Source organism: Oratosquilla oratoria, chromosome 40 (genome assembly GCF_046742065.1).
Source record: "Oratosquilla oratoria isolate Oo_2021 chromosome 40, ASM4674206v1, whole genome shotgun sequence".
In the NCBI taxonomy this organism is placed as follows: Eukaryota; Metazoa; Arthropoda; class Malacostraca; order Stomatopoda; family Squillidae; genus Oratosquilla; species Oratosquilla oratoria.
Window position 1 is genome coordinate 31879938 of NC_134816.1, and position 72089 is coordinate 31952026.

Here is a 72089-nt window from a genome sequence, read left to right on the forward strand (position 1 = left end):
ATATATATATAATATATATGTAATAATATATACAATATATATATGACATATATATATATATATATATATATATATATATATATATATAAAAACCACAATGCACTTTAATTCTAAGCCATCAACATCGGGGAATCCGTGGAGGCCAACATGCAGAAATTGAAACGTGGTACGGCCAATGCCTCGAACCCGGCTAGCACGTCATAAGTGCTGTAGTGACTTAACCGATTGCTCCATCTAGATAGTTGGCCTCCACGGGTCTCCCAATGTTGATGGCTTAGAATTGAAGTGCATTGTGGTTGATAAAAATGTATCTCTATTTACTGGAACCCATTTAGTGTTGCACATTATATACATACATATATATATATATATATATATATATATATATATATATGTATATATATATATATACATATGTTGGGCGACTGGTGCGTAGAAAGGCTACAATAATCCCTGGTATGGACTGCATGAAACTAATGAACTTAGTCATCTCTACGGCGTTATCACACTGACAAGGTGCAGGGATGACCCGTCATCCAGGAGGTGCCAAAATGAGAGGGAGGGAGGAGGGTTGAGGGGAGTGGAATATGTAGGGGATGGAATGGGTGGGAGTGGTTTCTATGCCTATTTCCTTTTGGCTACCTCCCTTATAATGGGGAAAAAGCCTTTGGTGTATGTATATATTTCTTATAGGTGTGAAATGGAGTGGTCTACCTGAAGTTCGTCCTCTTGAAGATCTCATGCTACAAAGAAGTATACTTAATGCCATACTTTTTGCCGTTGCTATGAATTATGTCATCAGTGTGCCTCCAAAAGGAGTTTGTGGTAGCTTATATGACGATGACTTGTCAGTCTCCTTCTCTGCAGTTTGCTTGGAAGAAATTTTCAGAAGGTTGAGTTGGGAAGAGATAGGTTTGAAGATTAAAGGCGAATATTTTAACCACCTAAGATTTGTGGATGACATTATTCTTATTTCAGAAAGAGCAAGAGACTTGCAAGATATGTTGAGTAATCTGAAGAAGGAAAACCTCAAAGCAGGTTTGAAAATGAATAAGAGTAAAACCAAAATAATGTTTAACATGAAAATTCAAAGAGAATGGTGAGAGTCTTGAAGAAGTTATAGAGTATAATTATTTTGGTCAGATGGTGAAAGTGATCAAAGATCATGATAATGAAATAAAAAGGTGTATTACATTTGGTCAGAAAATGTTTGGTAAGTATAATAAGGTCCTGAGAGGCTTTCAACTTTTATGTCTGAAACGTTAAGTTTACAATCAATGCATTCTGGTAGCAATAATGTACAGGTGTGAGACTTGGAAACAGACAAAGGTGATGGAGACAAAGCTAAGGACTGCACAGAGGAGAATGGAGAGATCTATGATGGGAATAACGCTAAGAGACCGAAAGAGAGCAAATTGGTTGAGAGAACAGACTAGAGTGGAAGATATTGTAGAGGTGATAAAAAAGGGGAATTGGAATTGGGCAAGTAAGTTAGTGCAGACGACGGATGAGCTATGGAGCAAGTGTGTTACTGACTGGACGCCGCGAGACGGGAAGCGTGGAAGAGGGAGTCCAGACAAAAGGTGGAGAGACGAGATTGAAAAGTTTGCAGGAGTGAATGCTATCAAAGAGGCCTTTGTTCAGCAGTGGACTCAGGATGATTGATTGATTGAAAATTGTATGTGGATGTTTGTGTGTGTGTATTCGTGTGTGCGTGCGTGCATGATCACGTGTTTGTGTTTATGTTTGTGTGTCTTTGTGTGTGTAAACGTGCAAATTACGTAATTATTTTTATGTTACTGTAATATACAGGAGGAAAAGGGCTGCGTCATCACCTTTGAACCTCTTCCAGAAGTTTCTGCATTCATGTGGAATGGGTTGTTCTTTGACATCCTGTAGTCAGACATGTTGTCCTTTCTAAAGACTTTCCATGACCTTGTGACTCTTTAGCGTTAATGCCTTGTCCCTTCCGTTAAATATTTTCTTAGACAATAATATCGCTTGACGGCAGCTATTATGAAGACGTTACTAAAAGAAATAGAAAACGGAGTAGTAGAAGAAGAAGAAGAAAGAATGAGCCCACTTTGGGTCAATCCCTTTCCGAATAAAGTCGTCTGGCCTCACGTGACGACAATTATCTTGATCAGTCGTCAGTGAGCAGAAACGAAGAAAATGTGCTTTGTTGTAATACCGTTGGCATCAGGATAGGTGATTGTAGTAATTGCAATAGTGATGTTGCGAATGGTAATATAGATAATATGGTCGCAACAGAAACATTGTTCTTCGCCTGTGATAACCAGCGTTTCTATCCTTAGGGTCAATATCACCACCGAGGAGTTGGGGAGATCACACAGTTTTTTTTTTTTTTTTTTTTTTTTTTTTTTTTTTTTTTTGTAAGGAGAACGGAGGGAAGGTAGCTATATGACGTGACGTATTCATATTTATTCTTTGAGTACGGGTGGATCAAAGTGATCACGTTCAACATCGATCATTGCTCCTTCTTGACGTCCTCCACAAAGTTTTTCTTTATCACCTCCGTAATCAACTTCTTCGGCGCTATGTTGTCCCTGAGAACAGAAACGGTGGTTATCACCGAAGAAATACTTGAAGGACTTCCTCCTACACGTGAATACACCCACGATGACATCGACAGATACGTTCGGTATGCACAGGAATTCGCATTCCGTACTCACCGAAGAACAAAAACAAGAGTCCGCCGAGTGACCCCATGTGTGATGTGACCTTAGGTCACGTGATCGGTCGTCTGGACCGCCATGGCCGGAGAACTTTGGAGAGGGAGGAATAGCGAGAACACCCACTGGAGGGATCGCTTCCAGGTGGAAAGTATTCTTTAGGTTTATGGGAAAAAAAAAAAAAGGGCATGGAATAGTGAAAAGGATCAGTGAATGAACTCGTCTTAAAGAGATATACAGGGGCAGAATGCTCTCCCCTCAGCTGAATAAAATCGCCTGGCGGCATAAAGAATAAACATACGAAATTTAAAACATAGTCAAAGGCTTGACCTAGAGAGATGCTTCCCTCAGCTGAATTAAACAGCTTTGTAGATAAACAAAATTATCGAAAAGAAACATCAACTGATGATTTGTATTGAAAAGCTGAAGACTTAACTGAGTGTGGTTTACTGTCAAATAAATCAAATCACTTTGTGGTCACCGTACCAGATATACAAGTCTCGTAAGACAAGGGAAAGGTGCCTATGGAAGTTGGAATTTTTGGGAAACGGAGCCCTAAGGAAAAGACACTCTGGTTTGATCGTTCGGCTGCCACCGATTTGACGTCATCTTCCTGGCCGGTCGGAGGTTGGAGCATTGGTCTTCCGTGGGCTGCTCGGGTATGATGGATCTTTGGCTTACTCTCGTACGGACAGGTTTATACTCGGTAGAAGGGCCAAATACTTGATCTGTAGGTTGATGGTCCCACGTCAACAGAATCAGTACAGAGGAGAATGACAAAAATTATACATGGACTCAGAAATTTACCTTACGAAGATAGGCTCAGGCACTCTCTGGAAAGACGCAGAGTGCGGGGTGATCTAATAGAGGTGTTTAAGTGGATCGAAGGCTTTAACAAGGGTGACGCAAAAAAGTTCATCATATTAAAACAACAGGACAGGACTCGCAGTAATGGATTTAAACTGGACAAATTTAGATTTAAGAAGAAAATAGGTAAGAATTGATTTACTAATAGGGTGGTCAACGAATGGAACAGACATGTTTACCATGTAGTGAGCGCTGAAACTATCAGTTATTTTAAGAAACGGTTAGACAACTTTATGGATGGGGATGACAGGTGGTAATGGACATGGAACTGCCTAGTGTAGGCCTCATGGTCTCTTGCAGTCTCCTTCATTCTTATATTCCGTCGGACCTTCTGCTTTCTTGGTTCTCGCTCCAAGGACGAAGTGACCAACAAGTTTCAATTGCTCGAACTCAAAGATCGAAAGGTAGAAAGAAAGCATGATGGAAATGGATAACTACAGAAACTGATGAAAATAATTAAATTATGAAATTGATTAAAGGAGCAATAAAAAAAATTTGAACGTTAGAAAAAAAGGGGTAAACGATGAATTTTCTCCGAAGATTCGATTTGACTGTACAGAATAATCTTCAAATGACGGATTCTTGGCAAAGTAGGAAATCGAGCCTCAATCTGTTCTGGCCTTTGCCTGTCGTGCAAGACTAGCATCAACAACAATGACCCCTTGACAAATACGAGAGAGAAAAAGAGCCACTCCATAAAAAAAATCGCTTTTGTAAGCAAGAATATTTTGCTACCGAACACAGGGACAAAGAAAAAAGGATGCCAGTCTAGTATGTGATCTACGACAACTTAAATCTAGACTAGCTTATGATCTACATTCAAAATATTGTTACAAATTTGCAATTATAATTAGAGGAGTGAATTGAACATTAAAAGAAAATAAATGTGTATTTTTGCTCTCATCTACAGCAACTTAAATCTAGACTAGCTTGTGATCTACAGTATATTCAAAATATTCTTTTAGATATGTAATTATAATTAGAGGAGTGAGTTAAACATAAGAAAATAAGCTGATTTTCATTACATACTAGAAATATGAATATTATGACTATTTGTAAACAGGACTGATATCATTCTAAATTGCAATAAAGATATTTTGTTCATTTGATAATAAATCTTCCAACGAATGAAATATTTGTAATGGAACTTTTTTTTTTTTTTTTTATACTAATTTTAGCTTCTAGCCACGACCATCCAGTGTTCTACGTATGTGTTCCATCTTGACTATTAACATGGCTTCACTGGTGGTTGACGATGGCATGGTTGTAATAACTATTCAGATTCGAATATGGCGGCCATACCTCTGAGTGAATGATAGTGCCTGCTTGCACTTCTCTTAGGGTAATTGTTTCTAGAGTAACTCTGTCTCCTTTTGGAACATAGAAATGGCAACAATCTAAGCCATTTTTAAGTACGAAGACCCATGCACCATCTATTCTTCGTCCTTGATTTCTATTATTCAAAACATCTGCCTCATTGTCAGTTGATTCGGATCCTTGATTACCAGTGAGAAGACTACATATTTTCGTCATTGCTAAATAACGTATGTTCTTATGTATTCCGACAATTTAAGAATGTAGTCCCACGGTTCCTGTTTGTACTAGGATGAATGAACACAAACGGTCCATCAAGTATGGACAAGAAAGTTGAGCGGTATTCCAACGTGTTAAAGAATTTGACCATTGTTTAGATTGGGACAAAGCTGAGCTCATTTATAAGTTTAAATGTGAGTTCAGGAGAAAAATGGTTGAATCAACTATCAGTAAATATCAACCCAATATGAACATTTCGAAGGGGCAATGGTCCCCGGACATAATTTCAGGACTTTTCATCATAAGAACATAAGAATGAAGGAGACTGCAAGAGACCATAAGGCCTACACTAAGCAGCTCCCTATCCATCATCACCTGTCATCCCCATCCATAAAGTTGTCTAATCGTTTCTTAAAACAACTGATAGTTTCAGCGCTTACTACATGGTTAGCTTAGTCAAAAGACATTTGCCTCCTGACCCCACATACTGAGTGAGCCGAGGGTAGGGACCTCACCCAATGGTCCTCTTTTCTTGTCAAGAGTGCTACTTAAGTAACACTCACTCTTCTATACTTTGTATCTACTGAAGAGGATTGCAGTTTGCAATCGAAATATATAGATTCCCTGTCTCCAGTCTTTTTTGTTCCAACTGTGGTTTTCACGTGATCGACAAATGTGGTAGTTTTTAATACAACGGGGAATATATATATATATGAGTGTGTGTGTGTGTGTGTGTGTGTGTGTGTGTGTGTGTGTGTGTGTGTGTGTGTTTGTGTGTGTGTGTGTGTGTGTGTATGTATGTATGTATGTATGTATCTATACTCCCTCTGGGGTTGGCAAAGGCAGAGGTCTAGAATGTCATCCGGCTTTGCTCTTGGGTAAACTCGCCTTTTCTGTGTCAGCATAATCTGTAGGTCTCTCCCGTGCTCTTTTATTCCCAGTCTCATGGCTGCGATATATAATTTGCTTCAAAAAGTATCAGGCAGCGAGGATCTTATTCGTGATCTGATGTTCCTGTTGAGCTAGTCTGGTATTGGCTGGTTAGTAGAGTCTGAGGGTTGTTCTCGTCGTGTTTCTTCAGGGCTCCATTTTGCAAATGGCAGGTTAAGCGTCTCGACAAGGTAGTCCCTGTCATTTCTATGAATGAGTGAGGCCCGCCGTCCTCAAAGTTGCATGTATGTCCGTAGATGACATGGGTCTCCTGTCCAAGGGCATCTTGATGAGCTGGTTCCTGATTACGTGCCAAGAGGATTTTCTTAAGCTTCGTTGACACGGGGATAGTTTAGTAGCAGCTAGTTCCAGCTGCAAGTCAACTTACAAGGCAAGTACTTGTTCACACCAGGATAGTTTGGAGGCAAGTTAACTAACTTTCCGTTGATGTTGGACAAGCAAAGGGGTAATTTACAAGTCGCTAGCACTAACAGCTACTAAACTAGCCCCGTGTCAACGAGGATTTATTAAGAAATAAATAATAAAGGGCTTGTTGATAATGGTGTCCTTTATTGTCCTTTCTTCTTTTCTATAATCTGTTGACATAAATTTCTTGTCGCGAATCTTTTTCTGTTCTTGGTTGGCTTTTGGGGACTACTGTTGTGCGATTCACCATTGTCTTGGATCACGTGTTGGACTCGTGATCGACAGCTATTTCCTTCCCGAAAGAGAGCTCAGAGCTCATGTATGACCAATCTATAGGTAATGCTGTGACCTTACACGCACACACACACACACACAACTCCCCGCTCACGAGAGTTGGAGTAACGATTTGTAGCGCAGCGGTACTGAAATTATTTCAGGCCTGGGCGGGATTCTAACCCGTACCGCCGTAGTGTCGGCCGGGAACTCTACCAACTGTGTGTACTCGTGTGATTGTGTGTGTGTGTGTGTGTGTGTGTGTGTGTGTGTGTGTGTGTGTGTGTGTGTGTGTAATGATTATGTATACGTGTGTATGATTATATGTAAAATCGTGTGTATGTACGCATATGTGTGAGTCACTATGGTTCTGGATTACTTGCCAGACCTGTGATTAACAGTTATTACCTTCCTTGAAGAGAGCTCCATGTATGGCTCAATTTCTTGCGTGTTTTAATTTTTTTATTTTTTCACAAAAACATGTGAACACATAAAAGCCTTCAGTGGCTACAATAATCTCTTGTATGGAGTGCATGAAACTAATGAAGTTAGTCACCTGTATGGCGTTATCACACTGGGCTATTTTTCCTCCGACTACCAGAACAGATTTGCAGCCCACAGCTTTTGGGAAGGAATCTGGTAGGGTACGCGTACCAATGGAGCCGCACTTGCCCTATGCAGACGCATTTGACACCAAAAAAAAACTTCTACCTGCCGATGGTTAACAGATAGGAGCATAATTATAGGCTCAAAAAATCACTTAACTATCCCCTCATAATGTGACATAGTCTTACCTTCCTAATCCAAATAGGTACGTGACTGCAGGTGATGAAATAAAAAAAGTACTGTTTTTGAAAGAATCTTTACGAAAACCTAAGATTTTTTTTTCTTTTTTTTTTTTTACTGTTCCTTAACAGATTTTTATTCCATTTTTGGCAGGTGGCTTGTGCATGGCTTTATGTAAAACTTGTGCATCAGAAACTGCTTCCCATTGCATGCAGGGGATAGTTAAGTGATTTTTTGAGCCTATAATTATGCTCCTATTTATTCACCATCGGCAGGTAGAAGTTTTTTTGTGTCAAATGCGTCTGCATAGGGCAGGGATCGGCAACCCAAAAAAACAAAAAACAAATATGTCTGGAGCCGCAAAAAAATAAAAGTCTTATATAAGCCTTATAATGAAGGCAACACATTTAATTCTACACATTTTTACAGCATTGGAAAACGTTAAGAATGTTTGTGTCATGTTTGTCCTCCTACAGAAACCATATTAAAACAAAAAATTTATTTCCCTCCCCCATCTTTTTCCATTTTCGAACATTTTTGAAAAAGCTCTAGGGAGCCTCTAGGGCAGCGCTAAAGAGCCACATGCGGCTCTAGAACCACGGGTTTCCGACCCCTGGCATAGAGCAAATGCGTCTCCATTGGTACGCGTACCCTATGCTGGAAGAAAATGATTTCCCTCCAGCATATCAAATGACATTCTATGTATTTCTGTTGAGAAAACAAAATAGTTTACTATAGTGATTTTACGGTGGAAAGAGCTCTGGAGGTGAACGGTACCGCCGATTAATCGGAGGTAGGAGGAAAAATAGACCATTGTGATAACCCCTGTAGGGGGTACAGTGCAAAGAATATGTCTCTCTCACTTCCTTCCTTCCTTTCTCCTCCCTTCCTTCCTTTCTCTTCCCATCCTTCCTTTCTTTCTCCTTCCTTTCTTCCTTTCTCCTCCCTCCCTTCCTTCCTTCCTTTCTCTTCGCTTCCTTTTTTCCTTTCTCCTCCCTCCCTTCCTTCCTTCCTTTCTCTTCCCTTCCTTTTTTCCTTTCTCCTCCCTTCCTTCCTTCCTTTCTCTTCCCTTCCTTCCTTCCTCCCTTTCTCTCCCTTCCTTTCTACTCCCTTCCTTCCTCCCTTTCTTCCTTTCTCCTCCCTTTCTTTCTTCCTTCCTCCTTTCTCTTCCCTTCCTTTCTCCTCCCTCCCTTCCTTCCTTTCTCTTCCCTTGCTCCCTTCCTTTCTCCTCCCTTACTTCCTCCCTTTCTTTCTTCCTTTCTCCTTTCTCTTCCCTTCCTTTCTTCCCTTCTCCTCCCTTTCTCTTCCCTTCATTTCTCTTCCCTTTCTTCTCCCTTACTTCCTCCCTTCCTTTCTTCCTTTCTCCTCCCTTCCTTCCTCCTTTCTTTTCTCTCCCATTCCTTTCTTCCTTTCTCCTCCCTTCCTTTCTTCCTTTCTCCTCCCTTCCTTTCTTCCCTTCTCCTCCCTTTCTCTTCCCTTCCTTTCTCCTCCCTTCCTTCCTCTTCCCTTTCTTCTCCCTTACTTCCTCCCTTCCTTTCTTCCTTTCTCCTCCCTTTCTCTTCTTTTCCTTTCTCCTCCCTTTCTCTTCTTTTCCTTTCTCCTCCCTTCCTTCCTTCCTCCCTTTCTCTTCCCTTCCTTCCTTCCTTTCTCCTTCCTTACTTCCTTCATCCCTTCGTCCCTAAAGCAGCAGCAATACTCGTACGCAGATAAGCAGACTGCCTGGAGCCCCAGTCACCTACGCAACTCAAGTGAGTTCGTTTGAGTAGAAACGACTTCGGTTACAATCTTTTATTTTTCGAATCTCCAAATGTCCAATCACCTTTGCGTCATATATTGAGAAATTGAATGACGAACTAAGAGAAGTTAAATCTATAAGAATATTAGACGCATTGTTGGATTGTCTTTGGGGAAGTCTCGAATACTGTAAGAGAAGTCGTCTTCCATCTTTTCAAATTCACAACATTTGACGAAAATCTTGAATGTATGACTGGGGACCTGAGGTACCTAACGTGCTCACAATGTTTTTTTTTTTTTTCACTACCGAAGGCTTTTATGTGTTCATATGTTTCTATGAAAAAATAAACACACACGTAAGAAATTGAGCTATATAAGCTCTCTTCAGGGAAGGTAATAACTGTTGATCACAGGTCTAACATGTAATCCAAAACCATAGTGACTCACACATATGCGCACATACACACGATTTTACATATCATCATACACACGTACACATAAAAATACACACACACACACACACACACACACACACACACACACACACACACACACACACACACACACACACACACACACACACACAATCACACGAGTACACACAGTTGGTAGAGTTCCCGGCCGACACTACGGCGGTCCGGGTTCGAATCCCCCCCAGGGCTGAAATAATTTCAGTACCGCTGCGCTACAAATCGTTACTCCAACTCTCGTGGACGGGGAGTTGGGTGTGTGAGTGCGTGTAAGGTCACAGCATTACCTATAGATTGGTCATACATAAGCTCTGAGCTCTCTTCCGGGAAGGAAATAGCTGTCGATCACGAGTCCAACACGTGATCCAAGACAATGGTGAATCACGCAACAGTAGTCCCCAAAGGCCAACCAGGAACAGAAAAAGATTTACGACAAGAAATTTATGTCAACAGATTATAGAACAGAAGAAAGGACAATAAAGGACACCATTATCAACAAACTCTTTATTATCTATATTTTTAATAAATCCTCGTTGACACGGGGCTAGTTTAGTAGCCGTTAGTGCTAGCGACTTGTAAATTACCCCTTTGCTTGCTCAACATCAACGGAAAGTTAGTTAACTTGCCTCCAAACTATCCTGGTGTGAACACGTATTTGCCTTGTAAGTTGACTTGCAGCTGGAACTAGCTGCTACTAAACTATCCCCGTGTCAACGAAGCTTAAGAAAATCCTCTTGGTACGTAATCAGGAACCAGCTCATCAAGATGCCCTTGGACAGTAGACCCTTGTCATCTACGGACATACATGCAACTTTGAGGACAGCGGGCCTCACTCATTCATAGAAATGACAGGGACTACCTTGTCGAGACGCTTAACCTGCCATTTGCAAAATGGAGCCCTGAAGAAACACGACGAGAACAACCCTCAGACTCTACTAACCAGCCAATACCAGACTAGCTCAACAGGAACATCAGATCACGAATAAGATCCTCGCTGCCTGATACTTTTTGAAGCAAATTATATATCGCAGCCATGAGACTGGGAATAAAAGAGCACGGGAGAGACCTACAGATTATGCTGACACAGAAAAGGCGAGTTTACCCAAGAGCAAAGCCGGATGACATTCTAGACATCTGCCTTTGCCAACCCCAGAGGGAGTATACACACACACACACACACACACACACATATATATATATATATATATATATAATATATATATATATATATATATATATATATATATATATATATATATATATATATATATACACGTATTAAAAACTACCACATTTCGTTCGCGTAGAACTTCTTCTCTGAAGAAGTTCTACGCGAACGAAACGTTAGAGTGTTTAGGGTTCCGAGCCTTCCCCTGTGTTTATGTTCTCCACCCTTTAAAATAATTTGTCTAAAATACTTATCAATATGTATATATGTATATATATATATATATATATATATATATATATATATATATATATATATACACGTATTAAAAACTACCACATTTGTCGATCACGTGAAAACCACAGTTGGAGCGAAAAAGACTGGAGACTGGGAATCTGTATATATCGATTGCAAACTGCAATCCTCTTCAGTAGATACAAAGTATAGAAGAGTGAGTGCTACTTAAGGGGAACAGTGGGAGAGGGCCCTACCCTAGGCTCACTCAGTATGTGGGGTCAGGAGGCAAATGTCTTTTGACTAAGCTAACCATGTAGTAAGCGCTGAAACTATCAGTTGTTTTAAGAAACGATTAGACAACTTTATGGATGGGGATGACAGGTGGTGATGGATACGGAGCTGCCTAGTGTAGGCCTTATGGTCTCTTGCAGTCTCCCTCATTCTTATGTTCTTATGATGAAAAGTCCTGAGATTATGTCCGTGGAACATTGCCCCTTCGAAATGTTCATATTGGGTTGATATTCAATGATAGTTGATTCAACCATTTTTCTCCTGAACTCACATTTAGGCTTATAAATGAGCTCAGCTTTGTCCCAATCTAAACAATGATTTTTACACGTTGGAACACCGCTGAACTTTCTTTTCCATACTTGATGGACCGTTTGCGTTCATTCATCCTAGTACAAACAGGAACCGTGGGACTACATTCTTAAATTGTCTGAATACATAAGAACATACGTTATTTAGTGAAGACGAAAATATGTAATCTTCTCACTGGTAATCAAGGATCCGAATCAACTGACAATGAGGCAGATGTTTTGAATAATAGAAATCAAGGACGAAGAATAGATGGTGCATAGGTCTTCGTACTTAAAAATGGCTTAGATTGTTGCCATTTCTATGTTCCAAAAGGAGACAGAGTTACTCTAGAAACAATTACCCAAAGAGAAGTGCAAGCAGGCACTATCATCCACTCAGATGATTGGCCGCCATATTCGAATCTGAATAGTTATTACAACCATGCCATCGTCAACCACCAGTGAAGCCATGTTAATAGTCAAGATGGAACACATACGCAGAACACCGGATGGTCGTGGCTAGAAGCTGAAATTAGTATTAAAAAAAAAAAAAAAAAGTGTTCCATTACAAATATTTCAGTCTCATTTAGATTTCATTTGTTGGAAGATTTATTATCAAATGAACAAAATATCTTTATTGCAATTTAGAATATCAGTGCTGTTTACAAATAGTCATAATATTCATGTTTCTAGTATGAAGTGAGAATCAGTTTATTTTTTATGTTTAACTCACTCCTCTAATTATAACTGCAAATCTAAAAGAATATTTTTAATATAGATCACAAGCTAGTCTAGATTTAAGTTGCTGTAGATGAGAGCAAAAAAAATACACAGTTAATTTATTTTAATGTTCAATTCACTCCTCTAATTATAATTGCAAATTTGTAACAATATTTTGAATGTAGATCATAAGCTAGTCTAGATTTAAGTTGTCGTAGATCACATACTAGACTGGCATCCTTTTTTCTTTGTCCCTGGGTTCGGTAGCAAAATATTCTTGCTTACAAAAGCGATTTTTTTTATGGAGTGGCTCTTTTTCTCTCTCGTATTTGTCAAGGGGTCATTGTTGTTGAGGCTCGATTTCCTACTTTGCCAAGAATCCGTCATTTGAAGATTATTCTGTACAGTCAAATCGAATCGTCGGATTAAATTCATCGTTTACCCCTTTTTTTCTAACGTTCAAAAATGTTTTATTAATCCTTTAATCAATTTCATCATTTAATTATTTTCATCAGTTTCTGTAGGTATTCATTTTCATCATGCTTTTTTTCTACCTTTCGATCTTTGAGTTCGAGCTATTGAAACATGTTGGTCACCTCGTCCTTGGAGCGAGGAGCAAGAAAGCAGAAGGTCCGACGGAACATAAGAATGAAGGAGACTGCAAGAGACCATGAGGCCTACACTAGGCAGTTCCATGTCCATTACCACCTGTCATCCCCATCCATAAAGTTGTCTAACCGTTTCTTAAAACAACTGATAGTTTCAGCGCTCACTACATGGTAACTAAGTCTGTTCCATTCATTGACCACCCTATTAGTAAATCAATTCTTACCTATTTCCTTCTTAAATCTAAATTTATCCATTACTGCGAGTCCTGCCCTGTTGTTTTAATATGATGACTTTGTTTGCGTCACCCTTGTTAAAGCCTTCGATCCACTTAAACACCTCTATTAGATCACCCCACACTCTGCGTCTTTCCAGAGAGTGCCTGAGCCTATCTTCGTAAGGTAAATTTCTGAGTCCATGTATAATTTTGGTCATTCTCCTCTGTACTGATTCTGTTGACGTGGGACCATCAACCTATAGGTCAAGTATTTGGACCTTCTACCGAGTATGAAACCTGTCCGTACGAGAGTAAGCCAAAGATCCATCAAACCCGAGCAGCCCACGGAAGGCCAACGCTCCAACCTCCGACCGGCCAGGAAGATGACGTCATATCGGTGGCAGCCGAACGATCAAACCAGAGAGTGTCTTTTCCTTAGGGCTTCGTTTCCCAACAATTCCAACTTCCATAGGCACCTTTCCCTTGTCTTACGAGACTTGTATATCTGGTACGGCGACCACAAAGTGATTTGATTTATTTGACAGTAAACCACACTCAGTTAAGTCTTCAGCTTTTCAATTCAAATCATCAGTTGATGTTTTTTTTTCGATAATTTTGTTTATCTACAAAGCTGTTTTATTCATCTGAGGGAAGCATCTCTTTAGGTCAAGCCTTTGACTATGTTTTAAATTTCGTATATCTATTCTTTATGCCGCCAGTTGATTTTATTCAGCTGAGGGGAGAATATTCTGTTCCTGTATATGGCTCTTTAAGACGAGTTCATTCACTGACCCTTTTCACTATTCCATGCCCTTTTCTGTTTGTTGTTGTTTTTTCCATAAACCTAAAGGATACTTTCTATGTTCTCTTGCTCTTCATATTCATTATGTCTTTCCTCTCTTTATGGCTCTTTCTGATTAATTCTTCTTTCAGCTCTGTCGTTATGATGACATAAAGAGCGAATTTGCTCTCAGGCTCATTTTGGTATTTTCTTAGATATTATATGGGTCTTTTCCATCACTGGTAATCCGTATATCCATGCCCTTTTCCTGTAACTATGCATGGCTCCTTCAGACGAACTCTTCCATCTTCGTCATTATTATGATTAAGGAGGGACTTCTCTTTTTCTTGTGTGGACATTTTCCATCTTTGTGGCTACCCAACCTCTATTGGACTTTTTCCTTTATCCATGGATTCGGTAGCAGAAGGCTCTTGCTTACAAAAGCGATTTTACTCTTGATGGAACGTCTCCTTTTCTCTCTTATATTTGACAAGAAGCCATTGTTGTTGACGCCAGTCTTGCACGACAGGCGAAGAGCAGAACAGATTGGAGCTCGATTTTCTACTTTGTCAAGAATCCGTCATTTGAGGATTATTCTTGATGTCAAATCGAATCTTCGGAGAAAATTCATCGTTTACCTCTTCTTCTTTTTAACGTTCAAAAACGCTTCATTGCTTCCTTAGATATTTCAGTTAATTTGATTAGTTTCTGTAGTTGCCCATTTTCATTGTGCTTTTTCTTTCTAACTTTCTTTGAATTCGAGCCAGTGAAACGTGTTGGTTACTTGGTCCTAAGGGCGAGGACCAAGAAAGCAGATGGTCCGACGGTTATTCCTCCAGAGCCGAGAAAGCTTCTTCCTGGACATCTTTCCTCACGCCGTGCTATCGCCAATTTTAGCATCTAAAACTTGATGAGGGCTTTGTGGGCTTCATGTTTGGCAGCAGTCTTGATCAATCACGTTTCTGCTGCTTTTGTGTTACTGGAGTCGTTTCTTTGTCGTTTGCTTCAGATTGACCTTGTTTATTCTTCTTCTTTTTCGGGGTCCGGGGCTTCTGTTTCATTTTGCGTTTCTTGAGACGCAGTTTCCTGAAGACTTCTGGTGGAAATAACTTAGGATCGGGCGGCTCAAGCCTGTCCCCGTCCTTCGAGCGGCCAAGTCCCCTTAACCAAGGGTGGGATTAGATCCCGTGAAGTGTGGGCCGCTCCCATGGATCCATAACGAAACATTTCATTATCAAGTCGCGGCACTGATGGGGGAGGTCTTCAGGGAAGGGCGGGTGAGCCTTCTCGATCTCGCCTTCGTCGTAGAAGGGATCGTCTTGGCACACCAGGTAATATAACAGCGTCCCGAGACTCCACACAGTTGCCGGGACATGTAGGAATTCTCCATCGGCGAGGTATTCGGGTGGCCAGTAAATAGTCGTCCCACCCGTATGCCTTCCCTGATAGCCTTTAATTGTCTCCCCACATCCGAAGTCGATTAGCTTTATTCTATACTCCCCTGAGACTGGTTCTTGATACAGCAAGACGTTCTCTGGTTTTATATCCTTGTGAGAAACGCCTGCGTTAAGACATCGTTGGACTGTTTTTACTATGTCGATAAAGAGCCGTTTGATGTCCTTAATGGGGAGTTTGCCGGACTTTTCCATATAATCATATAATGAGGTCGCCTTAGGTACCAGCTCCATTACCATATAAAACTTGCCTTCGGAAATGAAACATTCGTACAGTTTTATTACCCCGGGAACTGTCTGGACCTTATGTAGAAGAGAGGCCTCCATTGGCACTCTCATTCCATCGCGTCGCCCCCCACGTGTCGACGCGGGAGAGGGGGACTTCCTTTATTGCTACCTGGGTGCCATCGGCGAGGTTCTTCGCCAGCTAGACACACCTGAAAGCGATCTCTCCAGTGGGTGTTCTCGCTGTTCATCCCTCTACAAAGGTCTCCGGCCATGGCGGTCCAGACGACCGATCACGTGACCTAAGGTCACATCACACATGGGGTCACTCGGCGGACTCTTGTTTTCGTTCTTCGGTGAGTACGGAATGCAAATTCCTGTGCAAACCGAACGTATCTGTCGATGTCAACGTGGGTGTTTTCATGTGTAGGAGGAAGTTCTTTTAGTATTTCTTCGGTGATAACCACCGTTTCTGTTCTCAGGGACAACATAGCGCCGAAGAAGTTGATTACGGAGGTGATAAAGAAAAACTTTGTGGAGGACGTCAAGAAGGAGCAATGATCGATGTTGAACGTGATCACTTTGATCCACCTCAACTCAAAGAATAAAAAAAAAAAAAAAAAAAAAAAAAGTGACCTCCCCAACTCCTCGGTGGTGATACTGTCCCCATGGATAGAAACGCTGGTTATCACCGGCGAAGAACAATGTTTCTGTTGCGACCATTATTATCACTATTACCATTCGCACCATCACTATTGCAATTACTACAATCACCTGTCCTGACGCCAACAGTATTACCACCACCAACAAAGCACATGTTCTTCCTTTCTACTCATTGACGACTGATCAAGATAATTGTCGTCACGTGAGGCCAGACGACTTTATTCGGCAAGGGATTGACCCAAAGTGGGCTCATTCTTTTTTCTTCTTCTTTTTCTTCGCCGTTTTTTATATTAGTAACATTTTCGTAATAACTGCCATCAAGCGATATTATTGTCTAAGAAAATATTTAACGGAAGGGACAAGGCACTAACGCTAACGACAGAAAGTCACAAGGTCATGGAAACTCTTTAGAAAGGATAACATGTCTGACTACAGGATGTCAAAGAACATAGCCCATTCCACAGGAATGCAGAAACTTCTGGAACAGGTTCAAAGGTAATGACGCATCCCTTTTCCTCCTGTATATTACAGTAACATAAACGTAATTACGTAAGTTGCACGTTTGCGCACAAACACAAACACGTGAACATGCACGTGCGCACACACGAATACACACACACAAACATCCACATACAAATTTCAATCAATCAATCAATCATCCTGAGTCCACTGCTGAACAAAGGCCTCTTTGATAGCATTCCATGACATACACAATTCCACCAATCTCTGCCATGTCACTTCTGCAAAGTTCTCAATCTTTTTTTTTTTTTATGCCTTTGTTTTTTGGCTACCTCCCTTGTAAAGAAAAAAAAAACTTTGTCCACTCCCACCCATTCCATCCCCTACATACACCACTCCCATTCACTCCCTCTCTCCCTCTTATCTTGGCTCCTCCTGGATGACGGGTCATCCCTGCATCTCGCCCACTGCCCTGGGTCAGAAGCAGTGTTGCAAGACACAACACTGTGTCATGATTGAGGAAAAAATGAGAGGTGTTAATAAGTATTTTCTCTTAGTATTCACAAAATAGAGGTTAGATTTAGTAACTGATTGCAAACTCATCTTCAGTGGGGAAGAACGGGATAGACTAACTAGCATCAGCATTAGCAAGGAAAAGTAGTCAAACTTACAAAATCTCAGGGTCTTGACAAGATTTTTCCAAGAGTACTAAAAGAATGCATATTTGAAATATGTGTGCAGTTCACAAAGTATTTAGTAAGTCACATGACACTGGATTTGTGCCTATCTCTTGGGAGCAGGCAAATGTTGCTCCTGTGTTTAAAAACTGTAACAAATCTTCTAAGCACAACTACAGACCAATCAGTTTGACATCAGTTAGAGGTAAAATGCTGGAGTCATTAATAGCAAATAGTATTACTGAATGCAAGGCACAATCTGATTTGTGACTCACAATATGGATCCACCAAGGGTTGATTGTGCATAACTAATCATTTATTTATTTACAGGAGGTGCCAAGATGAGAGGGAGGGTAGAGGGTGGAAGGGAGTGGAGTGTATTAGGGATGGAATAGGTAGGAATGGTTTTTACGCCTTTGTTTTTTGGTTACCTCCCTTGTAAGGGGGAAAAAAGCCTTAGGTATATGTATGTACAGTGATGTCTACAAGGCAGTAGATAACAATGATATTTACAATATTATATACAGTACCTCAACATTAGCAAAACGTTCAATAAGGTGCCCAATAAGAAACTACTAACTAAAATCAAAGCCCATAGCATAAGAGGAAAAGTATTTGAATGTATTAGAGCATGAGTCAGTGACAGAAAACAGTGGCTCATAATTAATGGTGTAAAATCCAAATAGGGCAGTGTTACTAGTGAAGTTCCTCTCAGCTCAGTTTTGGGTCTCTTATTGTTCATTACATACATTAACAACTTGGACAATGGAATTAATATCGATGTTTGTAAGTTTGTGGATGACAGGCTAGGCACCATAATTTACATCTTCTGGAGAGTGCAAGGTAATCTAATAGAGGTACTGTATTCAATATATCAATCGCTTTATCAAGAGTGATGCAAACATGTAACACAGGGCAGGACTCGTAGTAATGGATTCAAACTGGATATATTTAAATTTAAGTAAGAAACAGGCAAGAACTGGTTTACCAACAGAGTGGTTAACAAATAGAATAGATTTAGTAACAATATAATAAGCACTGAAACAATTGGTTGTTTTACAAGATAACTTTATGAATAGGGATGAAGGGTAGTAAGGGTCATGGAACTACCTAGTTTAGGCCTTATGGTCTCTTGCAGTCTCCTCCATTCTTAGGTTCTTACCATCTCCTGTTACTGCTGAAGAAGTGCTGTACAAGAGATAGCGTTGATTGGCAGGCTAAAAATTCACCCCATTCAATCATACTTCACTCTTTCAATAGGTGTATTTATGTACAGTATTAAAGGTAAATAAAAATGGTTTATTAGTGCATTATTAGTTTCACTGCCATTGAGCTTCAGGTAACACTTTATTTTTCTCAATGTTTTTAAGAATTTTTGGTATAATGATGGCAAATTAGGATGTTTATGAGCATAGCACCTTCTGTATCTTTTCCATAGATTATTAAGTTCTGCTCTTTGAGAGCTTTGGCAGTTCCTTACCAACTGTTGCTGCTGCTAAACTGCTGGATGAGATGAAGCATCAATTGGTAGGCCAGCAAAGCTTCACCCTTCTCTATTATTTTTCAAACCCTTCAACAAATTTATGTAGTGTATACAGGGATTTCTTGATTCATATAAGGGATACATTCCTGAGGGAATCGCATAAAGTAAAAATTGCATAAAGTGAAGTTAAGTTTTACTATTGCTTACTGATTTTTTACATTGTGTTATTCTAAATAATCTGTAATATAAAAAAATGACTAGGTTCTTATTACCTTATGTTATTCCGAAATCACATATTCTAAACATGCATAAATCGAGAAATCCCTGTATAGATGCTGAAGGTAAACAAAAAACAATCTACTAGTGCATTATCTGTTTCATTGTCATTATGTTTATATATATAAATACAGTAAGTCCTCATTACACAGTACATATGCGTTCCTGAAAACCTTACCGCAAATTGAAACTACCATATACTGAACCCATTATAACATGTAATAATAGGATATGGCAGACATACCTTCTCCCTGCTCTTTCCTATTCAAAATATCTAGCGAATACCGTATCTGTGAATTTATCAGATAAAGAATTACCATATAAGGAGGACTCACTGTATGTATATATATCAGATAAAGAATATATATATAAGGAGGACTCACTGTATATATATACATATATATATATATATATTTAGAGACATTGGGACAAATTATGGGAAAGGTGGAGGGGGAAACACGGGTCTTTATCTGATTATCGAGTTTATTCCTGACCGGTTTCGCTTACAATAGCTTCTTCTGAAGAAGCTATTGTAAGCGAAACCGGTCAGGAATAAACTCGATAATCAGATAAAGACCCGTGTTTCCCCCTCCACCTTTCCCATATATATATATATATATATATATATATATTTATATAAATATATATATATATATATATATATATATATATATATGTATATACATACCAAGGGCTTTTCCTCCTTACAAGGGAAACAGCCAAGTCAAAAGGCACATATCCACTCCCACCCATTCCACTCCCCTCCACCTCCTTTTCCTCCATTTCATCTTAGCTTCTCATGGATGACGGGTCATCCCTGTATCCTGCCCACTGTCCTGGGTCAGAAGTAATGTAGTAAGACATAGTACATATACAGCAAGACTGCTTCATTTAATAGGCAACCCCCTTCTTTGTCCCCTCATGTAGAAAAAGAGAAAATGGAGAGAATCCCTTTGGGCTGCATCAAAATATCCTATCCTATCCACCATCCTCCCTTCCTTGCATCACAGTATCACCTATACACAGCCATTCTCCACTCTTCTCTATTTCCCTACATTCTCCCTTCTTTGCTCAACAGACATTCCCCTCTTGCTCAACACCCCTTTCATCCCATCCATCCATCTCATCCTTGGTCATCCCCTCAAGTTCACCCTATCCACCTCTGCCTTCCCTACTTCTTTTACTAATCTTTCTTCATTCATTCTATCCATGAACACATGGTAAAAATACCAGATGGTCCAATGCTCATGAATATAATTCCTAATTTGCCATCATTATACCAATAACACTTAACAATATTGATAACAATAAAATGTTACCATAAACAATCACATTAAGTGATTATGTTTATGATAACATTTTAATCTTATCAATGTTGTTAAGTTTTTTTTTGGTATAATGATGGCAAATTCGGAATGGCGTTCATGAGTATTGGACCACCTGGTATTTTTATCATTTGTTCATGGATAGAATGAATGAAGAAAGATTAGTAAAAGAAGTAGGGAAGGCAGAGGTTATTACTGGGTTTTGAACATCACGAGACAGGTTAGATTTACTCTACTGATGGATCGGCACTGCAATAGTAATCCTGCTCAGTATGAGAAGAATCGCAGGTTGAGTTCTGCCATTGTATTTTTGACTATCATGAGGCTATATTGGCATCAATTAGACATGATAGCAAAGAGTTAAATGTATACATGCACAGAGATTGATACAAACATGAACATGTATACCAGAGCTGCAGCTGATTTACCTCCATATATTGTGCTGATAGACTGATTAAATTATACATATATATTCTGAAAGGCCATTTCCCTCTTATAAAGTGGTGTGTGGATGGTCACTGGAGGCAACCATGACCCTACCTATCAAATACAGTACAGTAAGATCCTGTAAGCAGTGTACACTCCCAGACTGGCCCTCAGAGGTCTCGGGTTCAATTCCCAGCATTACCAGCTTTTCAGTGATGTTCCCTATCCAATAAGTGTATAGTCTATGAAATCATACATACACTGCAATCATTATTAATTTTTCCTCATACATCCGATTATAATTGTTCAACTTAGGGTTGTGTATGATATATATAACCAAGGTACTGTGTAACAATAAACCTTTAGTTTGGTCATTAATATGTCGAAGACAGATACTTCAATAACTTTCTTCTCACAACAGATTGATTGATTTGTGATTAACTGGCTGTTTTTAACCATACTCAATACAAATCCTGGAAAAAAAATACTGTACATAATTCGAGTGCAAGGAAAAATAAAAGTATGAAAAAGCAACTATGTAAAATGTATTTTCAATAGAATATAGATATAAAAATCAGTAAGATCCTTACATAGTGGTCATGTCAATAAATGTAATATCAACACAGCCTTCCAATTTCAAAAATACAATTGGAAAAGTATCACATCCAATATGTTTAATTAAAACAATATTAATTATCCAATTAAACAAAATATTAATGAAAACTAATCCTGATTACACAGCTACTGTCTTACCAAACTAAAGACCTTGAGCAAGTTACTGGAATGCTACCAGATAATCATTTTATTACAACAATTTTAATCCGGTAATTATTTTCACAAGACTTTAACATCTACCTGTCCCTCAATCTGTTACCAACTGTAACTCATACTCAAAAAGTAAATTAATAAATACATTGTCAATGACTATTTCTTGTTTCCTTTTATGCAAGACAAATGCACAAACCAAGTGGATAATGACAGATTTATAGAAAAATTCCACCAAGTAGAGGTATTCCTACAGTCGTAACCTCATTTTGTAAATGCAACTCAACATATTTCATCACCCATGGAAAGGACTAAGCAACAAATAACTTGGTCCTTGAAAGGACAACTATCCTTTTTACATGATTTATTTGCATTATAACCATTTACAATAAATCATCTAAAATTGCACCCCAGTAAACTTGGCTTCATATTCAATTAAAATCAGACCATGGCAAGAAGTGACATGAGGTAAATTGACTAGAAATAGCATTATTTGGCACATAAAATTTCTGTCTATGTATCTTGCGAATTCATCCTTTTCAATGCAAGAGTCCAATAGTTTGTTTCATCTGTTACTGGCAGGAAGATCTATTCAGAAACTTGTACATTTAAAGGACTAAAGAATTAATTTTATCTTGATCTACCTGATTTCTTTCCCTGATAAGCAACTCAAGCTTTATTCTTCCAGCTGCAAAATGACTAAGACCAAAAGCAAACCCACACACTCAAAGGAATAACTAAGTTAACACTTCTGTTATAAATGCAAACTTGTATCTTTTGTTCCATTACCTGTCAAACTATTTTTATCAGCTAAGGGAATCATTGCAGACATTTCTTCGAGCTCTACAGATGGAAAACCCACACTTCCATAGTTGACAGCAATGGTTCTTCAGCTGTCCCAAAGATCTCTCTGTTAAGAAACTTAGACTGTTGTTTGTGTTGTATTAATGTAGGTCTTGTTTCTGTCACTGATTACTGGAGGAAAGAGGGGAGCAGTTACATACATATACCAAAGGCTCTTTCCCCCTACACAGGGGGTAGCCAAAAAGAAAAAGGCATAGAAACTACTCCCACCCATTCCATTTCCCATACACTCCACTCCACTCCCCTCCACCCTCCTCCCTCCCTCCCATCTCGGCACCTCTGGGATGACAGATCATCCCTGCATCCTGTCCACTGCCCTGGGTCAGAAGCAGTGTCACAAGATACAGCACATCCACAGCAAAGCCGCTTCATAAATTCGGCGACCCCCCCTCTCCGTCCCCCCATGCAGAAAAGGAGAAGACGGGGAGAAATCCCTTCGGGCTGCGTCAAAATTTTTCTCATACATACTTCCTCACCCCCCATCCCCTACCCACTCCCCCTCATGCATCACAGCATCATCTATACACAACCTCTCTCCATTCACCCCTATTAATGACTGATAATTCTCCGTATGTGAAAAAGTGGGGGAGGGGGGAATAATCAAAACTGATTATGAGAGATCTTAGGCCAATTCAAGAGACCAAGTGCCAATTCCATGGAAGTAGGAGATGTTGATGGGTTTTGAGTATGGCTGTGAGAATGTGATTCTATGTATTGTCTCTCTCACAAGACCACCACTAACAGGTACTGTTCCCTCAAGAGAGGAAGAGCAAGCCCATATACTTTGAGTTTATGATTGCATGTGACAGTAATGGCAACTGGGGCCAATGACAAGTTCTTAAAAATATGCTTTTACTACAAAATTTTCCTGACGCTACACAGCTCAAACCATCTCCACTCCTGACCTCTCATCCATGTAATAACACTCTAAGCTGCTTGGCCACCAAGCATCTCAAACTTAAAATAATAGGTTACGAGAACTGAGCAAAAGTAAAACATAAGATGTTTAGAAGAACTCCTACAGATTATATACAGTGGGGGACAAAAACTTAGGTGCCAGAGTAAAAATAATAAATTTCTTCAAATAACCTACATTATCAGCTGTCTAGTACTTTGTTGGACACCTCTTTCTCTTGATACATTCTTGGAGATGTTTAGGGACAGATGCTGCAAGATTTTGAAGCCACACAGGGTCCATATTCTTCCAAATATCCTTGATGACTACCTCCAGCTTGGGGATTGATGAAGTGTCGCGCTCATGTAACTTATCTTTCATGAGCGCCCAGAGGTTCTCAATTGGGTTTAAATCAGGTGAATTACCTGGCCAATCTTTTATATACTCCACATCACAGAATGCAAACCATTCTTTAATGAGTTTAGCAGTGTGGCATGGTGCACCATCCTGCATGAAAACATATGTTTTGCACTGAATAAAACAGTCCTCCAAATGGTTATCAAATAGCTCAAAATATCGGTCTGCATTCAGTTACATTTTTTGGTAGTTTCACTAATGATCCCACACCATGGTAGCCAAAAGCACCCCAAACCATCAGTGAATCAGGATGTTTTACTTTACCATGTGTGAAATTTGGGTCCAAAGAATCACTGCCAGGACGATGGTACACTGATGGTTTGGGGTGCTTTTGGCTACCATGGTGTGGGATCATTAGCAATACTACCAAAAAATGTAACTCTGAATGTAGACCGATATTTTGAGCTATTTAATAACCATTTGGAGGACTGTTTTATTCTTCATGCGGGATGGTGCACCATGCTACACCGCTAAACTCATTAAAGAATGGTTTGCATTCTACGATGTGGAGTGTATAAAAGATTGGCCAGGTAATTCACCCAATTGAGAACCTCTGGGCACTCACAAATGATAAGTTACATGAGCGCGACACTTCATCAATCCCCAAGCTGGAGGTAGCCATCAAGGATATTTGTGTGGCTTCAAAATCTTGCAGCATCTGTCCCTAAACATCTCCGAGAATGTATCAAGAGAAAGGGATGTCCAACAAAGTACTAGAGCTAGTAAGTACCTGATAATGTAGGTTATTTGAGGAAATTTATTATTTTTACACTGGTGCCTAAGTTTTTGCCCCCCACTGTACATTTAACTCTTGAGTTATGCGAGTTTTACAAGTTTTTAACACGAGTTAAAATTAATGTATATTTATTTGAGATACATATCTTTTTCAACTTAATGTGGTTTAGGCTAGTGGAGTAACTCATAACAGTGATTTCAAAAACCCATGCCATGCATCTATGCACTAACCATACCAGGCCACATTTAAGAAAGCAACTGTTGACAGTTTTTGACAGAATAAACACCATCTGGGGACAAAGTCTTTACTGAATGTACATTTCACTTATTGAAGTTTCTTCAAGTAGATAAAGAGTACACTTTTAAAGTATATGGCAAGGGTTACTAAATATTTTTTCACCACAAATAATAAATTAATTGCTAGGGGTGCAATGGTGAAGATCCCTTATGTTCTATTGTATGTACTGTCCTTCTCTTATTCTCTTAATTTTTTTTTCTTTTTTTATTGTTGTTGTGCTGGTTTGACATGGTGGTATAGTCTTTGTGGGTGGTTCACTGCAGTGATGACATTTGTCACCCCCCCCCCTTTTTTTTTATGACAAACTCCAAAAATGTTAGTTCCATAAACACTTCTTGGATGCATTAGCATTTTTTGACTTTTGTGGATAGCTTTCTGTATTCTATAACTTGGTTGTGCTTTGTAGACAATGCATACAAATAAATAGTGTCTATAGTGCAAGTAAAACAAACTTATTTATATTATTTATTCAATTTACCCATGCATGAATAATCATCTGAGTAGCATACCCCTTAAATAGATACGCATTTTCCAGTCCATGGACATATCAACCCCCTCTCTTGAAAAACTTCTAAAGGGAAATATTTGTTTCAAATGTGCAATTTTGTGACGTGCAACCTATTAAGAAATGTAACGCTAACATAACTCAAGAGTTAATTATATATCAATTTTTTGTGAAATATGCTCACTATGTAGCATTTAATGTCTTCAGGTTTCATAGTCATAACCAAAACTGCTTTACAGTAAACTTCCACTTATCCGAACTCCAAGGGGGATTTGAAATGTCCGATTAATCGAAATGTTCGGTTAATCCGACTTTGTATGTGGTAATGTCAGCTGCAATATTCGTACCTGTAAACTTAACGTACACATGGAAATGCTTATAATAGTTCATAAACATATTCTATAGAGTATAAAGAGAAAATGTTTAAGGAGAGCTTGTGATACTGTATCGTAACCGAGAGGACTCACGAATGTATGTACCGCCAAACAGCCGATCAGGTGTAAACATGGAGTGTGCTGCCACCGTGTGAGCACTTGGTGAAGCTTGCGGGTGGCGCGGGGGTGGCGGAAGAGGCGGCGGGGTGTTTGAATGTTCGGTTGAGATCCAAATACTTTCGGTTAAAGCAATGGCTACCGTATTGAGAAAATGTTCGGTTAATGCAATTATTCGGTTAAAACGTGTTCGGATAAGCGCGAGTTTACTGTACTTTGAAAGGAACATCTCTCTCCGAGTTTTAAACCCTAAGAACTTTTTGGAATAAATTTCCAAAAATGTAAAATGAAAAATTATTCTCCAGATTTCCAATTATTCTAGAAATTTGACAGTTTAAAAAAATAAATGAAAAATAAATAAATAAATAAATAAAAAATAAAAAAGTAAACAAATCCATCTCAGTTCTCTTGAAATTGCTGCCTTTTCCAACTTCTCCCATTCATCATTCCAGGAATTGGAAAATTCCAATTACGAAAGGTCCCACCTAAGAAGAGCCTTTTGTATTTCTAAATATTTCCGATAACTATTTTTTGTTCCAAACTTTGGAGACTTCCAAATCTTGCATATTTTTAATAGAGAAGACAGAGAAGACTAGAAGAAAAAGAAAAGAGTGAATATGGGTACAGGGTACAATCTACCAGAATTTAAAATATTTTTTGCTACACATTTTTGTACATCTGTATATACAAACTCATCATTAAAACATGTTGTAAACTAGAATGCATCCAAAGAGGCATTATTCACTATCACATATACATCTTTAAATGCTTAAAAGCAAACATGAGTGTAGCTAAATTTACTTTAACTCGTGTTTGTAACCTTAATGGAAAAGATATTCTCTGACAAAAACAAAATTTTTTACATAGAGGACCACATACTCAAAGAAATATATTAACTGATCATTTTGTCTGTGACATTTTCAAACAGTCATAAATTCAAGAAAAATATATACAATCATAAAGTTTGAAAACTATCAAATGAAATTATCACAACTTCAAGGAGGAATACTTATCATGAGAAGTTTGAACCTCAAATGAATTCATATATCACAAATTCATAGAAAAGATTCTACAATGAAAAGTTTGAACATTGAACAAATTACCACGTAACTAACCTGGCACATATACTTCACCCATTCCCATTCTTCTTACAGAAAATATCCTGAAGATTCTAGAAAATTGCCATTCTTCTTTGTATCAGAAAGGACAAATGCTGTTGAGATCCTGAAATTGTCTAAAAAATATTGAAATCAAGAAGAGTATTAGCAAAAGTAATGCAAATTACTGAAAAGTCCGAAACTTGAGCTATATAGCCATTTGCTATATGGATGTCTTTCATACTATAACTCATACTTTGGCACCATGGTACACTCTATAGATTTCATTATGGCAAACTGTTTTATCCTGATAGTGTATGCCCTTTCATCTGACAGGTAAACACCATCTGGATTGACACCTCCACTAAACTGACATACTTATAGGTTCTGTTCTGCCTAATACCAAACAATCTAAATCAATATGGGACAGTACCCATGCTGTGGAAGTTACATATATTTCCATAACTTCAAATGTTCTTGTTAGTATGAATATTCCTCTAAAGTACTAATCAATACCTAGCTCCTTGAATACAGTGGTATAAACTGTAAATGTTTTCTTTGTCAAAAAAAAAATTCAGCTACAGAGAAACCTCCACACCTAGGTTGTCCCTAGTACCTATTAGAATGTAGCATAGTTTACTAATATTTTCCAGCTTCTGCCATGCAACTTTGTCCAGCTTGGAGGCTGACCAAGGGTACAAAGTGTTGACATCATTACACTGTAATCATGGAAACTAGGTTCCTCATTTTTGTACAATCTACTGTGGGTCCTGATGGGACAGAGAAAAGGTACACTGTTCCTTTTTTGTGTGGCTTCCTTGATTAATAATCATAAATGTTTTGTACAATCTATTGTGGGTCCAAATGGGACATAGAAAAGGTACAATGTTTCTTTTTGTGTGGCTTCCTTGATTTATAATCATAACTGTTTTGTACAATCTATTGTGGGTCCTGATGGGACATAGAAAAGGTACACGGTTCCTTTTTGTGTGGCTTCCTTGATTAATAATCATAACTGTTTTGTACTGTTAATAATCATAACTGTTTTGTTATTGTGGGTCCTGATGAGATATAGAAAAGGTACACTGTTCCTTTTTGTGTGGCTTCCTTGATTAATAATCATAACTGTTGGCTAAAGTTTCACTGACTGGAAACCCATATCCCCACAATGGTTGGAAGTGGCCCTCAGACCCTCCCATAGATCGCTCTAGGAAGAAACTCTGGACTGATGCTTGTGATGTATAAGAATGGGACAGTTTCTATGGCACTGGCATGAACATAAGAACATAAGAATGAAGGAGAATGTAAGAGACCATAAGGCCTACACTAGGCAGCTCTGTATCCATCACCACCTGTCATCCCCATCCATAAAGTTGTCTAATCGTTTCTTAAAACAACTGATAGTTTCAGCGCTTACTACATGGTTACTAAGTTTATTCCATTCGTCAACCACCCTATTAGTAAACCAATTCTTGCCTATTTCCTTCTTAAATCTAAATTTGTCCAGTTTATAACCATTACTGCGAGTCCTGTCCTGTTGTTCTATGATGATGACCTTGTTTGCATCACCCTTGTTAAAGCCTTTGATCCACTTGAACACCTCTATGAGATCACCCCGCACTCTGCATCTTTCCAGAGAGTGTAAGTTAAGGTGCCTAAGCCTCTCTTCATAAGGCAAATTTCTGAGTCCATGTATCATTTTGGTCATTCTTCTCTGTACTGATTCTAGTGAATTGATGTCCATTCTGTAGGATGGAGACCAAAACTGTACTGCATAGTCAAGGATGGGTCCAACTATCGCTAGATAGAGTTTAATAATTACCTCTGCACTTCTATTCGTTACCCTCCTAGCAATGAAACCTAATGCTCTGTGGAAGGAGATGAGTAATCACTGGTTGTCAGCTCTCTTTAAATGAAAAGTTGGAAGAAATATGGCTGAGGTTGGCGGACATCTTGAGAACAAATGGTGGGTGTCGAAGCAGGAGAAATTATTTCCTCAGACATCCATCCATCTTACAGGACCACCTATTGCAAGTACTTATTTATCCCTTCCTTAATTCAACTGTGTATGATATGTAAAAATAGGAACCAATCATGCGGCCCTGTAAGATGGATCAATCAATCAACCCAGCTTCAAGGAAACCCACAGCCACCAGATTGGCCCACCAGTCACTTAAGGATATATTTTGTTGTTTTCAGTGTGTCTGTGAGATGAGCATTAGAAAGAATCATCCCCCTCTGTTACCCATCTTCAAAACCAGCCAACACCTTCCTCTCCAATTGGAGGTACAATGCTGAATGGCTGACACTGTCTCCAAAGCAAGCCCAAGACTTCTCTGTCAACTTTAATTATTTCTCCAATTTCCGCTCCAAGAGAGCTGATCAGTGACACCTCGCCTCCTCCTAAAGCTCTAAGTTGGTGACACAGAAAGCCATGCACTGCAACAAAATGGAAAGCAGTTGAAGGAGATCTAAAGGTGGGTTTCAGAACTCTTCCCTACTGTTGTAAGACTGAGTTTCCAGCTGTAAAACCTCGAGGTAACAATTATTATCATTGTGCAAAAACTATTTCCAAAATGCTTGTGCTATCTTGATTAAAGGATTAAAATGGACAAAAAAAATAAAATAGTCAGGCTAGCCAAATAAACAGGTGCCCTCAAGGTACTCGAGTGCATTAGCTATTTCCTATAATCATTGAGGAAGATAAATTCTTTCCATAACTGCACACTCATTTAGAGCATAAATTAATAATCTGATTCACAGCAAATGGCTCATCACTCTTTAATTATCTTCTCTAAACAACAAAATGTCTCAATTTCTCAACATGAAACCAGCTGGGCTATTATATATCCACACGCATTCACTACAAATTCGGATTACTTTGAGATGCCACTGACTATCATGGCTAAATGTTCTACAACATATTTAAATAAGGAATACAAACCTAAGTTATATAAAAATATTTTCCATAAACAAAAATAAAGTAGCTAAACTTCACCACAATCTTATCTTGAGTATCTTTTTCAAAATGAAAAGGTGCACTATATCAAGCATAAATAATTCACAACTGCAGTTCAAAGACTGCGACAATAATATATAGTGGAAGATGGAACAAACAGGAGACCTTTGGGTCCACAAAGAAGATGGAATTAACCCTTAAACAATGGCAATTGGCCTTGTATAAGTTTTATAACTATCTTCAGATGACTCTATCCAGCCAAAGGCTCACACACTGTTTAAGGATTAATACACTGATTGAATAACTCTTAAATGATACCCATCATTTCTGAACAGCAGCAGTAGTCAGACTTGTATAGATTCTACGATTATTGCCAGACTACTTTTTTCAGCTGAGAGAACCCTCAGCTATTTAAGAGTTAATACACCATTTCACCCGAGACTTCAGGTGTTGCGTAACACGAGATTAGAGTGCAATCCTATCTACTGTGTATGACATGTTCCACACTGCAGCAGGAACTCGCTAAGAGAAAGTTCCTCGATACTTTTCTCTAACCATGGCAACTTTGCATGTGAGACCTGTTGAAGAAAAGAAATTGTATCAAGCACTTTGTCCACACAAACTTATGAAGAAGAAAAAAAAATGAAAAAAATGCATAGAAACCTTAACTGAACATAGGATTTCCTGCAAGCACTTTATCCACAAAAACTTATGAAGAAGAAAAAATAAATAAAATAAAGCATAGGAACCTTACCTGAATATGGGATTTCCTGCAACAACTGTGAGAAAATTAACCTTTCCTGATCACAAAATCAGACTTACCAATGGTGCATCCCATTTGAAACCACCCTTGGCAAAGCTGACGTTCCCCTCTTTAACAATAACACCATAGCTTTGGCAGGCTTGAATGACGGCATTGGTGGAAGGAAATAACAACAGTTTCTGTACATCTGACAGCTTCCATGTCAATCCCTTGCTACTGTATGCAACGCTCATTACACCTAATGCATACCTAAAAGCAAAACAAAAAAATTACTAGAACATGTGGTGTGGGATGGTTGGAGGATGGGTGTATGCATTGACTGGCTACCTATCTTATAAGGGATGAAGCCTTTAGGTATATATATAGAATACTAAAACTCATTTCATCAGATGGTGAACATAACCACTTAGCAATTCAACTCTTATTTCATGAATGATATTAGTTCTAGATGATGTCAAGTGCCTTATTTCACACAAACTTCTCCGTCCCCAAAGGGTACACCTCCCTTAACTAACTGTAACTACCACCAAGTAGTTTCATTCACCAAAAGGGGTTACATCTCTCGCTACATTTAACAATTTATACCTTTATCATAGCTGGGTGGGAGTGGGTAAATGCCTTTGACTTGACTACCTCCTTTATGAGGGGGAAGAGTCTCTTGGCACAGAGACAGATAGATTCTGAATACAGGAATCTATCCATGTAATTTGCTAAAACAAAATCTAAACAGTATGGCAAAGTAAACAAAGAGCATATAACCAGAGAACTGAAATTAAATACCTTTGGACTTTAGTGATGTGTAGGTATATGGCACAAGCTAAAATAGGTGGTAGGAGAACAAGTTGTTTCAACACTCTAATGTAGTTCCCAAGAATCCAAGACAGGCTGATATCTAAGCATATCTGCACCATCGGTGATGACCTGAAATAAAAAATTAAGAACAATGTAGCACAGCAAGCATCCAGAGGCACCTTTACCACCTTATGAACTTTCAACAACACACACAGTCACAAGCAAAAGTTTTTGAAATTACCAAACTGTAAGATAAACACTACATAGGATAATGTATCTCATACTTACCAAGGGCTTTTTTCCCCTTACAAGGGAAGTAGCCAAAATCAAAAGGCATAATTCCACTCCCACCCATTTCATCCACACCCACTCCACTCCCAATCACCACCACTCCCTCCCTCGCTCTTTTCTTGGCTCATCCTGGATGATGGGTCATCCCTGCATCTTATCCACTGCCCTGGGTCAGAAGCAATGCAACAAGACACAGCGCATCCACAGCAAGGCTGCTTCATTATATCACATACTCGACAAAAATAATAGTTTTAACATTGTGAACACTGTAGTGTAGGTCAAAGCATTTGCTCCTGACTGTACATGTGTTCCTTTACTAATAATTGGTCATTAAAATAAAAAATTAAAATAATATAAGCACCTACAGTTCAAAACTAACAATACAGGTGAAAGAAAAATAGAATGTATTTTATCAACAACAATTCATTAGCACTTACAGTTGAACCTCTGATAATGGACGCCCCATTTAATGAACACATCGTTTAATGAAGTTTTGTGAACAATTGTCTCTGTTAATGAAAAATACTTTGGGGTACAAAGATATCCACACACTTGTACACACACAATCCCACCAGCTCAGTAGTGTTTTGGTGCATTTGCCATACTTCTTTCGGTTAGCGACCATTTCAGTTTAAGGAAGGAGTCACGGAACGAATTTAGTTGGTCAGTCCAGGTTCCACTGTATCCTTGAGGACAACTTTACACAGAAATCAAAGACTACAGATTGACCTCTTATTAACGGACTAAAAGTGGGGTAATGGTGTCCATTGATGTGAATAATCCGTTGATTTGGAGTGGTTTTTGTGTGTGTGTGTATTGAGGGGAGATCACCAAAAACACCGCAAACACAGCTAATAAACGTCCAAACGTCCACACCGATCACGATCTTGTTAACTAGTAAACAAAACAAAGTGTACGCCATCACACCATCAGCCACTCAGCAGACAAACGCCGAACTAACGGACACATTCACCCTACCCGCGAAATTTTGAATGTCAGACCGGACCAGTGCATTTCTGACCGGACCAGTGGATTTTGTCCGTTGCATCCGATATCCGTTAATGAGAGGTCAATCTGTATAATGAAACTGTGGGATAAGGTTATATGAGTGGGTTAGTTACTGAGGTGTGGAGTAAATCTGAAATACTATAAACCAGAACTGTGTAAGTGTTGGGATATACTATTAACCACTTCCATATGGTGACACCTACGTAGGCGTCATGAGGAGCAAGTGGGTATGCGATGATGCCGACGTTGGTGTCTTGATTATATTTATTGTAGTCATACCTACGTAACCTCCATTCTCTCTAAACTGGCTTCATCAGATTTTCTATGGTTATCAAAATTCACGGGTGAAAGAGAACGAACAACTGAGAACTGACTTTATTTTTTATAATGCAATTATTATGACGCAACATCGCACGTCGGGCAGCTAATGCTGCCAGACGTGCGATGTGCCCCGGAGTGAAGAGGTTAAAAGGTATGGTGTTTGGGAGCATAATTCTAAAAACACTTGATGCTGAAAGATACAAAGACAGGTCACTACGAGCATAGCTCCCTTCCCGTATAATACAACTAGATAAATACATCTTTCTTTTCAAGGAAGTGTGAAAAAAAGGAAGGAGTACTGGTGATGGCATTCCTCAAAATAAGATGCACTAGACCTATCAATGGTAGCAGTGAAAAAGGAAACATATACATACATACATACATACATATATATACCAAGGCTTTTTTCCCCCTTACCAGGGGGGTAGCCAAAAAGGACAAGGTACAAAAACATTCCCACCCATTTCATCCCCGAAAACACTCCACACCCCTCCACCCTCCCTCCCATCTTAGCACCTCCTAGATGACGGGTCATCCCTGCACCCTGTCCACTGCCCTGGGTCAGAAGCAGTGTCGCAGGACACAGCACATCCACAGCAAGGCCGCTTCAGGAAACATATAGGAGCCCTATTTGTCTTGCAAACATGGATGGGTTTGAAATGTCATACGAGTGTATGAGAGACAGAGAGAGATAGAGACGGAGAAAGAGAGAAAAGGAGAGAGAAAAAGAATGAGAGAAAAGGGGAGAGAAACAGAAAAAGAGAGAAAAAGAGAAAGAGAAACAAACAGAAAAAGAAAGATAAAAAGGGAGAAAGAAAAAGAGAAAAAGAAAGAAAAAGAAAGACAGAGCAAGGTAAAGAAAAAAGAAAAAGAAAAAGAAAGGAGAAAGAAAAAGAGATAGGAGAAAGAAAAAGAAAGAAAAAGAAGTGAAAAAGAGCAAGAATGAGAGAATATGGGGAGAGAGAGAGATAATGAGAGAGAAAAAGTGAAACAAAGAGAAAGACAAACAGAAAAAGAAACAGAAAAGGGGAGAAAGAGATAAAGAAAAAGAAAGAAAAATAGAGAAAAGATCAAGAAAATGACAAAGAAAAAGAAAAGAGAAAAAGAAAAAGGAAAAGAAAAAAGAGAAAAAGAGCAAGAGAGAGAGAGAGAGAGCACAGCAGGATAGCAATGGGAGCTACTTCTATTTCTATTCACCTACTGGTCAGTCCATATTTTTTTTTCTTGGCAGCTGAAAGGTTGACTTAGTGGAGGTCAACTCCTCAGCCAGACAGAAACAAGGAAAACTTTGTTTAGAGCTTCTTTTCTAGATCCTTGTGGGAGAAAAGGAAGGAGACAGGAGGGAAGAAAGAGTGGAAGGAGCAGAGAAATGGAGAAGTAGAGAAGTAGAGAAGAGAAGAGAAGAGAAGAGAAGAGAAGAGAAGAGAAGAGAAGAGAAGAGAAGAGAGAGAGAGAGAGAGAGAGAGAGAGAGAGAGAGAGAGAGAGAGAGAGAGAGAGAGAGAGAGAGAGAGAGAGAGAGAGAGAGAGAGAGAGAGAGAGAGAGAGAGAGAGAGAGAGAGATTGATTGATTGATTGATTGATTGATTCTCCACCTTATCACTCCCACTGCACACATCCCTTTCACTCCTTTCTACTTAAACTTTGTGAAAAATTGCACCTCATTCCCCCCCTAGTGTTAGTTCATCCACAGTGCTGCCCTCTAGCCCTCTAACAGAACAAGTTGTCAACAGCTTACCTAATTTCCTCTCGCAGTTCTATGCATCTTGTCACTGCTTCTGCACTTCCCAAATTGACCAGCAAATTGATGGCTTCTATCTCCTCCCTCTCAGTCATCTGGTGGATTTCATCCTTATCCCCACTTCTGTTATCTTCTTCAACACTTACAGGATTATCGAGTCCAGTAAAATTAATTTCTAATGGTATTGGAGTAACTCGATCTACTTTCTCTAAAGTTTCGCTTCTATCTTCACTTTTTTCAAAACTCCCGCTCTCTGCTGAACTTTTAAAGCTATCTTGATACAATCTCCGTCGTTGTGAGTGCCCTTGACGATTGGCCGACAGGATTTCATTATCTTTATAAATTGCTAATAGAGTCTGCAGGGTTTCTCTAAGTTGTGTGGTGTTGAGGTGCGGGTCAAAATCACACAAATCATGTTCGCTCATTCTGAAAACAAGAATAATATAATACAAAATAAGTATGAGTTTGGTTCATAAACCTTAGTACATTATAGAAGTAGAAACAATCCTGTGAGGATTATAGTATCCTGCAGAAAATATGTAAAACAAATGTTTATTTATATTAGTTATCACTATCCCATGACAGCATAATCAACTTGGAGAGAAAGGGAAGAAAAAATAAATAAACAAATAAATAAATGAAAAATAAAAATAAATACACAAAATAATGAAAACATGTTTTCTTCTTGAATTCTCTCAGTTTCTAAATGCACTTTCTACCAAACTAATTCTACCATAACAAGACCATGTAAAGAGCAATTTTTCACACATACTGACAATGTTCAGACCTGCCCTAATACATACTGGTAAGCACACAACCACTTCACATGGAGGACTGCATTTTACACAATCATCCATGCCAACACAATATACATACATATACCAAAGGCTCCTTCCCCCTTACAAGGGAGGTAGCCAAACAACAAAGGCATAGAAACCACTCCCACCCATTCCATCCCCCACCTACTCCACTCCCCTCCCTCTTATCTTGGCACCTCCTGGATGACGGGTCATCCCTGCATTTTGTCCACTGCCCTGGGTCAGAAGCACTGTCGCAAGACATAACCTATCCACAGCAAGGCCACTTCATTAAATCGGTGACCCCCGCCCCCTCTCTCTGTCCCCTCATGCAGAAAAGGAGAACATGGAGAGAAATCCCTTCGGGCTGGGTCAATATATTTCTCATACATACTCCCTCACCCCGTCTCCATGCCAACACAATATATTTACATATTACTCTATAAGGAATTTGTGAGAAAACCCCATTCCAGCTATGGTATTCCTTAAGGAGACAGGACTGCTCAGTCAGACAGTTTAGGGAATGACAACAACAACCCTTTCACACAACGATTCACTTTATGGATGATGTTCCGACTAAACATGATTTTACGTAGTTACAGTCTGAGAGGGTTCTTGACAAATTTGAAACTTCAGAAGAAGAACAAAATCCATAAAGTGGACAATGGATAGCAGGGGTTGTCATAAAATGAAGCTTTGGGAGTAAACCAAATCTGGTTGTTGGTGTTGTTGTCATTCCCTAGACTGTCTGTCCGAGCAGTCCCCGTCTCCCCAAGGAATGCCACAGCCGAAACTGGGTTTTCCCACAAATCCTTTATAGAGTGTATGTTGTGTTGTTGTTGTTGTTGTTGTCGTTCCCTAGACTGTCTGTCCGAGCAGTCCCGTCTCCCCAAGGAATGCCACAGCCGAAACTGGGTTTTCCCACAAATCCTTTATAGAGCATATGTTGTGTTGTTTGCGTGCATGATTGTGTATAATGCAGTCTTCCATTATGTGTTGTATGGTATGGGGTGAAGTGTTACATCCTGGGCAGCTGTTCACAATGCGGTCATCCAGCCTCTTCTGGTAGCTTAGAAGTGCTGGGTGGTGACCGCACCGCAGTCTGGCCAAGTGGATTCTGTCCTTTCGTGGGAGAGAGGATTCAGAAGGGTGGATATCAGGGGGTCTGGCATGCAGCAGTGTGTTGTCTTTCAGTGTGTTAATGGAGCGGTGAGTGATATGATTATGAATATGTTTCCGGAGCCTGGTATTTGGTGGTTGTGGAGGAAGAGAAGAGAGTATCTGTGCATGATAAAGTACTTTGGGTGTTGTTTTAATGTTTCTTGGTGTGTGTGGGTGTTCTGCCATGTAGTGTAGCGGGTGTAATGTGTTTGTGGTGGCTGCGGCAAGTGTTTGTGTGCCTCTCATGTCGAGGTGGTCCTTGACTTTGAGGACTTTTGTTTCATGGTGTAAATGGTCTGTAGGTGTTGTATTTGTGCAGCCTGTAATTGTTTTTAGGGCTTTGTTTTGTATGATTTGAAGGGTGTTGTGGTGTGTCTCACTGAGATTAGGAGCCCATGCAGGACTCGCATAATTCAACACTGAGCGTATGCATTGTTTGTATATTGTTATATTATTTTCTTTGTTTTGTCCAAATGTTGTTCCAGTGATTGACTTAAGTGCGTTAAGTCTGGGTGTGCATTTGATTTTTATGTTTGTGATGTGTTGTTTGAAAGACATGGATGTATCGTATGTTACACCAAGAATTTTCGGTGTGTTTGTGTGTGGTATTAGAGTGTTGTTGATGTAGAGATGAGGTATGTATTTGTGTTCTTTTGTCCAGTTGGTGAGAAGTGTTGCTGTAGATTTGGTTGGAGCTATTTTGAGTCTGTTTGCGATGAACCAAATGTTGAGTGTATCAAGGTATGGCTGGATTATTTCTGCAGCTTTGTCTGTGTTACGATGTGTGCATGTGATTGTTATGTCGTCTGCGTAGGAAGAGATTTGTATTTCTGAGGTGTCTGGCGTGGGTAAGTCATGCATGTATAGATTAAATAGTGTGGGGGATAGAACCGAGCCCTGTGGTACTCCATTCTTAATGTTTCTGATGTGCGATGACTGGCCATTATATGACACATAAGCATTCCTGTCTGCCAGATAATTGGACAGCCATCTTTTTGTGTTATTGTGCATGTCGCTGTTATATATTTTGTTAGATTTTGGCAGGTGATAGCATCAAAAACTTTACTGTCTAATTTTGTAAGAAGTGTTCTTTGGTGGGGCCTATCTGAATTGATGCCATCTAAAATTCTTTGTGTGAGGTTTGTCAGAAGAGTGTTTGTGGAGTGTAGTGGCCTAAAACCGTGTTGTGAGTCAGCAAGGGGAATATGTTGTGTGACAAGTTTAAGTATTAGGCGTTCAGTGACTTTAGAGGGGGTGCAGAGAAGTGTGATTGGACGGTGCGATGTTGGGATTGTTGGGTCTTTGTTCGGTTTTGGAATGGTGATTATTTTACCATGCTTCCAGATGTTGGGTATAGTGTTGTGTGAATAGCTGTAGTTTGCAATGTTTGTGAGTGCGTGTATACCTTGTGGTCCAATGTGTTTTAGGTGGATGTTGCTTATGTTATCAGGGCCACAGGCAGATGAGTGCTTGAGACTATGTATTATGAGTTTTGTCTGACTGTCTATGAAGGGTATATAGTCTGAGTCTGTGGGAAAGTGTCTCTTACGTCGAATGGTGCGTCGGTCGTCAGGGTGAGAAGTGAGATGACCAACATGTTGTGTTGTTTGCGTGCATGATTGTGTATAATGCAGTCTTCCATTATGTGATGAATGGTATGGGGTGAAGTGTTACATCCTGGGCAGCTGTTCACAATGCGGTCATCCAGCCTCTTCTGGTTGTAAGGCCTAACTATGGAAGAGCTGGGATCTTGATGCATTGTCTCCGACACAAGCAGTGTCAAAGTAGACAGAACAACCCTTCATCCCTGAGGTGCCATGATAGAAGGGGTGGTTCAATGGGTATTATTTGCTTATGAAGTGGGTGTGTACATAAAGCATTAGGATCTGATTACATCAAACACTCCCACATCCAAACTCTGCCATTATTCAAACATGATTCATATGAAATTTAAATGTATATATATATATATATATATATATATATATATATATATATATATATATATATTTTTTTTTTTTTTTTTTTTTTTTTTTTTTATAAGCCTTTGAGGGACAGTGGAGAAGGGGAGGGTTAATTCTACCTCACATATCAAAATGCTTCCTAATTCCAAACACCCTGTGAAATTGCTAACTTAATGTGTGTGAGTCCTGACTACTTAGGCTTCTGGAACTTAAGCAAAGAGGAGAAAACCTGTGCCAGCAACAGACAGACAAGCACCTTCCTTGCTACACTGAGCCCAGCACACCAAAGCAGAGAGACCAGGGGCAATGGATTGATTGATTGATTACACTAAAACAATACTAACAGAACATTTACACTAGGACACTAAAATTCTTCCATTAAAGCAGTGTTTCCCAACCTGGGGTGCTGAAATCAATTATAGGGGGTGCTGGGAAGTGATGCACACAAAAATCACATTGATACTGTATCACTGATTACCCAGTTCTGCATATTTGACTTTTTCCATGCTATTTTATTTTCCTAAGGTGTTCTTATTTCTTCTACAAACAACACTGTCAATTTGTTTCAGTTCTAAGGAATCAAGAAAATAAATCATCAAGCAGTACACTTCACTTTCTTTTATCCTCCTAATAACAAGATAGGGATGCTGGAGTGCTTAGACATGACAGCAGGGGGTGCTATAGTCAGAAAAGGTTGGAAAACGCTGCCATAGAGCATCACATGAGAAAGGCACATAGTTCTGTGCTAGTCCTTCAACCTCACCACAACCCTTCATACCATATCACACAAATGCAGCCCACTGAATGCAACACAAAAAATCAACAACCCCAGTTGTATTCAACAGAAACATCTACAATAATCTGTCCCAGTAACCCCAAATTCATCCATACAAAAATACTCTAGATCACAAAAACACTCCACAGGGAAATCACACTTTAAAATGACTAAGAATTACACTGATATGTTTCCATTCAGTGAACAACCCCACATATATCTTGGGCCCATTCCAGAGACCAAGTGTCAACCCCTCAGGGCTCCACCTCCTGATAGAGTTGAGGAGGTTGACATACATGCATATACTAAAGGCCTTTTCCCCCTTACAAGGGAGGTAGCCAAAAAACAAAGGCATAAAATCCACTCCCACCCATTCCATCCCCACATATTCCACCCCATTCACCTCCCTCCCTCTTATTTTGACTCCTTCTGGATGACGGGTCATCCCTGCATCTCGCCCACTGCCCTGGGTCAGAAGCAGTCACAAGACACAGCACATCCACAGCAAGGCCGCTTCATTAAATCGGCAATCCTCCCGTCCAAGGCGGTTGACAGATTTTGAAAATGGGCAGCTGTTATCCATCTTGCAGTACCACCACATGCAAGTACCCATCATTGATCACTTGGAGATGGAGAGGATGGTCCTGGTATTCACACGGAGACCACATCAGATGTTCACCCCAGGCCTGGCTCAACATGCATGTACCTCATTTGCACCACCTAAACTGCCTACATAGTACATACATACATACATACATATACCAAGGCTTTTTCCCCCTTACAAGGGAGGTAGCCAAAAAGGGAAAGGCATAAAATCATTTCCACTCATTCCATCCCTGAATACACTTCACACCCCTCCACCCTCCCTCCTATCTGAGCCCCTCCCTGATGACGGGCCATCCCTGCACCCCGTCCACTGCCCTGGGTCAGAAGCAGTGTCACAGGACACAGCACATCCACAGCAAGGCCGCTTCATTAAATCGGCGACCCCCCCTCTCCGTCCCCCCATTGCATAAAAGGAGAGGACGGGGAGAAATCCCTTCAGGCTGCGTCAAATTTTGCTCACACATACTACCTCACCTCCCATCCCCCCGCCCATTCCACCTCATGCAATCACAACATCATCCATATACAACCATTCTCTGTTCATCCCTGTCTTCTGTCCTCTCCCGTCCTTCCTCAACAGACATTCCCCTCTTCCCCAAAGCCTTCACCCCATCCATCCACCTCATCCTAAGACGTCCCCTCATCTTCACTCCCTCCACATCTGCCTTCCATACCTCTTTTACTAGTCTTTCTTCACTCATTCTTTCCATGTGTCCAAACCATCCTAATATTCTTTCATCAACCCTATCTCCCAGCTCCTTTTCCACCCCTGTTCTCCTCCTCACCTCCTCATTTCTCACTCTATCTAACCTAGTAACCCCCATCATACTTCTCAGACACCTCATCTCAAACACATTCAAACTCCTTCTTCTTCTCTTATGTTCCATGTTTCTGCCCCATACAGTGCTGTTGGCACAATCACTCCTTCATACAGTCTCCTCTTAGCATCCATTCCCAAATGTCTATCCCTCATTACACTCTTTAATCCACCAAGGCATTTACTCGCTTCTCTCAATCTACATTCTACCTCCACCTTCACTCCACCTTTTCCTGCCACATTTGCACCCAAGTATCTAAAACTATCCACTTCCTCCAGTCACTCTCCCTTAATGCTCACTTCCAGTCTACTGCCACTTTCACCCCTTGTACATCTCATCACCTTACTTTTACCCACATTTATCTTTAGCTTTCTTCTATCACATACTTTCCCAAACTCTGCCACCAACTTCCTCAATCCCTCTTCCAATCCTGCCACAAGCGCAGTGTCGTCCACAAACAACAGCTGGCTCACCTCCCACTTTTCTCCATTTTCTTTAACCATCTCCAATCCCTTGCCCACTACCCTTGCATTTACCTCTCGCACCACCCCATCCATGAATAAGTTGAACAGCCAGGGCGACATAACGCATACATAGTAGACTTGGTAAAATTTCATACAGACAGGTTGCAAGCCTATCCCCACCAGTAGTCCCTTGTCTATATGCCATACACGAAGATTCACACTCTTACATCCCATCTACCAATGCACTTAATAAGTGAAGACTATGTGTTAGGTTCATCACCCAAAAAGTCATTAGGTCATGAGACAGTATATGCACCCAACACCTTAGCACTATTGGGGACAGCTGCAGACCATACAGTGTTGGCCAAGAAATAATTGCTTGGTTTAGGACATACCTAACTTAAAGGCAGCCCTGTTAATTTGCCTCTTCCAGCCAACAGGAACCACCCATCCTGACCTAAATCAAGGACCAAAAAGGTTTGCTGCTGACCTGAGAGAAGGACTTCAGTGCAACTACAACACTGGGGCATTACCTTCCATGAATCCCGTCTCTTGGCCCAGAAGGAATGCAATGCATGACAAACATGGGGTTAGTGACCCATAATGGGCTAAGATGATCACTGAAATATATGGAACTTTTCTGCCCACTGGATGGTCTTTTGTTTTTATCATCATCATTATCATATATACATACATACATACATATACCAAAGCCTTTTTCCTCTTTCCACAGGAGGTAGCCAAAGAAAAGGCATAGAAACCACTCCCACCCATTCCATCCCCTACATACTCTACTCCCTTCTACCCTCTTCCCCCCCTCTTATCTTGGCACCTCCTGGATGACAGGTCATCCCTGCATCTTGTCCACTGCCCTGGGTCAGAAGCAATGTTGCAAAATACAGCACATCCACAGCAAGGCCACTTCATTAAATCGTCAAGCCACCCCTCTCTATCCTCTCATGCAGAAAAGGAGAAAACGGGGAGAAATCCCTTCGGGCTGCATCAATTTATTTCTCATACATACTCCCTCACCCCCATCCAAGCTAACATTCATTTAACCATAGACACTAATTTACCATAGATCACACCAGACACTTACTTAAACTGTGCATAGACGAAAAACCGAAGAGTGGGGAGCAACACCTGCACAACATTTAAATGCCCAAGTCCCTGGACAATAACATCCTGACGAACTGCTCGAAGACGATCACTCACAAACGAATATATAAGAGACCAAGGTGTATTCTGTCTGCTGCAAACACTGAAAAATATTCACAAAAATAAAACAAGATGAAAAATTGAATAATAAAAGTAAGAAAACATCATAAACATTGCACAGGGACATATTGAGGGGCAAGGTGTGTATTTCAAAGGAAAGGAAAGGAGAGACCAGAAAACACTGACAGTACAAGACAAGTTTTGAAAATAGGCGGCAGGGAGATAATTCTCTCAACTGTACATCTTGCAGAAACATAAGCAGATTTCTGTCATTAGCCTTTCTATATCCATCACTCATATAAATCGTTAGTTCGTCCACATTTGGAATATGCTGTTTCCATATGGTCACCGAATCTCATTAAAGACATTGACAGACTGGAAAAAGTACAACGGCGAGCCACAAAACTGATTCCAAATATCAAAAATAAATCATACGAAAATCGACTAAAACACATGAATCTGTTTTCCCTAAAAAAGCGTAGACTTAGAGGTGACTTGATACAGGTCTTTACGATTTTAAAGGGAATTGACAACATCAAAACTGACAAAATTTTCACATTGAATGAGAATCAGACAAGAAACAATGGTCTCAAACTGTCCGGAAATAGATTCAATTTGGAAGTGGGTAGAAACAACTTTGCCAAACGTGTAGTTAATGAATGGAAAAAACTTCCTGCACAGGTAGTGCAATGTAGTTCAGTTCGAAGCTTTAAGAATCATTTAGATAAATACCTAAGATGCTGTAATGATTATAATTTATCTTATATTATTTGTTTTTGTTTTGTTATCATTTATCTGTCTGATTTTGATTTATTATTAGTTATATGTCAATTTATTATCATTTACTATTTACCTGTTTGTTTATTATTTAACTATACCTATGCATTTATTTATGTATTTTATTTGTTATTTACATTATTATAGTTTTTATTATTATTTTATTATTAATATGATTTTTTTTTTTCGCATCCAACCTAGATATGGATCAAAAGGTCTCCTGTCGGCATGCTCCACCTTTGTAATCCTTTGTAATATATATATATATATATATATATACGGCACTGGTCACGTGCTTGCTGCCGTTGGTTTGAGTCCTTGGGCGTACCACGTTTCAATTTCTGCATGTGCCTCCACGGTTCTTACAATGTTGATGGCTTAGAATTAAAGTGCATTGTGGTTGATAAAAACGTATCTCTAGTCACTAGGACCCAATCAGTGTTGTACATATATATATATACATGTATATATATATATATATATATATATATATATATATATATATATATATATATATATATATATATATATATATATAAATAAAGGTACCTAGTCAAAGCATGCACCCACTCCTACCCACCACCTTTGCTTCCCTCCCATCTTAGCTCCTCATGGATGAAGGGTCATCCCTGTCTCCTGTCCACATCATAAGCAATGCAGCAAGACACAGCACATCCACAGCAGAGCCGTTTCACTTACACGGCGACCCTCCCACTTCATCCCATCATGTGGAAAATAGAGAAAATGGGGAGAAATCCCTTCGAGCTTCATCAAAATATCATCCATACACAACCATTCTGTACTCACAGCTATCCCATGCTTCCCCTCTTCCCTGATCAACATACATTTCCATTTTGTTCAAAGCCCCTTTCACCCCATCCATCCTGTAGCATCCTTTGGCCTTTAGCAAATGGAATTAATTGTCCAATCTGCTGATCCAGTTTTCTCTTCTCTCCCACAAAACTACATACATACATACATATACCAAGGCTTTTTCCCCCTTACAAGGGAGGTAGCAAAAAAGGAAAAGGCATCAAATCATTCCCACCCATTCCATCCCTGAATACACTCCACATCCCTCCACCCTCCTGCAAAACTAACTCCATGAAAACAGGCACAAGGAGGGAGATATCTTCGAAAGAAGGGAACAGGTAAAGAGGAGGAGGAATGTATTACACAGAGGTCATTTGCAGGCATGAAATGAAACAAAGAGTAATTACACAAGTTCATTCAATCCTTTATCTTTCTGCCCATGCTCAGTTCTAGAAAAGTAGAGGAGAGAAATTGGTCTGTTCTTACCCTCTTATGTTCTCTTCACAATCAAGAGTTTTGTTAGCACTTACCCATTTATAGTAGTAGTAGGAAGGTGAGCTGTGACTCCCAATTATACTTCAACAGTGACACAAATTCCTACCCAAACAATCTACATAACAGATACATTTGTGCAACATATAATACCTTGTCAGAAGGAAGTTGACACTTTTGGCAAGAACTGGAAGAGGTCGAATGCTTGCTGGATTGATAACCTGACCCGCTGCCGAGCGTGTATATGCTTTGACCATCTGCTTGGAATCCCCATACTTTGTCTTCTTACCGCTGGCATCTAATCTCATTTCAAGGGGATGAACCAGTCCTTCTCTCTGACGTCTGAAGGGTGAAAAAAACAAAAATAATTATACAGACCCAACAATCCGTTCATGATTTTTTTTTTTTAACTCAGCCCCCCACCGGGCCAGGGCTGTCAAAAACCAATGTGGAAACCCAGCAGCAGATCCTGGAAATCATTCTTATATCCACCTACTCACGAGTTCAACACGGTACCCACCTGACAACCGCACAGCCCAAACTCAAAGTAACAATTATATTATTATCCGTGCATGAAAGCCATCAATATATCCCCTCAATGAACATACCCTTGGGTTTTTACTTTGGTTCTCCATTAAAATGAGAGTTGTCTACAAACAGTGTTGATAGAATGCAACTCACTTCAACATCATTTTTTTTTCTGTACAAACATATAACATAAGTGTTTTCACAGGGATCATATAACTCACAGCATGATTTCTGCTGTTGGACACATGGTCATACAGGTGCCGACGATGTAGCTGTCAAGGCCTTGTTGTGCCGCCATGCCTGTAAAAAAATAGTAATATAAGTACCATACACAAATGACCCCTCTTACCCCCTGGAACCTACTGTCTAATGCAGCGTTTCTCAACCAGGGTTCTGTGAAACCCTAAGGTTCCGCAAAAGTTTATTGTAATAATGCGATATAGACATCATCCTATCTATCCTATCATTACAATGAAACTAAAATGAGAGAGATATGGTATATGTGTTTTTGTTTTGTTTTCCCCCAGGGGTTCCTTAAGACATGCAATTTATTTTAAAGGTTATGCAAAGATAAAAGGCTGAGAAATGCTGGTCTAAACAATTCCAGGAGTTTACACATCTGTAAAGAAAACTGTTATCTAGTTGTGTTTCCATTAAGGTCAAGCAATTTTAAGCAGTTCAAGAACACGTACAGGCTTGCAGGAGGGTCTTAGGCAATCAAAACTACCTTAAGGATTATAGTCTGCCTTCATTTACATAAAATTGTCTGTCCTGAGTGAATACTGGGTCATACCAATGGTTATAGCCAGAATCCTCACAGGAATGGGGCCCCTGGTATCTCTTGCAGGGGATTCACAAACCCCAGGTAACTGGCAATGGTCTCCTGGTAGGCCCATAAGTCAAGGTACTGTTTGCGTATGAGGTCTTCTGTGTCTTCTCTGTAGAGGTTCCATCAAGGGCAGTTTGAATCTGTGGCCAGGTTTATCCTGTGTTGGTTCTATCTTAATGCAAGAAATCAAATGCTACAAACTGACTTATACCAGACGACATGATCCAGCTGTGTAGTGCCTCTTTAGAGGTCTTTGGATTAAATCTCATCTCAACTTTATGCACTAGTAGCATATTCAGAAGCATACTGATATTACATTCCCTTAGTTGTGGATTCAAATTATCCACTCCTCTCCCATTCCTAGCAGTGGCTGTTACCTGTGCCAAAGTCCAAGCATACAAGGTAAAGTAATGGCTTCAGCTGCAACTACATGCCTCCTGGAATATTTGGAGTTTCAATCAAGTTTACACAAACAATTTTAGTTAACTGTAGGATTCCCCTTCAATAATGGATTCATTTCATTGTTCAAACAATAATGCCTACTACTGTGGCCCCATTTGGTGTCATTTACAATTCATTCTCATTTTGCTCTTTAAGAGCATCACTGTTATCAAATCTAATCTAATCTTCTGGCAATCACAATGAGGACAACTCTTTCGTATCTACAAAGAGTAATCTCCTGTGATCATCATCCAAGCAATGTTTGCTCATACTGTGCTACTTAAAAATTTAAATATGTCCATCTCATGTGATCATCATGCAATCACTAGCTGACCTTACATTATTTCATAATCTATACTCAAGATATTTCAACAACAAACCTGAAAGTGTGAAACTACATGTTTGTATTAACAAGAGTATGTTCACATGATTAATTACTGATTTTCCCAGTATAGGAGAAAGAGTTGATTAAGCCCATCTGGGGATGATCTAGAAGAAACAGAGAGGCACAGCATTACTTCTAAACATATCATTCCAGCTAATGCCAAGCATTTTAATTCACTGTGGATAAGTGTTACATCCTGGGCAGCTGTTCACAATGCAGTCATCCAGTCTCTTCTGGTAGCTTAGAAGTGCTGGGTGGTGGCCGCACCGCAGTCTGGCCAGGTGGACTCTGTCCTTTCGTGGTGGACACTTCACCCCATACCATACAACACATAATGGAAGACTGCATTATACACAATCATGCACGCAAACAACACAACATACATTCTATAAAGGATTTGTGGGAAAACCCAGTTTCGGCTGTGGCATTCCTTGGGGAGACGGGACTGCTCGGACAGTCTAGGGAACGACAACAACAACAACAACTGTGGATAAGTCATCAAAAGGGTTATAATTTCAAATAACCCTTTCAAAATGGTGATGTCTTTTCTATCATTTACAGTATATACCAATAGGATTCTTCCCCTTTACACGGGAGGTAGCCATCCAAAGCCTGCATCCACCCTCATTCATCAATAATACCCTTTCGAAATATTAATCTCACCGATGGAGTTAATTTGACACAGTCTCTGGTAAGGTGCTTCTTCAAAACCTGACATAAGAGAAAAGTTATTAATATCGTACTAACTTCTACCTGAAACAATGGTACCCAAAAGTCATACTGAGGCTAACTTAATCCTTTTCCTATATCTTTATTCTTTAACCTCTTTAATATGAGTCAAATTCTTACACACAGTGTAAGGGTGCTTGATGTATGAAGATTTGATGATGTATCATAATATGCACATCATAAAATATAAAGTCACAGCTGTACTCATTTTCTTTCACCCTGAATGTTGATAACCAAAGAAGACACAATCGAGCCTGTTCACAAAATACAGGGGTGACTCAGCTACAAAATAAATATACTCATGATGTCATTATCAGCATCCTTGTATACCAATTTGCGCCTCATGACCCAGACATCAATATCATCATATACTAAGGGTTAAAGACCCTTCTTTGCTTTCACTGGCCTTTATTTCTCTCTCTCTTTTTTCTTTCCACTCCTCCAACTTAGCTCCTTCCTTTAACTGACCATAATCTCCCAATTTTCCAAAAATATCTCTTATGGGTTTATTGTATCATTTAGCTGGCATTCTTGTATTTACCTAGTTGTATTTACTTCATTGTATTATACGGGAAAGGAGCTATGCTCATGGTGACCCGTCTTTGTATCTCTCAGCATCATGTTTTTTCTTAAAATCTTGAATAGTATTTTCACACACTGTTTTTTTTTTCTAATTTGTTCCAACTATCTATCACTCTGTGTGGGAAGCTATTTTTTTTTCAGATATCTTCTGTAATTATCTTTTTTTAGTTTCTTTTCGTGTCCTCTTGTTTTTCCATTGTCCCATTTCAATAAATCATTCTTATCTAAGATTTCCATTCCCTTCATAATTCTATAGATAGTAGGTCTCCTCTTTCCCTTCTTTGTTCCAGAGTTGGTAATTCTAATTTAGACAGTCTTTGTTCATATGTCATTTTGGAAAAAGTTGGTGCCAGTTTTGTTGTTGCTCTTTGTATTCTAATTTTTTTACATTTTTTTTTTTTTGGTACTAGGTGTCTATAGGGTTGCTGCGTACTCGAGTTTTGGTCTTACAGTAAATCCTTGTTATATGGTACATATGCATTCCTGAAAACCTTACTGCAAATTTAAATTACTGTATACCGAACCTATTATAACATGTAATAATAGGATATGGCAGACATACTTTCTCCCTACTCTTTCCTCTTCAAAATATCTAGCAGATACCATATCTGTGAATTTTTCTTACCATAAATAGAATCGAGGGTAGAAATTACCAAATATCGTAAATGTGAATTTACTGGATAACGAATTACTGTATAAGGAGGACTCACTGTATTAGTGTAGTTAGAAATTTTGTTATCATTTCCTCGTCCAAATGGGCAAATGCCACTTTTATTGACCTAAATTGTAGGTTTCTCTATTTTATTAATATGTTTATTCAGTGTCTTTGCTGATCATCACTCCAAAGTCTTTTTCCGAGTTTAGTTTTTTTTACCACTTCACCAATTAATCTCTTGATATTCTGTTTTTACTTTTTCCAAATTCCATTATACTACATTTCTTGATGTTGAATTTCACTTCCCACTTTTGAGTCCATTTCCAAATCTTGTTGTAACGAGTTGTAATCCTCCTCCGTTTTTACTTCTTTAGTATTTTTGCATCGTCTGCAAAGAAATTCATATAACACTCTATTCCTTCATCCATGTCACTTATATATATGGCAAACATGATTGGGGCCAGTACTGATCCCTGTGGGACACCACTTTTCATTTCTTCCTAATTTGAGAATTTATCTCTAATTACTACTCTCATTTTCCTCCCAGTCAGGAAGTTTTTCATCCATTCCAATAATTTTCCTCTGATGCCACCTATTGATTCTATCTTCCTTATTAGTTTATTGTGTGGTACCTTATCAAATACCTTTTGTAGGTCCAGAAAGGCACAGTCTGCCCAACCATCTCTCTCTTGTATTATGTCTATTAATCTTGAGTAGAAGCAGATCAAGTTTGCTGTACATGATCTTCCTTGTCTGAATCCAAATTGATTTGGATTCAGTATAGTTTTTTCTTCCAAATGTTTAACCCATCTATTTTTGACCTTTTCGCAATTTTTTTCTACTGTGCTTGTCAGGGAGCCCTGTCTGTAATTTGATGGGTCTTCCTTGTTTTCTCCCTTATAAATTGGTACAATGTTTGCATTCTTCCAGTCCTGTAGCACTTTTCCTTCTATAAGTGAGAATTTGATTATATTGCATATTTTATCTGTTAATTCCTCTATGCAGTCTTTCAGTATCCAATTTGCAATTCCATCTGGACCATGTGATTTTCTGATGTCAAGGGTTTTGATTTGGTCGCTGATTTCCTTCTGTGTTACAATTATTTCTTTCACTGGGGGGGGGATATCTCTCTATTTCCTCACAGTTAGGTGAGTTTTCTATTGTGAATACTGATTTGAAGTGGTTGTTCATAATTTAAGCCATTTCCAGTTCTTCTGTATATTCATATTTACCTAGGTGCAGCTTTTCTATTTCTTGTTTGTTCTTCAGTTTGCCATTTACATACCTGTAAAATAGTTTGGGTTCTTCCTTGCATTTTTCTATCATTTCTTTTCATAGTTTCTCTTTTCATCTCTGCGTATTTTTACATAATCATTTTTTAGTTTGATGTACAATAGCCATTTGCTTGTTTTCTTGTCTCTTTTCCATTTCTTCCAAGCTTTGTCTCTTTTATCCTTAGCCTCACTACACCTTTTGTTGTACCAGCTTTTTACGTGTGTTCTTTCCATTTTTTTGTGGTACATATTTATTCACTCCCTCATTATAAATTTCTTTTAGTATATTCCATTTCTCTTCCATCCCTGTTTCTTCATTTGAGAATTTTTCCCAGTTCGCATTGCGAAAAAAAAAATTTAGTTTCTCAAAATTTGTTTTATTGTACATTAGTCTTCCTATTCTATGTTTATCATTTCTGCTTTGATCTATTTGCTCTTTCAACTCAAATTCTATTAGTACATGGTCACTCTTTCCTATCGGAGTTTTGTAATCAATTTTATCAACAATTTCAGGCTCTGTCGTAAGTATTAAATCCAGCCTTGATGGTTTTTCTATCTCTTCTGTATTTGGTATTTTCCTTTATCCACTGAGTTATTGTGTATTCGATGGTCAAGTTGAGCAGGATGTTGCCCCAGAGATCCTCTCCGCCCTTCATGGTCATTTTCTCAGAACATATTTCTTTTGAATTAAAGTTACCCATAATTACTGTATTTCCTCTGTCCTTCAGTATATTAGTTAATTCATATTTTGTATCTTCTAATATTTTAGAATGATCACTTTCTGTCCAGGACTTTGTTTTGGGGGCACATACACCACTACAAATTTTCTACTTATCATGTGTTTGCTTTCAACTTGTACCGTAATTGATTCTACATTATTTTCTCCTTCAGTTATTTTTGTTACATTTAAATCTTTATTAGTCAAAATTAATACTCCACCACCCTGTTTATCCTTTCTATCATTTGTCCTGCAGTTGTACAAACCTTGTCCCACAGTATTGGGTGGTGGAGTACACTTTAATTTTGTTTCCACTATTCCCATTATGTCTGGTTTTTCTATGGCCAGATAATCATCTAACTCATTCATTCCTAAAGTTATTCCATCTATATTGGATTAAGCTATTTCTAATTTCTTTTCTCCTCGTCTTTTTCTGTCTTCTTTGCATACCATTTTCTCAGCCTCAGGTCTACCACTCTCCAATTTTTTTTTCAGATTCAGTTCTTTTTTCATTTTTTTGATTTGCTTCGTTTCTAAGTTCTTTTTCTTTTTCTTCTTCACTCATTTCTTTTTTTATCCATACATTCTTGTAATGTTCACTATTTGCTAATTTCATTGTTCTGGATGAGTTTGTGTGTGTGTTTACCTAATTGTAGTACAAAGATCAGGAGAAATGGTTGTGTCTTCCTCTCTCAAACTCTCCAATGTGTACCTAACTTCAAATCCATGTACAGTTCCAATTAGGGCTATATCTCATTATCCTCTAATCATCATACTTAGATTTAAGTTCACATATAGCTTGAGCTATACCACCCAAGATACCACATGTACAAATCTATGCACCAGAAAAAGGTAGATTCCACATCAATATTCTTCATCTGAAGATCAGTGCAAAAACAGTCAGGCATAAACACAATTAACTGATAAAATATACAATATAATTAAATCCTCACTTAAAGAAGGAAAAGTACCATTGGACTGGAAAAAAGCAAACATTGTACCAATTTATAAGGGAGGTGATAAGGAAGATCCATCTAACTACAGACCAGTCTCACTAACAAGCACAATAGCAAATTTTTTTTAAAGAGTGGTCAAAAACAGATGGGTTAAATACCTGGAAGAAAAATCTATACTGAACCCAAATCAATTTGGATTTAGACAAGGGAGATCCTGTACAACAAATCTAATCTGCTTTTACTCAAGATTAGTAGACACAATACAAGAAAGAGATGGATGGGCAGACTGTGCTTTTCTGGACCTGCAAAAGACATTCGAAAAAGTACCTCATATGAAACTAATAAATAAGATAGAGTCAAAAGGTGGCATCAGAGGAAAATTATTGGAATGGATGAAAGACTTCTTGATTGGAAGGAAAATGAGAGTTGTAATTAGAGAAAAATTCTCCAACTGAGAAGAAGTAAAAAGCGGTGTCCCAATCATGTTCGCCGTATATGTTAATGACATGAATGAGGGAGTGGAATGCTATATAAATTTTTTTGCAGATGATGCAAAATTACTTAAGAAAGTAAAAACGGAAGAGGACTGCAACTCATTGCAACAAGATTTGGACACAATATGGAATTGGACTCAAAAGTGGGAAGTAAAATTCAATATTAAGAAATGCAGTATAATGGAATTTGGAAAGAGTAAAAACAGAATATCAAAAGATTACAGAATTGGGGAAGAAAAAATAAATAAAACTATGAAAAAGATCTTGGAGTGATGATTGGAAAGGACATGAAACCAGATAAGCATATAAATAAAATATTCGGAGAGACCTACAGCTTATTGAGAGCAATCAAAGTGGCATTTGCTTATATGGACGAAGAAATGATAAAGAAAATACTAACTACACTAATAAGACCAAAACTTGAGTACGCAGCATCACTTTGGACACCCAGTACCAAAAAGAATATTAAGAAACTAGAAAGATTACAAAGAGCAACAACCAAACTAGCACCGACACTCGCTGAACTAACATATGAGCAAAGACTATCCAAATTGAACCTACCAACTCTGGAACAAAGAAGAGAAAGAGGAGATTTGCTGACTATCTACAGAATAATGAAAGGAATGGAAGTTTTAGACAGGAACGACCTGTTAGTGTGGGAAAACAGTAAAACGAGAGGACACGGAAAAAATTGAAAAAGGATAGTTATAGAAAAAACTTGAAAAGGAACAGTTTCCCACACAGAGCAATAAATACATGGAACAAATTAGACAACAAAACAGTATGTGCAAACACTATACAAGATTTTAAGATAAAACTTGATGTGGAGAGATACAAAGACGGGTCACCACGAGCATAGCTCCCCACCCATATATTACTAGGTAAATACAAAGACCTATGTCTTCTTTATCCACATTCTTCAACTTATCATAGTGCCTCCATATTTATGCACCTGTATAGAAAATCTATTTTTGTTTACATTCTTTAGACATTTAGTCTCTCTGTTTTCATGACCTCTTGGAGCAGTGGTTCCTAACCTTGTTCAGTGCCTAAACCCCTTGGTATCTCAGAAAATCTTCTCGTACCCCCATTCAATATAAATACAATCCAAACATATGAAAAGGATTAGTGATACAAACCTCACTGAGAAATTATTATATTCAATTACTGAACAAAGGTACTTTCTTATTTCAAAATAAAAATGTCATTTAGTATGAATGCACATTATGCTTTCTCATGGTAAATATACAGTACCATTCCACTGGCTATCATGCCTCGTACCCCCAGGTTTAAGGTCTCGTACCCCTTTGTACAGGTACCCCAGTTTAAGAACCATTCTCTTACAGTGTTCCAATTCTTAATCAGGAGATCTCTTCTGTCAATGTAACCTTCCCTCTTTAGCAACCTCAATGCAGTAACCAAGTCATCTCTTCTTTTCTATCTTTCAATATTGGTAATTGAATGACTTTAGTCTCCTCTCAACCAGTTTGATTGCTGCCTTCTGTATCCTCTCAACCTTGTTTACATCTTTCACTCTGTGTGGGGACGACCCCACTGGCTCTAATCCACCCACACAGTTCTAAAATAGGAAAAACCTTTGTGTAATCACAACTGCAACATGACACTAACATCTACTGACAGACAATGATCATTGTTTGGTGAAAAAAAGACTGGTCTGTGGCTACGGTAAGCTGAAATAGCGTCTATTAGATATGACTGTGTATTATATGAATAAATCATTTCTGTATCTCCTTACATAAATATACAATGTAAACAAGATCTCTAGTCAAACTGTAAACTATCAGGCACTCTTCTCAAAGGCAAATATTTCTATTCAACTTAGCTGTTAACAAAACTAGTAATGCACATGCACAGCTAGAACTCTCAAGCACACTATAAAATCACATTAAAATAACCAGTGGTTTGAAATATAAAAATGTTGCCTCGAGTTACACTAAGTGGAAAACCTCTAGCACAGCAAACGGCAAAAGGCCCTTGCACCTTCCCACAGATCTCTGTGAAGAACCTTTTGCCTGTTGCCTGTGTTATATTGATGTTGGACTGTTTCTATGTCACCAAATAAAAATAGAACCTCTCTGTATGAAAGTATAAAAGAAACAGAGCTGAAGTTAAAAAAGATATCCTGGACCTAGTCCAGGGACTGAGTATCAGCCCCTCAGGGCTGCATCTGATGAAGGTAAAGGGGTATACATGCACAGGCACAGATCCAGGAATGTTAGGGGGGGGGGGGCAAACCGATAAGCGATAACCGATACTTGAAACACACTGATATTATAACCCCAAGAATAATGCTGTTTGCTTGGAGATTGGTCCAGAAACCTAAGTCTGTTTTGCTCGTAATTGTATGTAAAATCATATATAATTCACAAATAAAATACAAATAAATTCGCACTAAAAAAAATTTATCCAAGGAGAATCAAACTCGAGATGAGTGTACCATACTCGGGGCGTTGGGGGGGGGGGGGGGGGTTCCTTGTATCTGTGCCTGTACATGCACAACCACAACTTGGATAGATCACATGATATATTCTGGCATATAACCTTTATCACTACCTTTGTTTCCTACGAAAGAAATAAGCAAGAACTGGTCAATAAACACGGATGTTAACAAATGGATTTGACTTTGTAACTATGTAGCGAGCACTGAAACAATTGGCTGTTTTGAGAGGAGACTAGGTAACTTATGGATAGGGATGACAGGTGGTAAGGGATATGGAACTGCCTAGTGTGGGCCTTATGGTCTCTTGCAATCTCTTCCATTCTTATGTTCTTACAATTCTTTATGTCATGTTTTCAGATATTACTACCATCAAAAATTTGTAAATTTTGCTTATACTGAAGATTACTAGAGCCACATTTTGATAAAATTGCATGTCTACAGATGCAATACATCCCAAAGACTAGTCACTATTTAAAATTTCCGGCAGGTCTTTCCTGATATTGTTATATATGTGATTTCCCCCTCCTTATGTCCCTCAGACCATTCTGCCCAATCAAATACTTTACCTTGCCACAAAGTAATGCTGCTATGAACATACTAATAATCCAATAATAATAATTAAGGACAATATCAGGATATGCTAGGTAGGTCAAACACCACCAGAGGCGCCACCATCGATGACGAGCACAATAGCGCGTCATTTTATGCGCACGCCGTTCAAACGGCCAAATTTACATACCGCGGGAAATTTAATTAATAAAAATGTTGTGTGAGTGTATTTACTACGATCGTAATAAATTTCAAACATTCACATCATCAGTTACATGTCGGTCAATAAAAACATTAGATAAACATGGCGGCCTGCATTCAGCAGTAGATCAAAAATTGGTATATGTTTCAACGTAAAAAATGAGCTAACAAATTTATCGTGCGGGCAACTGACCATAATGAACCAAAACTACTAGTATCGTGGATTATTCTAATACCAAAATAAAGTCAGTATGTTACGGTAGAGCTGAGAAATTAGTTGTTTAAATTAGTTTTTTTTCTATCGAGTCGGATTATCGGATAACAACATCAACATCCATCCCGCCATCTTATCTATCACTGGTGATATGGACCAAACTTCACTCTATTAAGTTTCTTACTATTATGTTATTAGTGTAATAGACTTATAGTTGAATTATTTTAAATATTTCCTTTAAAATGTGTGATTTTCATGTAATTTGATCGAAGAGAAGTTACGTTTTCATCCTCCGTAATATTACGGACCACAGCTACGATTCGTCCTGCCCGCTATCTATGATCACTGGTGGTATGGATCAAACTACACTATTAAGTTTGTTACTATTGGGTTATTAGCGTAATACCTTGCATATAATTGAATTATTCAAATTATTTTCTTTAAAATGTGTGATTTTCATGTAATTTTACGGAATTCGTAGCTGTGGTGGGTAATTTTGCAGAGGATAAAAACGTAATTATATGATCAAATTACATGGAAATCACACATCTTATAGAAAATAGGTCAAATAATGCAACCATATGCTAATTTTTTATATAAAATTGTGCCTGTCAGTAAAAACCGTCATTGTTTACGTTTGATCGGCGATCAGTCAGACCGCACGTTTCGGCCCGATTTCCTCGAAAAATTGGCCCGATTTAATTCCATTCAAAATGCAATATCTCGAGAGCTACTTTTTCCATCCCATGAGAACTACTTCAGCTCAAATATCAGGAATTCCATTTTCATATTGACCTAGCTAGATATGCTGTCATTCTTATGATTCTACAATCATGCAAACACAGATATTAAGTATGAAATTTTCATTGTCCAATAGCTCCTAACCAAATATAACCTAATCTAACCTAACCATTCGATAGAAAAGACAATCTTTTGAATACAAAAAAGAAAAAGTGAAAAATGTGTTTGCATGATACATCATCATATGATCATAGTTCATACTGGAATTGAACCCAAAATTATTTCCACATGAACTTAAGAAGCATGTTGCCTGTAAACCCACCAGAGTCCCATATTTTCTACCACGCTTTCTTTTCTTATATGTATTTGTTAATTTTCTATTTGGGACGAGAGGGCAAAGTTACCATAGCCTATACCGGTATACCTCAAGCAAAGGGGAACGAATTGTCATACGATATGTAACCAAAACCGATTCCCCAGATATATATACAGATAAATATCATCACCCGTCGTTTCTCCTATTACAACACCAATAGCTTCTTACTGGCCTACATCAGTATATACTTATCTAACAAATTTTTATATGTTATTTTAGTACTTACTTTTGACAAGTGAATCGCACTACTCAACCCCGTCTTGTTGTGATACAGTCACAAACAAACACAATAGAGGATGGCCGGTGTTCGAAAGCATTGTCTGGCCTCGAAAAAAAAAATATATATCATATCCAAAAGTACCACATAGAGATTAGATGGCATACACTTAGAATATTAAAACTAAAGTACTTTATCATGTTTTCTTAACAATGCTTGGCATGTACATGTATGTATATATTCAATAACAACATTAACAAAATAATCCATAAATGAACGAAAATGTGCTAGATCACTTCCATTTACAACCTGAAAGCAGTATGAATTAAATATGACCATGACATTCATTACTAAAAATATATATATATCTATTTTTCAACTGTCAGAAATTAATCTGATGTCAGATGAACAAAAAAAATGGTTCTGCCAACAAGGTTATTTCAATATATTTCAATAAATCCTTTTCCATCTATCGGTTATCCAAATATATGTTACAATACAGAACTTTAATTGGTTAGAAGTATACTTTTTCTAACATCCACTTGTTCAACACATGCTCTCTAATAAAGCATGAGAAGTGTCATGAGAAGTAGACATCTCAGAATTATTTCAAAGAAGGGGTAATTGTACTTACGGCAATGTATGGATCGAAGAGTTGGAATTTAGGTGGGGCAGGAAGAAGTTTAAATGTGTTTGAGATATAGTGTCTGAAGAAGTATGGTGAGGGTTACAACGATGGATAGTGGAGAAATGATGTGAAAAGGAGAGCGAGGGTAGAAGAGGGCTGATGAAAGAAGAGGATGGGGTCGCCGATTAAATGAAGCGGCATTTTTGTATCTTGCTGTATTGTGTCTGACCCAGGGCAGTGGGCAGGGAACAGGAATGATCCTTCATCCACGAGGAGCTAAGATGAGCATGAGAAAAAGGTGGTGGATGGGAGTAGGTACGAACCTTTTGACTTGGCTACCTAATTTATAATTTGGAAAATCCTTTATTTAGATAAATTATTATTGTCATTATTATAATTGTTGTTGTTGTTATTATTATTATTATTATTATCATTATTATTATTATTATTATTATTATTATTATTATTATTATTATTATTATTATTATTATTATTATTATTATTATTATTATTATTATTATTATTATTATTATTATTATCATTATTATTAATATCATTATTACAAGGGAAAAGGGGACAAGTGTGAGTAGTAGTTTCAGAGGGATTAGCTTGTTAAGTGTAGTTGGGAAGGCTTATGAGAGGATCTTGATTGAGAGGATTAGGAGAAGAACAGAGGGAGTAATTGGTGAGGAACAGTGTGGATTTAGGACAGGTAGAGGTTGTGTAGATTAGATTTTTGTGGTAAGACTGATATGTGAGAAAGCTATAGGAAAGGGGAAGGATGATTTTTGGGCTTTTATGAATCTGGAAAAGGCTTATGATAGGGTAGACAGGAAGGCACTATGGGAGGTTTTGCAGATATACGGGATAGGAGGAAAGTTTCTAGGAGCTGTCAAGGTTTTTTACGTGAGTAGTAGAGCATGTGACAGGATTAGAAATGGAGAGAGTGAGTGGTTCGAGGTAAAGGTGGGACTTCGCCAGGGATGTGTTATGTCGCCCTGGCTGTTCAACTTATACATGGATGGGGTGGTGCGAGAGGTAAATGTATTGATGGTGGGTCAGGAATTGGAGATTTTTAAAGAAAATGGAGAAAAGTGGGAGGTGAGCCAGTTGTTGTTTGCGGACGACACTGCGCTTGTAGCAGGATCAGAGGAGGGATTGAGGAACTTGGTGACAGAGTTTGGGAGAGTGTGTGAAAGAAGAAAGTTGAAGATAAATGTGGATAAAAGTAAGGTGATGAGATGTACAAGGGGTGAAAGAGGCAGCAGACTGGAAGTGAGCATTAGGGCAGAGCGACTAGAGGAAGTGGATAGTTTTAGATACTTGGGTGCGAATGTGGCAGGAAAGGGTGGAGTGGAGGTTGAGGTAGAATGTAGATTGAGAGAAGCGAGTAAATGCCTTGGTGAATTAAAAAGTGTAATGAGGAATAGACATTTGGGAATGGATCCTAAGAAGAGATTGTATGAAGGAGTGATTGTGCCAACAGCACTATATGGGGCAGAAACATGGAACATAAGAGAGGAAGAGAGGAGTTTGAATGTGTTTGAGATGAGGTGTCTGAGAAGTATGATGGGGGTTACTAGGCTGGATAGAGTGAGAAATGAGGAGGAGAACGGGGGTGGTAAGAGAGTTGGGAGATAGGGTGGATGAAAGAGTATTGGGATAGTTTGGACACATGGAAAAATGAGTGAAGAAAGACTAGTAAAAGAGGCAGATGTGGAAGGAGTGAACATGAGGGGGCGACCTAGGATGAGATGGATGGATGGGGTGAAAGGGGCTTTGGGGAAGAGGGAAATGTCTGTTGAGGAAGGACGGGAGAGGACAAAAGACAGGGGTGAATGGAGAATGGTTGTATATGGATGATGTTGTGATGCATGAGGTGGATTGGATGGGGGGATGGGGAGTGAGGTAGTATGTGTGAGAAAAAGTTGACGCAGCCCGAAGGTATTTCTCTCTGTCTTCTCATTTTCTGCATGAGGGGACGGGGAGGGGGGGGGGTCGCTGATTTAATGAAGCGGCCTTGCTGTGGGTGTACTGTGACTTGCGACACTGCCTCTGACCCAAGGCAGTGGACAAGATGCAGGGATGACCCGTCATCCAGGAGGTGCCAAGATAAGAGGGAGGGTAGAGGGTGGAGGGGAATGGAGTGTATTAGCGATGGAATAGGTGGGAATGGTTTTTATGCCTTTTTCTTTTTGGCTACCTCCCTTGTAAGGTATTATTATTATTATTATTACTATCATTTTTATTATTATTATTATTATTATTATTATTATTATTATTATTATTATTATTATTATTATTATCATTATTATTATTATTATCATTATTACTATTATTATTATTATCATTATTATTATCATTATTGTTGTTGTTGTTATTATCATTGTTGTTATTATTATTATTATCATGATTATTATTATTATTATTATTATTATTATTATTATTATTATTATTATTATTATTATTATTATTATTATTATTATTATTATTATTATTAAACTAAAGAGAATAATCAGAATGTCATACGAATTGTCTCACATGAATTACGTCTTCAGACTACCACTACATTCAAGCGAAATATCAGATGACTGACGTCAAGCATAGTTATCCCGATTTTCAAGAAGGTAAGTCGATCTAAGAGAAGTAACTATCGACTAATTAGCCTCACTAGCATAGTCTGTAAGTGTATGAAGAAGACAACCAGGACAACTAAGAAGTAAGAAATATCATATGATGGATTTGTGGCAGGGAGGTCATGCAACACAGTTGCGTTCATGGGAGAGCGGGCAGACGACATAAACAAAGGAGAATCGATGTTGTTTATATGGATTTCTAGAAATATTTTGACACTGTACCCCATCCAAGATGCTTCTCAAACTGGAGATTGATGGAATGAAATAGACACTGAGATGAACTGTTTTCATAGAGAAAGACATCAAGGAGCCTCAGTTAATGGGGCTCATCTAGTGAAGCTAAAGTAATATCCCTCAAGGGCCTCTACTTTTCACTATATTCGTAAATGACTTGCTCACAAATATTAGAGTATTCGCTGATCTAGGATATGTGCCAGATGGATAAACTGAAAACCTGCAGAGTGACAGGTTGAAAAAAGATGGTTAAGTTCAATACCCGAAAATGTTGTGTTCTCAAAATACAAAGTACGAAATCAGAAATGGTTTATCACAAATTTTGTATCACGGCTCCACGGCGAAGCGGTACCGTTCGCAACCCTAATTCAGCGGTCCGAGTACGATTCCCACTAAAGGCTGAAATAATTTCAATATCGCTGCACCATAAGCTGGTACTCCATCTACCATGGGCAAGAATTTTATTTATTTATTTATTTATTTTTTGTAAGGTGCATTACCCATATATCAGGCATATATAAGCCCTGAGCTCTCATTCGTGTAGGCAATAGCTATCGATTACGAGGCCAACACGTGATCTAAGACACTGATGAATTACATGTGCGAAGCAAAAAATAGCAAATATCTGACATAAAGCTGAGAAGGGCCTGGCAGGAGTTGTAATATACAGAAGATAAACATTAGGTTCGAAGTGCTCTGCCGTCGTTCAGGGCACTGTCACTCATGACAGTAACGTTTTTTATTACTCAATTATTTATGTTTTTCCTAGTATATGGGAACATTCATGGTAATTTATTTTACCGTGTATAGCATCGGCGAGGAACGGTAACAAATCGAATCACCGCAGCACGAAACTAATTTCGAAAATGATAAATGGCATGCTTTCCCCTTCTGTCATCAGTGCTTATGTACCGTGACCTCAGTGACGCCTGACCTCATTGACGGCGGTAGCAGTTCGAGTACTTGTGATTCAAGCAATTCATACAATAATCCACGGCAAAAGCCAATAAGATACTGGTCATTATACGACGTTCCTTGGATCACTCAACTGAAGCGACTTTCGCACAATTATACATTTTAGTAAGACCCCTACTAAGATATGGACCCACTTCCTGGCAGCTACAACTGTTACATTAGTCGGGGATAAGCTTGCAGTCCAACTTTTGCATTCGTTCATCTAACAATAAGTGGACTATGGACTACCTAGGATAGACCACCCTCTCATCGGGATCGGTAGTTGTAGGAGGGAAAGAGATGTTTGTATGGAAATGAAAAGATAGTTGTGTATGAAAGAGGGGTATTGCCACCAGGCGAATTTTTAGGAGTATTTATTGCGTGATGTCGTGACTCATGAGGGATGGGCAGGACACTTGGCGTTGGAGACTGGAATCAATATCTGTAACTGTGAGGCTGCTTTTGGGATATCTATTCAACAATAACCTCAACCAACATAGTTAGAAAAGGAGTAGGAAGCTTAATATATGTATGTATCATACTAACATGTAACAAGAACAAATAAATAAAATAAAAATAATTCTTTCCTTAAAGGGAGAGCAATTCCCCCATAAGCTTTGCTTCACGCTCTTCCTTTTCAACAAGCAATTTTGTATATATGTGTGTATAAATTGTATTTTATTTTGTTGAATAAACCTTAACTAACTAACTGAGTAGGAAGCTTAGTCGTAGGGACAGACAGAAAATTTTAAAGACTTTTAGAGGTAGGTAAACTGAAATGAAAAGATGCAGCAGGAAAGTTAGAAATTAAATTAATTCCATATGAAGAAAAAGCTTACATAGATGTTTGTGCGTGTAGTCGTGTTTTTGTTTGCGATATGCTCGTGTGTGTATGCTATGCATAGAGGGTTGTTTCCTCTATGCGGGTGTACATTCAACTGGATATATAAGAGGCGAGACATATCTTGGTTCCAGCCGACGAAACAGACTTCCTGAAGTAGTGGAACCATTTTGCCGACGAGATGAGGTAATAGTATATAAATTCAGTTGAGATGTGAATATATATTAAATATGTATTCATCATGTATACAAATATATAAAAGTAAATGTGTAACCAGCGAGGACTGAACCCGGCCAGCCATAGCACATCTGCTGAGAATCTGCTACCTTTCCTCACGCTTGCCGCTGGATACAGACGGACTCATGTCTGGGGTACTTAGACAGAACCCAGCACGTTCCGGCATGACTGGTCACGATCAGTCAACATTGGTAAAAGGATACGTTGTAAATACGCGCGGCTAGGTACAATCGACGTTTGGTGGACAGTGTTGCGGTTTTGAAGCGCTGTAACCTTCCCAACACAGCCTTAGCCCTCGCTCCCTGTCTGCGGAAGAGTAGGATCTAGGTAAGGTCACTATCCAGTGTGCTACCCAGCACACAGTCATGGTCTTTCATTTTGTGTTGTTTATTTTAAGAGGAGTGTTCGTGATTGTTCTGTTGGTGTTCTTGCAGCGGAAGTAGAGAAATCCCCACCGATCACGTAAAAGGAGATACAGCAAGCCCATTCTCTATCCATAGTGAAGAATCTCATTGGCAGAGCCAATGCCTATCCCACTGTCTTAAATATTTTATCCCAAATAACTCTCAACGACTCGCGATCTCTCTAAAATGCATATTTTACAGTTTGTGCATATATTATACGCAAAACATGCACGAAGAAATGGTGAAGAAAATACTAGTCACACTAATAAGGCCTAGACTGAAGTATGCTACGACGCTATGTTCACCCAGCACCAAAAATAATATAAAAGATTTTGAAAGAATCCAGAGAGCAACTACAAAGATGGCCCCAACACACTTTCAAAACAGTCATATGAGGAGAGATTGTCAAAACTGAATTTACCGACTCTGGGACAAAGAAGAGAAAGAGGGGACTTGCTAATCATCTATAGAAACATGAAAGGCGTGGAAATCCTTGATATAGAAGACTTATTATATTGGGACAAGAGAAATACAAGGGGATATGAAAAAAAAACTCAAAAAAGGAAAGTGATAGACGAGACCTAAAAACAGCTTTCCACAGAATGGTGGATGTCTGGAACAAAATGGACGAAACAATAGTGTGTGCAAAAACTATACACGAATTTAAGAGCAAACTAAACTGCGAGATACAAAGAACGAACGTAGCTCCCCTTCCCGTAAGATACAACTAGGCAAATACAAATAGATAAACACACATACACATGCACACACACACACATATCATTGAGCAATAAGCAGAAGATATATGTCATCTATAGAAAATAGTAATTGAAGGGCTGATTCAGTGAGAGAGAGAGAGAGAGATTGTATTATTACTATTTCTTAATATAGTCGGAATGCCTCACATCCCAAAGCGCCTCTTGTGGTCGTATCTTGTCTATTGGAGCATGAATAACTTCAGTAGTATTTGAATGATGGAGAACATAAACACAGGGGAAGCTACGGAACCCTAAACACTCTAACGAAACGCTAGTGTTTAAGCTCCCTGTGTTTATGTTCTCCATCATTCAAATAATTTGTCTGAAATAATTATCAACTTCAGTATTCCACTTCATCACGGCGAAAAATGAAGATATCAACTAAATGGTGAGAAGAGTTTTCGTGCGTAAGAAAAATTACCAATGTTTACACACAACAGTATTCAAACGACACTTTTTTATTATTGCCACAATATGAATTAAATATTTTTTCTATTTCAAGATAATATTATGCTATTGAATGATTTATTTCTTATTACTGAATTATATATATATATATATATATATATATATATATATATATATATATATATATACATTAATATGTCGTACATATGAATACTCTTAATATATATATCTTAAGCTCCTTTTCCTCATATCTTCTCCGAGATGTGGACTACAATGGTATTGCGTTTGGCATCCCTAGGCTTAGATTCCAACCCAAATCCATCCCTAAACTCGGAATCCAACCCATGCTTTGACTGACCGTACGTTGGGGCGATACAAGGGAGAGCCACTGAAATCCTGGCCCCACTAAAGGATACCCCTACTCGGAAAGACTAAAATACAACTACCATCACCGGAACGCTGAAGACGCTGAGGGGATATGGTAGAGGTCTACAAGTATCTGAATGGGTGCTACAGTGGCTCGAGTTGACGTCAGGAACACCAAAAGACTTTAGGGGATCACTGTCTCAAACTAAATAAGCAAAGACACACAAGGGAACTTCTTCAGTTTGAGAGTAGTTAACACTTGGAATCCTCTGTCCGAGGAACCTGAGTGAAGACCAACTCGTCACGCCTTCATGAGTTGCCTGGACATTACTGAAAAGTGAAAAGACTTTCCAACCCTCTTCAGCCCAAACTGACGCCAGGGATTGCCTTATCGTTGCAGCCCTAGAGCTTTATATATTTTTTATGTATAAGTTAAAAGTCATATTTCTTCTTATAGACTATATAACACCATTATTTTTCAGCTTTTTTGAAATTCTGTATTACTGTAATACAGCCTGAGAGTATTAAACATACCAGATAAGGACTCAGATAATCATCCGTAAAATTGGAATTATCGTGCACTAAAATTTTGTTTATGTATTTATTGTATAATTTCAAAGTTATATATCTTTCCATAAGTTAGATAACAATTATTTTTTATTTTCAAAACAGGATACTGCTGCAATAGAGCCTGATAATGTTCGAAAAAATGTTTTATTGCAAATAGCAAGCTTTGGGCGAAGATAGCCATTTTGCAGAATCACCATGCAAGAGTGCTGGTGTAGAGATATAATCTTTCGTGTATATCTAGAAAGTAAAAATGACCAAATAATGAATTAACGACAAAGTCTGACTACATAGTATTTTTTATCAAATCCACAACTAGATGGGAGGACAGCAACCTGTCTTTTTTGAAAATGTATAAAAACGATGTTCCCGCAACAAGGATATAATCAGAGCAATATTTTCCCCTGCTTCAAAAGGTTTGGAAGGTCAAAACCCTTCACCCGGGATACCATTCTCAATGACTTCCCATTTCGCCAATTTCTCTCAGGTCCTTGGATTTGGCAAAACACAATTTACCTCAGTGGCTCTCAGCCTTTATCATTCCAATCCCCCCTTCATGAATTCTCAATACTCGTATGGCCACCTTCATTTTTTTTTTCTCCGAAATTTCACCCCGCCAAAAAAGTAAGAAAAATATAATAACACTAAAATGTTGATGAAGAGAAACTTTTTGTTTTATTGAAAAGTTGACAATCATAATTATTTTCTGTCAGGACTTTTTTTTTTAACAATCAGATTCCTCACATTATACAGAAATGTATAACTGGCAACAGCAGGGCATAACCCCTCCCCAACCCCACACACCAATGGTCCCCAGGATGAGAATCACTGAGTATTCTGAGCATGTCTAAGTATGCCAAATGATAATTATTCGTTCGAATCCTGCGAATCACACACAAAATATCAACAAACATTACCCGGTTTGGTTGATTCTATCACCATTCTAATATAAATCTGTTCCTGTCGTTGATTTACTGCACGATCAGAAAAGAAAAAATAGTTTATGTATTCAACTACACGACACTGGCTGAAATGTGATTATGTATTCCTGCCCACACAGACATATACACGCACACACACAGATACACACACACACACGCACAAACACACACACCTTTCAATGTCTTTACAAGTAAGACAAATTGTCAGGATCACCCAAATAGTTGTTCGACAAATTGAGTGTTACAAGTTCACGAAGTTTTTATTGGCGTATTTTTCAATAAACGAAAAAACTTATAAAAAAAAAAATCATACGTTTGCTATGAAAATGGCATAGACTTTTTTTTTTTTTTTTTTTTAACCTTTTATTCTCCTGGATTCGCTGTTCTGCATTTTCTTCATAGTTTCACCCACCCTGTCCCGCCAGCCATGTAGTCCAGCAACTCTCACACGAAGAAAAAAAGTGAAATGCCAGGGTTGATGCTCGTACTGGCCTCGCAAATTTAAAATTCATTCCTAATTAGGTCCCTCCGTCAGCTACAAATACTTCAGATCCTTCCTCACTGCACTGCAGATTACTTTTTTTTTTTTTTTACGATATTTTGGCATTATTGTTGTTGTTTTTCTCTCTAAACATTCCACGTGCCATGACTATTTTTGACAGTACGCTAACGAATGTTTGGTTAAACCAAATTATGTTAATGAAATGTTTCCGAAGTCGAGTCAGGGATTCGAACTTGGAGGACTTTACTGTACGGAAAGAATTCAAGTGCAATACTTGCATATTGAACTCCTTTGTTGCTGCAAAAGGTAACAACGTTAGGGAAGTATGTGGAAGCGGTGAGACGGGTAGCAGTGAGCTGAAAGGAGGCTATTGCCTCCTTACTTAACGTAGGCGTACGAAGCCAAGGGCGTAGCCATGATTATAGTTGGAGAAAGGCAGCATCTTGTAAAAAAGAAAAATATAAATGAGTTACTTGAAAAGAAATATGAAATATAATCACAATTGCCCAGTTAAATATACTATTTATTACATATTAATCAAACTACGGTTATTTCAAACCTGCACTTGAATTTGAATGCGTTTGTAGTGTAAATTTTCTTAATTTCCTCAGTGTATTATGTATAGCCATGCGAAAATATTCTCTTTATCCTGACTCACACGCGGGAGAAAAACACGCATATTCCCACTCAAAGGGATATAGTGGTGCGATGTAAGAAAAGACGTAGTCATAGTGGTTTTAAAAGAGATCTTAAGAGGCTGGCCTCAAAGGAGCTAAAGAAGTGAAGAACTTAAGTGACTCGGCGTTCCTCTCTTTGAGTGGAGACTCTCCAACCCTGAGAGAATTTTGTTTCTCTGTCTCTCTCTCTCTATCTCTCTCTCACTGTCTGTCTGTCTGTCTCTCTCTCCATATATATATATATATTATATATATATATATATATATATATATATATATATATATATATATATATATATATATATATATATATATATATATATATATATAATCATTCAGGTGCATGGGACATAAATTATGGTAGTCATAGAACCGGTGTCTGTGAATCTGATTTGGAGTCTCGAGTTCGTATGTGCTGCACATGTGAGAGAAGGCATAGCACGTGGAGTTATGTATCCCTGAAGTTTGTGCGAAACTCGCACATCCACTTTTCAAGTTTCAGCAAGTCTGAACGTACTAACCCTCAACTTTGAATATTTTACACCAACAGAACAATTATTTTACTTGATATGTCTTTTCCACCCAAAAGTAATTAATTTTATTTCCATACTTATTCTATTTACAGAACAGTAATTATAAATTTATGTACGTACAATCCAAGCATGTCGATTTTGCGTAACTCCGTGACAATAATGTCACAAAGCAAGTGAAAGAATGCGGCCGGACGTAGCAACAGCTTAAGTAACCGCAGAAGCAACATTTCCCGCCAATTCTGAGTCAACTTGGTGAGATGGCGATATTTCATTGGTATTTGAACCTCCCGCCGCGAGACCACGTGGACAGCAGTCCCACGCTCCTTGAAGTAGCGCATGGGAACACTGATCTTTATAGACTGATTCACCGGTTCATTGTTGTCATAGGAATCGTATAATATTAAGGCACCGTGATGCTACATAAGGAATATGTTGTCGGTATTAATTCTAACATCAATTATTCCAATCCCAATGTCATTTTTCTTGTTAAACCAAATGCATAGTTGCTTCCTGATACTACGCTGCGCACTTGCTTGGTACCCTCCACCGGCATCCTGTGCAACCTCTATCGTCCCGGCACGTAACCAAGCCATCCTGTAAACCTGATAGGTGACTCAGTCGCACACCCACACAGCTTTCTTATATCGCTTGGACCACTCTTTCATGAACAAGGGAGATCGTTGTTTATAAAAACAGGGTTGAAATCTGTGTATCGAGTAGACGCCATCATGATACTCCGAGTACTGCAGAGAAGCCGAGCCAAATTCATTTCAGTATGTCCTTGAACATTATACACTAAAGTACCTCTATATTTAAAAGCTGACGACATTTTGAAACTGGACCAACCTTAGAGAAAGGGAGATAGGCCTAGATACACTGTCTCAATCTTATAAAATCACCCATGGGCAACCTTTTCGCATTAGAGTTCACCAGAGGACACTACGCGAAATGACATCATGACCTTGGAAATAACATCTCAACAAATTGAGCGTTCAGCATAGCGGTCGAGGAGTTATGCTATATCAGCTTAGTGCCTGTGGTTGTGCTTGAAACGCCCGTATGATTAAAACTAAATAAACCGATTAACTTGCGTAATTCTTATATGAGAGTATGAATTAAGCGCTACGATAAGTCCTATTGCCAGTGTCCTACATGGGGTTATTACTGCGCATGCCAGATCATTCCCACCAATTGTGAATGGTGTAGGTTTATCACATCATCCCTTTTACTGCGAAGGGGTGAGGAAGCAGAGGACAAATAACAACTAAAGTCAAACATCATAGTGAAACGAAAGTGAGCAGTGAAATTAGGACAAGAATGACGTTGCCGGCAAGAAAGCCCGCCATATTATCTTTGATGCCTCTGTATCAGATTGGCAGAAATTCGAATCCCGTTATGAACCCATGCAAAGAGTGGAAGAGCTTCAACCATGAATATTCACAGCATCCTTCCGTGCATGCTTTAGGACAGCGGGTTCAATAATAATTCTTGCAAATACACAAAGGAGACAGAAACAATATTAAAATTATGGATACGAAATGAGGAGCTCCTATCAGCTGAGATATGGCTGTGGCCAAAGCTGTGAACTTCCTCAATAAACTGAAGATTAAACCGTCAAGAGAAGCAGCAGTAGACATTGCTGAGAACGAAATTCAAGTTAACTATTCACAAGAAAAATTATTATACTGTAATTTTGAAATAAACAATATTGATGAGATGACTCATGCCAACGGACGCCAAGCCCTCCAAACTTCCTAGAGAACAGGAAAAGAGTCGGGTTCGAGTCCTTCAGCCTTCTTCCACCGCCATTCCTGCACCACCTGATATTCATATGACGTCATACTACATGATATGTGCCCCGTATGTCACGTGATACCATTTGCAAGTCACATGATAGATATTGCCCATTACTGATACAGTTGAGCAAGGTGGACTTCATGCCACGTGATGTACTCGCTACTTGCCACGTGATGTACTCGCTACTTGCCACGTGATGTACTCGCTACTTGCCACGTGATGTACTCGCTACTTGCCACGTGATGTACTCGCTACTTGCCACGTGATACGCTTTGTAGGCGATGCAGCACAATTTACAATCGCGATCATATTTTTATAGCTTATTTCTTTTCGCATTGCATATATAACGATAGGGGCAAGTTGACTGTATGTTTGAGATAATTTACTGTTTTATCTATATTTATATAATTCATATATTTGTTTATTTATCTACTACTATTATAATTATTCGGTTATCTATTTTTAACTGAAATATATATGTCAGAAGAGCAACAAGTGTTGGATTAACTTTGATCACACTACTGCACATTACGCACCTAAAGCTGATATATTTATATATTTGTTTATTTATCTAATACCATTATAATTATTCGGTTATCTATTTTTAACTAAAATATATATGTCAGAAGAGCAACAAGTGTTGGATTAACTTTGATCACACTACTGCACATAACGCGCCTAAAGCTGATGGGAAATTGCTCTGCATCCCACAATACTTCCTTGGTTCCATCGCCAACCGACGACGCAGATATAACCGTTGAAATCGTCTTGGTAATACTGAACAGAATAGATTATCCCATTCAAATGCATGAGCAGTGTGGACAAAGGAAACATACACACACACACATACACACACACACATACACAAACACACATACGCACACACACAAAACACACGCGCGCAAGTGTGTGCAAATACTTGATGCTGAAAGATACAAAGACATCACGAGTGACGAGCATAGCTCCCTTCCCGTAAATACAACTAGGTACACACACACACACACACACACACACACACACACACACACACACACACACACACAGATATATATATATATATTTATACAGTATATATATATATATATATATATATATATATATATTGTGACAAGTTGATGAAGGTGGAAAAAGAAGTCACGGGTCTAGTTCCGAGTTCCTGAGTTTATTTCTGACCGGTTTCGCTCTATGCTTCTTCAGAGGAATGTGTGAAGAAGCACAGAGCGAAACCGGTCAGGAATAAACTCAGGAACTCGGAACTAGACCCGTGACTTCTTTTTCCACCTTCATCATATATATATATATATATATATATATATATATATATATATTTATATATATATATATGTGTGTGTGTGTGTGTGTGTGTGCATATGTGCGTGTATGTGCGGTGGTTGATAATAATAGTAACAACAACAACACACACATGAACTTAAATTAAGTCCTGATAATTGAAGAATAAGAGAAAACTGCGCGAGCGTAGCTCCCTGTATACTAAAACTGTAAATATAATTAGGTAAACACACACACACATACACACACGCACACACACACACACACACACACACACACACACACCAAATACAAAAATGTATAACAAAACTTGAAAGAATACAAAGAGCAATTACGAAGTTGGCACCAACGCTATCAGAATTACCATATGAGGAGAGGCTGACTAAACTTGAGCAACAGATATTGGAACAAAGAAGAGAGAAAGGAGTCTTGATAACTATTTATAGGATCATGAAAGGCATGGAAATTATTGATGAGAGGATCTAATGAAATGGGATGGAAGAAATACAAGAGGACACGGAAAGAAAATAAAAAAGACAATTATAGAAGAGACCTGAAAAAGAACAGTTTTCCCCACAGGATAATAGACGTATGGAACAAGTTGGATGAAAATGTGTGTGCAAAAACGATACACGAATTTAAGAACAGGCTAGACAAAATGAGATATGGAGACGGGACATTACGAGCTTAGCTCCCCTTCCCGTAAAATACAACTAGGTAAATACACACACTCAAAGGCCTCTTCCAAACATTTAAGTTATCTCGTCTCTCCACCTTCTGTTTGATCTTTCTCTTGAACGCCTTCCATCCCGCGTCTTCCAGTTCGCTTGCTTCATCTTCCATCCTCCTTTCTGGCTACATTCCATGCCTTCCAGTCCTTTGTCGTCTCCACAGTATCTTTCATTCCAGTCTGTTCTCTCACCCATCTTCCCAGCTTCCAGTCTTTCAGAGTTATTTCCAGCAGAACCTTTCGTATAAATGTTCTTTACCTCGCTATGTGTTCGTTCTCGCCTTGTTTCTGTTCTACAGTCAAAGACTATGGAGGTAACACAAGTTTACTGGGTTGTGTCGTTTTCTCGATCAGTTGATTCATCGAATGCCGGTTATAATTAAGTATCTGCTTCTAAAGCCTGC

At 38.7% G+C, this 72089-nt stretch overlaps 2 protein-coding genes across 4 annotated transcripts; both read right to left on the reverse strand.

Annotated features, from left to right (window-relative positions):
• Nucleotides 1-15197: 15197 nt before the first annotated feature.
• On the reverse strand, nt 15198-15800 carry LOC143020525 (serine/threonine-protein kinase pim-2-like). Its single transcript, XM_076176956.1, has one exon. The coding sequence runs from the start codon at nt 15798-15800 to the stop codon at nt 15198-15200; it is 603 nt and encodes a 200-aa protein (XP_076033071.1).
• A 9633-nt stretch (nt 15801-25433) lies between these two features.
• LOC143020756 (SAC3 domain-containing protein 1) lies at nt 25434-57307 on the reverse strand. Of its 3 annotated transcripts, none has more exons than XR_012965928.1 (8): nt 57192-57305; nt 45582-45660; nt 44986-45174; nt 42632-42793; nt 34945-35373; nt 31577-31717; nt 30788-31045; nt 25434-30611 (listed from the first exon to the last, which is right to left on the reverse strand). XR_012965928.1 is itself a non-coding variant. In XM_076177479.1 (8 exons), exons 2-8 carry the CDS (start codon nt 45656-45658, stop codon nt 30516-30518), a joined length of 1284 nt encoding a protein of 427 aa, XP_076033594.1. In that variant the 5' UTR covers nt 45659-45660; nt 57192-57304; the 3' UTR covers nt 25434-30515. The 3 variants fall into 3 exon arrangements, 2 of the variants coding, with proteins under 2 accessions (XP_076033594.1, XP_076033596.1); XM_076177479.1 differs by having other exon boundaries at nt 30856-31045; nt 57192-57304; XM_076177481.1 differs by lacking the exon at nt 42632-42793 and having other exon boundaries at nt 30856-31045; nt 57192-57307.
• Between the last annotated feature and the right edge of the window lie 14782 nt (nt 57308-72089).

Bases quoted from the DNA above. Each gene is read 5' to 3' on its own strand.
- LOC143020525 (XM_076176956.1), bottom strand. From the start codon at position 15,800: ATGGAGGCCTCTCTTCTACATAAGGTCCAGACAGTTCCCGGGGTAATA.
- LOC143020756 (XM_076177479.1), bottom strand. From the start codon at position 45,658: ATGGCGGCACAACAAGGCCTTGACAGCTACATCGTCGGCACCTGTATG. The intron at 31,718-34,944 runs GTAAGCTGTTGA...TTTTTATTTCAG, and splicing joins GAACTGCGAGAGGAAATTAG to GTCATCACCGATGGTGCAGA. The intron at 31,046-31,576 runs GTATTTAATTTC...TTTTGCTTTTAG, and splicing joins CACATCACTAAAGTCCAAAG to GTATGCATTAGGTGTAATGA.